This window comes from Papaver somniferum, chromosome 1 (assembly GCF_003573695.1).
Source record: "Papaver somniferum cultivar HN1 chromosome 1, ASM357369v1, whole genome shotgun sequence".
Lineage (NCBI taxonomy): Eukaryota > Viridiplantae > Streptophyta > Magnoliopsida > Ranunculales > Papaveraceae > Papaver > Papaver somniferum.
In genome coordinates this window covers 180,546,909-180,618,997 of record NC_039358.1, presented here as the reverse complement: position 1 = coordinate 180,618,997, position 72,089 = coordinate 180,546,909, and the positions used below count along the sequence as shown (strand labels likewise).

Genomic DNA, 72,089 nt, shown 5'->3' with positions numbered 1-72,089 from the left:
CATTCTCCTGGTCACCAGCTCAACAACACCAAAGGGTTCAAACACCTGGAAACAACAATATCAAGCCCAAATCAGATCAAGTTTCGAAATCGCACATATTACCTTTTACTCAACACAGCACATAGTAATCCTTACAACAGAAGGAACGGTATAGCATAATCATCAGTAACAAGAAAAGGCCCAATAACACATCTAAATCAAATGACTAATTTTTTCAGATTTTAATATTATTATGGATATAGCATAATCTTGCGTCTTTGGACCAAATTTATATACGCATACATTTACCATCTTTTCATATATTATGGATCAAGACTGAAACAAAGATAGAGATAATGCAATAGTCTCTTGTTAAAAAAAGTTGTGTCAAGTAGTGAACTGCACAAAAACAAGCCAAAAAAAAAAAAAACTACCTGACGAAGTTGTTCTTCTGTGATATAACTCTTTGATATACTTGTTATTAAGATTGAGTCTGACTAGTTGATTCTCTTAAAAGTATATTGGAGTTTGTCCATACAAATTGTTAAGTGAAATATTGGGTGAGGTTGTTAGACCCCCGCTTTTTCTTCCTCAAATATTGATAGCTAAATCAATATGAGAAATACTTCAACTCGAATATTGATAGTTGAACCAATATGAGGAATATTGCTCTTTGCAATTAAATATTGATAATTGAATCAATATTACCGGTTTTGAACCCTGTTGGCCGTGACCCATTGCTAGATGAAGCAATTAGGGTATCGCCAGATGGAGCATTGACGATTAGAGCAAGTATTGCTAGTCAAAGCAAATATTGATAGATCCATGAATAATTGGTAGTAAGACCAAATAAAATATTAATTAAAAATATTAACCGAAAATTATTTAATTGATTAATCGAAATATTGATCGTTGGATCAATATTAAAATATTGTGTTTGAACATGTTCAAAATTATGCTAGACAGAGCATTCAGTTCAAAACCTGAATGGATGATCGACTGAGAGTCAACCAATGAATGAGATAGGGACCGTCTCTACTAGTGATGGACCAACCATTTAGTATCTGGATACTAGAATGAGCATTTACCAAACTCCTTTGCAGAGGAATTGGTGAAAGGATGATTAATTGTTGTTTAATCATTATTAATTATGATTGACTAAGCAATAAGTAGTAGAATCTAATCATGGAGAGAGGAGGGACCGACCAAGAGGTATAAAACCGTCCCTTGGTGGTTGTGGGACCATCTGATGGTGGGTGGATGACCATTCACAGTTGCAGGAAGGAGTTTGAACCAAACATGGACTCTAGATGATTAATTAGGTCAAAAATCATCAAAAGAGGTGGGACCGGCTTTTGCAAGCCAAAGGGACGACCATGACTGGCCATGGTGGCATGCCCGTGTGGCCATGCTCTCCGCGGACCAATCCTGAGAATTTCAGTATTTTCTGATGGTCCATCGAGCATTATTTCACCCTTGTATGAAGAATTTGAGTTCAACTGAAACTCTTAATAGTGATGGAAAGATCACTATTAAAATATTAAAATAATATTATTTTAATATTTCTCATGATGGTTGCAGGACCACTTGCTTTGCAAACCACATGGTTTATGGAGAAATATTTTTACGAGTTTTGATTGAAATAGGAATCCTTGAAAGAGGAAACTCTAATAATAATAATAAACAGAATTAGTCATAAAAACCCAAGGTGACCAAACTTGTGGTACAAAAACCCCATTCAAAGAATGTTTGGTAACTCTAATTATATTTTTATGAGTTTTGATTGAAAGAGGAATCCTTGAAAGAGGAAACTCTAATTATATTCTTGACGAAAGTCAAAAGATGATAATGTGAAAACCGTCTGGTAACATCTTACATGATTTGTGTGAGACATTCATTTGATGTAGACTCAGAATGTATCGTATTGATCTATCGATCACTTGAAAGTTGCTTTGAAGCTAATAGTTTGTGTGAGACAGCTATTGTCGCTTCCAAGAATGAAGAATGTTTCAATGATTCAAATGGGAGTTTAGAACAATTAACCATGATTGGATATAACATAGTATGGGTACTTGTATGCTAACTGTTGCAAGTTATTCCAAGTCCAGGAACCATAGTATGCTTACCCGTATGCGTACTGGTTGGTTTAATGAAAGTCCGAGAACTTAGTATGCATACCCGTATGCGTACTGGCGTAAGTTCATGTCCATAAATTCAACTGAGTTTGGAAGGTATGTGTACCCATTCGCATACTGGCAAACCCAAATTAAGTCCGACCACTTAGGTATGCGTACCCGTTTGCATACTTGAGTAGGTTATGTTCTAAAATCGGTTTGTTCATGAATTGATATATTTATATATAATAAGGAATGCAATCTTTTGCAAACCGTGGCTATAACGTTAATGAATTGATTCGAGTGAATCAAAATCGTTTTTGCTTCAATTGTGTCTTGTATACTTCTATGAGAACATAAACAATTGAACAACTCTAGAACTAGTTTCATTTGAGTCATTTGAACTAGTTGTGTTAAGATGAACAAGGTTGATACGGAAGTGTTCATATGGCTAATTTCGGTTAACTATTGTTGAGCCAACAAGGTGTACATGTTTAGGTACGGTTACCCATATCTAAATGAAGTCTCTTTTCATTTATAAGTAACAAGCTAAGTTCGATCTAACGGTTGAAAGATAATAGCTTGAGTCTAATCAGGTTTTCATCTAATGGTGAATATTGAATGCTTTGTTAGCAAGGTAACTAAGATTGCAAACCCTGATTTGAAGACTATATAAGGGAGAACTCTAATAACTGGGAAACTTAATCCCAACACCTCATGTGTGATACTAGTTGCGACTAGAGTCAATTCTCCTTTAACCTAGGTTTTTCTAAAATCATTATAGGTTAACGACTTAAAGACTTCATTCGGATTCTGAAGCCAGACCCAACTATTTTCTCTGTAGTTGCGCGTTCTGATCTTGCTGTTTTCTATCGTATTGAGTACTATCTTCTTTAAGATTTGCTCGAAATTTAATCTCCGATAGGCAAGATAAAAAGTAGTCACAAATATCTTCGCCTCATCGTTTGTAATTCAACAATATCTTGTTTCGCTATCATACAATTAAGATTATTGTGAGGTGATTGATATTAATAGGTCGTTCTTCGGGAATATAAGTCTGGTGTATCAATTGGTTCATGTTCACCTTGATTTATCAAAATTATTAGAGCATAGCTCGGTCGACCTCGCATGCGTTGCTATATCAAGCATGTTTGTCAATGTTAGTGATCAAAACTATGAGTCTTCATTTCTAGTCTATCATAGCTAAGTCTCGGACTAGGATAGAAAAGTGTAGTTGAGCTCAAGGACTTCATGGAGATTCATCATACAACGACGAAGATCTACTCAAGGAACCGTGGAACTTCATCAACAAAAAGGTATGTGGATACTTGAACTTATCTATCACTCAAAAGTCTATCTATTCTATCTCCTACTCCTTATGAGACAAAAATTCGCATGCTATATAGACTGGATCATACACATTTGACATTTCAAGCTGAGTATTCACTACTTATCTTTTTCTCGAAATTGTATGTTGGTAAAGCGTTTCGCTTTGATCAAGTTTATCTTCACCTAGTGACGAAAGTCATGAAAAGTTTCAATTACTTTGAGAATTGCTCTGACGTGAAACGGTATGTGAATAACGGCTATATAACGTTCTTTGAGAATGTCTCAATGATTGGAATGAGATTTTAGATTACATAACCATGTATTCCTTAATCCGAAGTTTTCGAACTTTGTTGATTGAGAGAAACCGGAGGAATTAGCTTTGCCAAGTCCGCGAACTTAGTTTGCGAACCCAGACCGCGAACTAACGGAAGTTCTCTTGCCGAGAATTTCTGTTGGGATTTTCCAAAAACTCGTTTGCGTGTTTAGTCCGCGAACCTAGTCCGCGAACTGGCAGAAGTCTCTTTGCCGAGATTTTCTGCTGAGTTTGGAAAACTCTGCCGGTTTCCTTAAGTCCGCGAACTTGTTTGTGAGCTTAAGCGGTTATGATCTAAAGATGTGCTCTGAACATGAAGCTTAATTTACTAAGGAATGCTTTATGCAAACCGTGGCTATAAAGTACATGAGCCGACTCATCGAATCGAATCATCTTTGTTTCAGTTGTGTCTTGTGTAGTTACATAAGATCTCATAGCAATTGAACAACTCTCTAACTAGTTCATTTGAGTCAATTGAACTAGTTATGGTGAAGAAGAACTAGGTTAATATGAATTGCTCATATGATTAACCTTTTGGGTTACTATGTTGAACCAACATACACATACACGTTTGGGCATGGTTTTCAAAAACCCAATAAACGTCTACCCAAGTGTGTGTGACAAGCTAAGTTTTCGATCTAACGGTTGAGAAATATTAGCTTGAATTTAAATCAGTTTTTTATCTAACGGTGAATATGGATTGCTTTGTAACTAAGGCAAAACCCTGATTTGAAGGATATATAAAGGAGACATCTAGCATTGTGCAAAACTAATCCTCACACGTCTGTGTGATACTAGTGCGCTCGCTAGAGTCGATTATCCTTTAACCTTTGGTTTTCTTCTCTAAAACCAGGTTAACGACTTAAAGACTTCATTGGGATTGTGAATCCAGACCGATACTACTTTTATCGCAGTTGTGTGATCTTATCTTGCATCTTCTATCGTACGAGTACAATCTATTGATTGGCTTGAGATCGTTAGAGTTCTCCGATAGGCAAGATAAAGAAGTCACAAACATCTTCGACTCACTATTTGTGATTCCACAACAAACCGCTTGTGTAGTCAAGAAGGATTGTTGAGAGGTTATTGATTAATTTAGGCTGTTCTTCGGGAATATAAGACCGGATTATCAATTGGTTCCTGTTCACCTTGATTTTATATCTTAAGACGGAACAAAACCTAGGGTTTTTCTGTGGAAGACAGATTTATCCTTTGATAGACTTTTTTGTGTGAGACATATTTTTTTATTATCAAGTCTGTGATTTTGGGTTGCAGCAGCTCTTAGTTGTGGGTGAGATCAGCTAAGGGAATCAAGTACGTAGTATCCTGCTGGGATCATAGGCGTAGGAGTACAACTGTACCTTGAATTAGTGGGAGACTAATTGGGGTTCCACTATAGTCCAGTCCGAAGTTAGCTTGTAGTAGGCTAGTGTCTGTAGCGGCTTAATACAGTGTGTATTCAATCTGGACTGGGTCCCGGGGTTTTTCTGCATTTGCGGTTTCCTCGTTAACAAAACTTCTGGTGTCTGTGTTATTTGTTTTCCGCATTATATTTTATATAATTGAAATAATACAGGTTGTGCGTTAAAGATCATCAATTGGAAATCCAACCTTTGGTTGTTGATTGATATCGATTGATCCTTGGACATTGGTCTTTGTTACCGTCCAAGTTATCTCTCTTTGATAAAGACTCGCAGATTTCCATTTGCTTGAGTAAAGATCAAATCGAGAGATTGAGATATAAACTCTTTGATATATCTTTTTATTGATTGAGTCTAACTGTCTAGTTGATTATCATCAAAAGTATATTGGAGTTTGTCCATACATATTGCTAAGCGAAATATTGGGTGGTGTTGTTAGACCCCCGCTTTTTCAAAAAGACGGAACAAAAAGTCATATGTATTTCTGTGGGAGACATATTTATCAATTCAATAGACTTTTCTGTGTGAGACAGATTGGTTCATCAAGTCTTCGACTTTGGGTAGTAGCAACTCTTAGTTGTGGGTGAGATCAGCTAAGGGAATCAAGTGCGTAGAGTCCTGCTGGGATTCAGAGGCGTAAGGAACGCAACTGTACATTGATTAGTGTGAGATTGGTTAGGGATCAACTACATTCCAGTCCGAAGTTAACTTGGAGTAGGATATTGTATGTAGCGGCTTAATACAGTGTGGTTTCAAATCTGGACTAGGTCCCGGTGTTTTTTTGCATTTGCGGTTTCCTTGTTAACAAAATTTCTGGTGTCTGTGTTATTTCTTTTCCGCATTGTATTTTCTATATAATTGAAATATCACAGGTTGTAAGTAGTTCAATCTATTATATAATCCAACCTTTGGTTGGTTATATAAATTGATTGACACTTGAACATTGGTCTTTGGTACCGTTCAAGTTGTTTCACATAATAATCAGGCTCGCGGATTTCTATCTGTTTGATTTGCTGATTACATTGTGAAACAGAGATACAACTCTTGGATATACTTTCATTGATTGAGTCTGACTGTCTAGTTGACTCTCTTGGAATTATATTGGAGTTTGTCCATACAGATTGCCTAAACTAAATGTTCGGTGAGGTTGTTAGACCCCCACTTTTTCAGTTGCATGTTCTGATCTTACTTGTTCTATCGTATTGGGTACTATCTTCTCTAAGATTGGCTCGAGATTTATCTCTGATAGGTAAGATATAAAAAGTAATCACAAAGCTTTTCGTCTCATTCTTTGTGATTCCACAATAAATTCTTCTACTACCATGTAGTTAAGTTATTGTGAGGTGATTGATATTTCTAAGTTGTTCTTCGGAATATAAGACCGGATTATCAATTGGTTCTTGTTCACCTTGATTTATCAAAAGACGGAACAAAAACTTCATAGGTATTTCTGTGGGAGACAGATTTATCTATCAGAATAGATTTTTATACGGGAGATAGATTTGCTTATAAATTCTTCGACTTTGGGTCGTAGCAACTCTTAGTTGTGGGTTCAATCATCTAAGGGAATCAAGTGCATAGAGTCCTCCTAGGATTCAGAGGCGTAAGGAACTCGATCGTACCTTAATAGGTGTGAGACTTGGTTAGGGCTCACCTACATTCCAGTCGGAAGTTAACTTGTAGTAGGCAAGTGTCTGTAGCGGCTTAATATAGCGTGGTGTTCAAAACTGGCCTAGGTCTCGGAGTTTTACTGCATTTGCGGTTTCCTCGTTAACAAAACTTCTGGTGTCTGTGTTATTTCATTTCCGCATTATATTTGTGTATATAATTCAAATATCACAGGTTGTGCGTAGTTCAATCAACTGGTGAATCCAACCTTTGCTTGTTGATTGAAATTGATTGACACTTGAACATTGGTTTTTGATACCGTTCAAGTTATTTCTCATATCAATCGGGCTCACAAATTTCTATCTGTTCGATTGCAGGTTGTATTGAGAAATAGAGATACAACTCTTGGATATATTTCCTTGATTGAGTCTGACTGACTAGTTGATTCTCACGGAATAATATTGGATTTTTCCATACAGATTGCCGAACGAAATATTGGGTGTGGTTTTTAGACCCCCGCTTTTTCAATTGGTATCAGATCAGGCAAACACATTAAGACCTCATAAGTCTGTGTTTGTAGCAATCTGACTCTATGGACATAAACGCTATCTCTATAAACGTACCGCCAGTCTTCGATGGATTGAATTACTTATGGTGGAATTGCTATGTGTGCCTTTCTTCAAGCACGTAATTTTCAATCATGGGTTTATGTTGTTAATGGCTATAATCCTCCAATGGTTACAGTATACGGCGTAACTTTTGAAAATGATATTGGTAGGTATGAGCCTGACGAGATTCTCGCTGCAAAGCAAAATTTTGACGGCTTAAATGCTATCATACATGCTATTACCCCAGATCTTCAATACCATGTGACTACGTGCACTCGGTCTAAAGATGCTTGGGATATCTTAGAAACCGTATTTGAAAGGAATACCTCTGAAAAGGAAGCTAGGATTCAAAACCTAAATTCTGATTGGGAAAACCTTCGTATGGCTGATGAGGATTCATTTGATGAGATTAATCACAAGGTGTCTGAAATTGTTATGCATCCTTTGCATTGGGTAAGACTATTCCTGAAAAGGACATTGTGAGGAAATTTTCTCAGACCGTTACCAGCTAGATACGATTCTAAGAAACATGCCATCGTTGAAGGAAATAACCTTGAAACACTTTCCATAAACTCACTCATTGGAAAGTTAAAAGTTCTTGATCATGATCAGAACACAGTCAGAACATCCGCGTTCAATGTTGTGACGAACGCAAGTAATTCTCCTAACTTTTCTAAGGATGATGAATGTTGTCCAAATCATATTGATCCTGACAGGTCATTGATTTTCCAAAAGATCAAGGATATTGTGAGAAGAAGCAAATGATCTGAGGAACATCTCTCTCTCTCTCTCTGTTTGATGCTTCAGATGATTCAATACAATAAAAATCATTTCAGTTGGTCAATCTGCATACTTCCGAAGTTTGCACAGAAATTTCAGCTCTCACAACAGAAACTTCTACTAACTCAAATTCTGATTCATAATGCAAGTCAGCCACTGAGATTTTTGAATTCTTGGATATAAATGAAGAAATTCACCAAGAAAATCTCCAACTAAAGATGATGTTGGAGAAACTTGAATCATCACTTCAGGTGAAAAACCTTGAGATTGACTGTAGTTGAGGGGTGAATATGATTTTGGTCCTACCCGTCATATCCACACCAAATGACTGTACTTTCTAGGAATGGTATGACAGAGAACTTGCTTTCCATTGTACTATGTACGTCCTTTTATAGACTTTCCCAAAAGTCCTTCCTTTTATGACATCATGTCGTATGTCCTAAACCTCCTTAATTACCACTAATGCCACTCCATCTCTAATACAACCTACTCATTTTCCCTTAATTCCCTCCTTATCCTTTTCTCCTCATGGATATTTCTTTAGTGGACTTGGGCCTTAGTTCCCAAGTCCCCTTGTTTATATTGGATTTGGCACCCCTTTAGGGGCTCCCTAGCCCTGCTAGGGGGTAATAATGTTCATGTATCAACATTAGTCCCCTGACTATGGGGTCAATTGTCAAATGACCCGATAGTCAATTGGATTCCACGTGTACGTCTTTCTTTTTCTGCTAGGAGAAATGTCTTTCTTCCATTCCCACGTCCCTATGTGACGGTTAGTCTCCCATTCCGTGCAAATAAACTTTTCAGATCCTCATAACTGCCACGTTCAGGTCTCCACGTAGCCTATATATAGACCCTCTGAATTATTCCTTCTCTTCATCTTTATTCCATCATTCCATCTCATCTTATTCCAGACATATCATACATGCGTCATGTCTATCTACTCTACCAGTAGTAGTTCGTCCACGGAGGAGGAAGAAGAAAAGGAGAAGGATCCGAGGAAATAATGAGTACCGACTCTGAAGTGGCGGGTTCAGTGGATCAGGAAGAATTGCACATACCAGTGCCAGCGGATGGTGAAGCATATACAATCTCTGAAATCACGAGTAATCCTGAACTGAAACATGCGTAAAAACTGCGAGGTCTCCGTGGTGGTAAATACGTCCTTCATATGGATGATGTTCTCGTCCCACGTCTACTCAACCCTCCTGCGTCATCTCATCCTCCTTCCTGTGAATGACTAATGTATCCTGAGGCAGATACCTTAGACACATTTTCGTTCAAAAAGGTTCCACAGATGGCTATCCATCATGGTGATTACGATGTCCCCGCTATCGAGATACAGTATTCATCTGCCACGACTGCCATATGCCGCACTAGAAGGCTTACATTCGCTTTAATCCAGAGCACGTGGTCTCTCTTCGTTCAGCGGGCATCGAGGAAGCCATAAATTCGTCTCTCAAGCGAGAAGTAGTTAGGTGTAGGCGCGATATGACACGGCTATTCTGTCGTTCGGTGTCTCATGTTCATACTTTATTCTTTGCATGAGGGTAGCCTACTATAGTTTTAGAGGACGTAGTGGCTCTTACGGGATTGCCCATCCATGGTAGTAACTCGTATGATGAGGCGACCGTCCTTAAAGCTTTGACTGACGAGTATAGGGAGTTATGGGTGTATCTGCTGGATTTAAAGATGACTCTCGTAATGAGCAAGTAAGAAAAGATAAGCTATCAACGCAAAAGGGGGGAAAAGGGAAGGCTGTGAATGCTAGCAAAAAGGGTAAACCATCGTCTGTTGCTAAAGGCAAGACTAAAGTGGTAGAGGGTAAGAAACCTTCCTTATCACCTCACACAGGGGAACGACTGCTTTCCAGCTCTACCTGCGCTTATGAGGCCATTCATGGATCATCAATTCCCTCGGCGCGAACCAGCCCTGAGTCGTTTGTTAAACGTCATAAGCGCGCCTCTTTTCCTCTTTGGATCAAGTATTGGACCCCGAGGGTGGTGGAAGGTTATCCCTCCTCGTATGAAAGGGACGCGGCTTCGTGTTGAGTTGGATGCTCGTGCTGAGTTGGATGCTTATATTTTGTTCTGGCTCTATCACGATGTTTCGAGTATACTCCCAGGATACCATCAAGAGTGAGATTATGCCAATGGATGTGTTGTTATCTCGGGGTGTCTCTTTTCCTCTTGCGCCGATGTTTTTGGGAGGCTTGTATCGTCATTTAGATCTGTTTTGTCACGACATTTGTATAGTTAATGCAACTCATAAGGTCAAGACCTATATTCGTGTTTCCTTTATGCAGGCATGGTATTGGGATCATCTTCCCGAGTATGCCCCCGATCCTCACATCCTGTCAGTTCATCGCAAGAGGATGTCAAGCAAGACGATGGTATTGTTCGTAAGGTCGACGTCGCCTATGGTTATATGCGGATGGCTCTTTGGAATGGTAAAGGAAAAGTGCCTAAAAAAGATATAGCTAAGCTTATGGATGTGGCGAAGAACTTCGATCCCTTTCCTTATCATGATAATTGTTCGGGTCCTGGGCACTATGATTTTACCTCGCCATTGGAGGGGTGGAGTTGAATTCAGCGCATGCCTTATCGGCATCCGATTTTGATTCGGTGATGGCGGTGTTGCCTGGTTATCTTCCTGGTTTTTATGCAGGCAAGTTCATCGCCATGTGTGATAATCCTGATCGTGCGGCTCGTCGAGTTGGGTTTGATCAAGGGGGACCTTCTAGCTTTCGCCTTGGAGCGGCTCCAAGGACGCGGATATTATTGTTAGTTTAGATCGTTTTGTCTTCAAGGAACCGACACGCCTAATCGACCGAGGGATTAGATTTTCTTTTCAACAGCCGATGCCTGAGCGCCCTCTGGAGGTTACTGAGCTGGCTCATGAGTATCAGCTCCGCATTCGTCGCCGAGCCCTGAATTTTCTTCTTCGTGACCCGTCTTCTCCTCCTGACTTATCTTTTAAAGATCTCTAGATCTTACACGCGTTTGGTTGGGTTAAGCTCGATGAGGAAATAACCCAGAAGAATGGTATTAAGTCAGGCACCAAAGGTCGCGCGTTCGATCCTTTGATAACTTCGCGGGATCTTCTTGAGGGTCACGAGGCTATCAGGAAGAAGAAAGGGGCGAAGCCCTCTTCTCATCGGAAGCCTCCTCGACTCCACATTCCTAAGCCTGATGCTAGTTCGCCGGCGTCGCAGGTAATTTATATCTTCTTCATTCATTTTTTTATTTGGAATTCATCATTTTGTTTAATTAAGTGGAAAATCCTACGATCCCAGGAAGCTCCTTCGTCCAATATCGTGGGGTGGAGGGCGCCTTCTTATTTGATGGAGGAATACCTCAACATCCCAATGAGTGATTGGTCTGAGAAGAGTCTTGCTAAGAAGGCCATACGAGAAGCGGCCAAATCGGTTATTCCCCGCCCATGCTCTTCTGTTGATGTCTCGTCTCCGCATCCCATACAGGTTCGGCCAAATAGTCCGTCTTGGCCCCAGCGAGGTACTGGTGGTAGCCCTACCCCTTCATTCGTGGATCTTTTGCAAAACATTGGCGTCAAATTGTCTAAAGGGGCTGGTTGGATGTCTCCGCGCCTTCACATATCATATGTTAATCCTTTGCGGGCGGAGACCCTTCGTGTCAATGGCCAAGCTTTGGAGTCCCATAGTAATGCGTGTCTTAACCACAACAAATTAATTAATATTTTTCCACCTAATTAACAAGTAATATAGTGTAGTCAAGTTCGTTCCCACGAGGATCAAGAGGTTTTAGTTGTCTTATAATGTCACAAAAAGGGGGGTTTTGGTTTTAGATTTTATAAAGCAAAATAAATAAGCAAAGCAATTAAAAAGATAAAGTTGAAATAAATAAGAGAGACAAGATCAAGGAATCCTTATTTTGTAGATACCAAAAATCTACCGTGCCACGTGGCAAAATATTAAAGGTGGAGCAACTTATTATGTCACAACAACGCACACTACATCTCTCCTTAGGATGCTAAGTTATGAAGTTATCTCTATCAACGTGTGGCGCAATTTTAAAGGTTGGAGTATCAAAGTACGCTACAACGGAGTACACCAAATCACTACCAAGATTGCTTAATTATTAAGCAATAGGTTGTAGTATAGGCACATGGGTATGTCGGTATGTCATAGGTAGTTGAGAAGTCTGCACAACTTTTAGTACAAAGGCGCAGTCGTCAACCACGTGGGCTCAGAATACGTGGCATCATCTGACTGGCGAAGGTACGCGACCAACGGAGGTACAACTTGTACGGAGGTTTCACTGTTCACGATGGCACGTAGGGGAAGCTAAGGTGTCATCGTCTGATTGGAGATGGTGGGCGGCCAACGAAGGTACAATCTGTACTAAGGCTGGTAGTTCCCAAAGGAACATGGGTCAGCTGAGGTGGCAGAGTCCGATTGGATAAAGCTTGCGGTGAATGAAGGTACCATTGGTACGGAAGATATATCAGGATATGATGGACCCAAAGACAACAAAGATATATCTAGAGCAGAAGAGGCTATAAATACCAAGCTTCACCAACAAAGAAAAGGGACTTTTGGGTGAGCTAGGATTAGAGAAAAAACTTATCTCTCTACTTTCTCGCTTATTTACTAGTGCTTCATACTTTCTTTAATGGAGTTCTTCCACCCAAATGTAACAAGATGAATAATAAACTTATCATCTTTACCCGTGGACGTAGGTTAAGATTAACCGAACCACGTAATCTCTTGTGTGTTGATAACTTATATGCACTTACATTATCTTCTCTCTTAGATATTTTCTTACCGAGTTATCTCTGTTTTCTGAGTTATCTCTGTATTCTGAGTTATCTCTGTTTTCTGAGTTATCTGTTCATCAGAGATATCTATTTATTTAGCTTATTTGCTTACGCGTCTCTGTATTACATAGATACCTTTGATTTCTTAGCATCTGCTCTTGCGAAGTATCTTTACTTACTTAGTAGATCTTATTTCGAACATAGATTTTACTTACTCAACAATATCAGTTCAATTGAGGTATCCATACTACTTAGTATATGATCCTCTGAGCTGCTCATATTACATAGACTATGGGAAAATTAGTAGTCACAGTTTGGCGCTAGAAACGAGCTGGACCTAAAAGCTCTCGATTTTCGTTATTTTTGCTATTTCATCATCTTTTTTCTTTAGATCTTCGTTAGAAGCTCGGATCTAAGAATAAGACAGTTGGATCTTACTTTATAGTAAAGATTTCTCATTCTTTGACAAGTTTTTCGAGTATACCTTGAAAGAAGCTTGAAATCTTACGGATCTACAAAAAGTGGTTATGAAACACCATTAAAAATACTTTCCAAATCTTAAAAAGCTATTATTTTATTATTATTTGCTTGCTCATGAGCAAACCTTTTCTGGATCTGAATACCTTTGTCTTCGATGGAACCTCAGTAAAAGTTTTGGAGTAAAATCCCTAAGGTTATTTATGAGTTGAAGGTCGTTTTCTTTCGCATACGCCTTCTTTTACTCAGCTTGCGGTATTCTCTGTCATTTTTTAATATCTGAGCAAACCTTCTCTGGATCTGGATACCTCCGTTTCCGAAGGAACCTCAGTAAAAGTTTTGGAGTAAAATCCCTAAGGTTATTTATGAGCTGAGGGTCGTTTTCTTCCGCATACGCCTTCTTTTACTCAGTTTGCGGTATTCTCTGTCATTTTTTAATATCTGAGCGAACCTTCTCTGGATCTGGATACCTCCGTTTCCGAAGGAACCTCAGTAAAAGTTTTGGAGTAAAATCCCTAAGGTTATTTATGAGATGAGGGTCGTTTTATTTCGCATACGCCTTCTTTACCTCAGCTTGCAGTACTCTCCGCCGTTTTTGAACCTGAGGTTCATTTAGGAACTAAGTCCCAAACATTGGACAGTTCTATTAAATACGAACTCAGTGAACATATCTCTGTTAAGCTCTATACTGAAGTTTTAATTTTTATTTTATTTTTATTTCAGTAATGAGGCTACTAGGAATGTAGCCTACCCCTTTTTCTATTTTACTCTTAGGAAACGGAAATACAAAGGTCAAAATTACGAAGCCTTGGAACGAAAATAAAGCTTATCTTTGGGTCGAGTGTATTCATATACATTCTCAACAACCAAAGACAAAAACGAAGACTGCTCTGTGGCTCGTACTTATCTAAGTAAACAAAGCCAGGGAAAAAAATGGAGCTTATCTTTGGCTGGAATGTATTTATATACATTGTCAACAACCAAAGAAAATTACGAAGACTGCCTTTGGCTCGTACATATCTAAGTACGAGCAGCCAAGGGAAAATATGAAGCTTATCTTTGGATCGAATGTATTCATATACATTCTCAATAGCCAAAGACAATTACAAAGGCTTCCCTTGGCTCGTATATATATCTAAGTACGAGTATATAGGGGCAAAGATGGAGCTTATCTTTGGCTCGAGTATATTCATCTACATTCTCAACAACCAAAGACAAAAACGAAGGTTGTCATTGGCTCGTACATATCTAAGTAAACGAAGCCAAACGAAGCTTATCTTTGGGTCAAGTATATTCACATACATTCTCAACAGCCAAAGACAAAAACGAAGACTTCTCTGTGGCTTGTACTTATTTAAGTAAACAAAGCCAGGGGCAAAAATGGAGCTTATCTTTGGCTCGAATGTAGTTATATGCATTCTCAACAGCTAAAGAAAATTACGAAACTGCCTTTGGCTCATACATATCTAAGTACGAGCATCCAAGGGAAAATATGGAGCTTATCTTTGGCTCGAATGTATTCATATACATTCTCAACAGCCAAAGATAATTATGAAGGATGTCATTGGATCATACGTACCTAAGTACGAGCATCCAGGGGAAAACATGGAGCTTATCTTTGGCTCGAATGTATTTATACACATTCTCAACATCCAAAGACAATTACGAAGAGTGTCCTTGGCTCGTACGTATCTATGTACGCGAATCCAAGGGAAAATACGAAGGTTATCTTTGGCTCGAATGTGTACATACACGTTCTCAGCAGTCAAAGACTATTACAAAGGCTTCCCTTGGCTCGTACATATCTAAGTACGAGTATACATGGGCAAACATGGAGCTTATCTTTGGATCGAATGTATTTATACATATTCTCAGCAGTCAAAGACTATTACGAAGGCTGACCTTGGCTCGTACATATCTAAGTACGAGTATACAAGGGCAAATACAGAGCTTATGTTTGGCTCGAATGTATTTATACATATCTAAGGTAAATAATATACGCCTAATCAATAAGCTCAAACTCAGCTAAAACTTAGTTGCATGCTAAGAGGGGGTACCTTTGGCCCCGTTATATCTTGAACGAATGAAGGCTAGCCCAAAAGTTAGCAAAAATACCTAAGCAGCGAGCGAAGGCTCCGCTTTTAAAAAGGTGAAAACCACTACCCCAGTCTCAGCTTTCATTTTAACGAAGGCATGGACTTCATACATACATACATGCAGATGTACGTACATACATACATAGGTACGTACATGCATACATACATACACACATGCATACATATATACAAACATACGCATATTTGTGTGATAATATTAGCATCACTCCGAGGGTACCTCAGCAAATTACTTCGATACTTATATACTTCGAGGGTACCTCATCAAATTACTTCGATACTTCTATATTTCGAGGGTACCTCAGTAAATTACTTCAATACTTCTATACTTCGAGGATACCTCAGAAAATTACTTCGATATTTCTACACTTCGAGGGTACCTCAATAAATTACTTTGATACTTCAATACTTCGAAGGTACCTCAGTAAATTACTTCGATACTTCTCTACATCGACAAACTACTTCAATACTTCAAAGGTACCTCAGAAAAATACTTCGAAGGTGTCTCAGCAAACCTATTCGATACTTCGATGATACTTCAGCGAAATAAACGAAGGAGGATCAGGATTTTTTCTTAAGGATCGTTCTTCGAACAACCCTCAAGAAAAGGGGAAAACTGTAGATACCAAAAATCTACCGTGCCACGTGGCACAATATTAAAGGTGGAGCAACTTATGATGTTACAACAACGCACACTACATCTCTCCTTAGGATGCTAAGTTATGAAGTTATCTCTATCAACGTGTGGCGCAATGTTAAAGGTTGGAGTATCAAAGTACGCTACAACAGTGTACACCAAATCATTACCAAGATTGCTTAATTATTAAGCAATAGGTTGTAATATAGGCACATGGGTGTGTCTGTCTGTCAGAGGTAGCTGAGCAGTCTGCACAGATTTTAGTACAAAGGCGCAGTCGTTAACCACGTGGGCTCAAAGTACGTGGTATCCTCTGACCGGCGAAGGTACGCGTCCAATGGAGGTACAACTTGTACGGAGGTTTCACAGTTCACGATGGCACGTGGGGGAAGCTAAGGTGGCATCGTCTGATTGGAGATGGTAGGCGGCCAACGAAGGTACAATATGTACTAAGGCTGGGTAGTTCCCAAAGGAACGTGGGTCAGCTGAGGTGGCAGATTCCGATTGGATAAAGCTTGCGGTGAACGAAGGTACGGTCCGTGCGGAAGATATATCAGGATATGATGAACCCAAAGACAACAAAGATATATCTGGAGTAGAAGAGGGTATAAATACCAAGCTTCACCAACAAAGAAAGGGGACATTTGGGTGAGCTAGGATTATAGAAAAGACTCATCTCTCTACTTTCTCTCTTATTTACTAGAGCTTCATACTTTCTTTAATGGAGTTCTTCCATCCAAATGTAACAAGATCAATAATAAACTTATCATCTTTACCCGTGGACGTAGGTTAAGATTAACCAAACCACGTAATCTCTTTTGTGTTGATAACTTATATGCACTTACATTATCTTCTCTCTTAGAGATTTACTTACCGAGTTATCTCTGTTTTCTGAGTTATCTCTGTATTCTGAGCTATCTCCATTTTCTGAGTTATCTGTTCTTCAGAGATATCTCTTTATTTAGCTTATTTGCTTACGCGTCTCTGTATTACAGAAATACCTTTGATTTCTTAGCATCTGCTCTTGCTAAGTATCTTTATTATTTAGTATATGATCTTCTGAGTAGATCTTATTTCAAACATACCTTTTACTTACTCTACAATATCAGTTCAACTGAGGTATCCATACTACTTAGTATATGATCCTCTGAGCTGCTCATATTACGTAGACTATGGGAAAATTAGTAGTCACATCTTCGTTGCAAAATAATGATTCAAGTTATGTTCTTTTCCACTTTTTATTAGTCACAAATTATCACCAACCGTACACTACACCATTTTTAGGGATTCACAACGGAATCTGGACGTTGCTGACTGGAGTTGCAGCGGCAGATCGACGTTGCAAAACACGACGTTGCATTTTTCGCAACGGCATAAGCTCTGTTGCGACTCTCGGTCAGCAAAGGGGATTGCCGTTGCGACGCTATTTATTTGCAACCAAGGTCCGCCATTGCTAAAATGTTTCGAATTCCAGGAATACTCCTACCCGGAACTAAAATATTATTGGTTCTGGTTCTGGTTCTAATTTAGCAACAGATAGAAGACGTTGCGAATATTTTTCAACCTAAAAAAAAAGATCAAGTCTTCATTGACCTGGTCAAAATCCATTTCCCCCTGCAGTTACCCATTTCCCCTTATTCAACATTCCACAGATGTACAAACTTTTACACATTCATTCACTTTCATTTCCACATTCACCATTATGAAAAAATAATTCTTCAATTGAAGGTAACAACAAATATGAGTATTTGATACAAACTATGTCATTTATTTAATTGACATACACATAAATTACTTAGTTCCTAAGTTCAGTTTGTATAAAGTTCTGAAATTCCCAAGTTCTTCTAACTTAAATCTCTATAAGGAGATACTACATTATAACTTACAAATCTTGCAGCTGCTAAGGGACCTAATGGCTGCTGCTTTGCTGTTTTATTCTCCAACCTTTCCGATCTCACAACAGAGCATCATTCAATTAACCTGCGAACAAAGCATCACAAATTCTTCCAATCAGATAACCAGTATGCTTATAAATCAATTGAAGTCAAAAACTAATAAAGAAATAATATGGTTGTGCAAGTATAAGCAGGCAATATCTGTGGAAATGATGAATATGGGGAACTGGATAAGTTTACATTGTCTCTAATCCTCCTTCCAATGACCTAAGTTAAAACAATGATATATAAAAAGCTTGCGCATATAATTGGTGTTCTGTAAAAACATTGAATCTACACCAGAATTTGGGCATCTTGTAATCCAGCTGAAGTCAGCCAAGTCCTAAATTACACCGAATTCTGTGATATCTTTTTAGGTCTGCACTAGCATCTTGTAAGCATAATACACAAAACTATCCCCTAAAATTGTTCTTGTTTTATTTAGTCTTGACTATACTAAAAATGAAAGTAAGAACTGGCGAACTACTAAAAAATTTAAGATATATGACATACCATCAGTCATCTTGGCCTCGATGTTGGAAACATCTTTATCATCATTCACACGATCATAACCATAGCGAAGCTTCCATGAATGAGTCTGTACAACCGTAGAGATTTCACAATCCACTGAAAAAAGTCAAGTAATTTTCTATCAGAACAATATTGGGCAAAAAGTTAGAATGTAACACAGAGGTTGATTTATATTCAGATCCCACATAATAAACTCAACTTGCGATAGATAGAGTGACCATTAAATCCAAAACCAATGTATACCTAGATTAAAAATGAAACCTTTACACCAACATTAATGGAACACAATAAAGAAACCCAAACCAAAATTTAGGGAAAATGAGACACAATTAAGCATGATTTATGTTTCCAATCTGTCCTTAACCACGACTGACCTAATTGGGTTGTGTTCAGATAGTCGCAGCTGCAGACTACTAGTGTAATTTAGATCATTGACTTTGTAGCAGTGTGTATTTTGACATCTTAGTTTTGTATGACATTCAAAAATGTCATCTAAGTTCATTGAGGCAAAAGGCATTGTTCAACTTGCACATACTCTACAAGTATGAAATAACTAACTTCATTCTTTATCAAATAAAATTCCAAAACTAGCATTACCTTTCCGAATAAGCGTGGTTGGAAAACAAATTCATCTTGCCCGGGGATGCTAATGCTAACACTTAGATGCAAAAGAAAACATAAGAAACATTCATTAATTCCCTGGAACTATCTTTACCAATTAACAATCAATGCTCATTACAAAGTCAACAGCTTATCTTTAAGAGCTTTGAGAGATGGTTCCAGGTCTGACAAAACTGTGAACTGCACAAATAGAATATTGGTTAAAGAAGGCAAGTTGAAGATATTAGTCGACTCCAAGTATCCACTTACAGAGGCAGAACAAGCTTGGCCTAAGAGGATGGGAGGTCATGCTACTGGGAAGATCGTTGTAGAACCATAAAAAGCAAGACATTCAGATTAACTATTGAACTCAAGCTAAAAAAACATGGAAAAACTTGGGTAAGTGGAACAACTTCTAAGACGCATTGCTCTCTATTCATATAAGTTAAGAGTGTTGTTATGAAGACCCACCAGACCCAATGGCTTAATGAATAAAATGCAAATGATAATGTAACGAAGATCACAACAAAGACTTACCGGATTAAGGTCACCAACAACATAGTCTGTAGCAACAGCACGAACAACATAGTACCTCAAAAGTAATTACATAATAAAGATTAATATCCATAAGCTTGAAATCAATATGATAAGCATAAGAAAAGGAAGTGTACTTACCAGGGATTGATATTCCCCCGGGTGGCTACTACCGCTTCAACTGACCTGCAGTGCAGTCACCTGCGCAAAAAAATACAACAGAACCCAAACCATACACATCCATAAAGGAAAACTGATTATATTGATATTGTCGGTTCACATGGATACATTACGATTCAAAGTTTTTTAAGCACAACTGCCTGAGACATCCTTATGCAGAACTGCATAAGAATCTGCCTGAGAGTCTTCCTTATGCACAACTGCATAAGAATTTATACGCTAGCATGCTAAGCACATGTACAAAAGTGTTTCAAAAAAAGAAAAAAAAAAGATAAAGCACAACTGCCTGAGAGTCTTCCTTATGCACAACTGCATAAGAATCTACATGTTAGCATGCTAAGCACATGTACAAAAGTGTGAACATTTATAAGAAAAATAAGATAAAGCCATGTGTTGTTAATAAAGTGATTAGCGAGCATTATATACGATGGCTGATATATCTCCAAAAAAGTAAGTCGACCGCCGACCAGACTAGTCATTTCTGATGCACTTCTTAGGATGAAGCACGTACCCTCCAATTCCAACATCTTGAAAGGTTGAAACAAACTTGTTAAGTTTCAGGAATGGTTCATTTGGGAGGAGAATCTTGTCCAACGTCACCTTTCCAAGATTAGATGGTACAATACATCCGTGACACATACGTCCCATGGCACCGGTGCACAGCCTACCAACAGCAATGACTTCATCATCAATGTTCAACAATGCACATGGAGGCATTTCAGTACCTGCTACTGATGATCGAGCTGGTGAAGGTGTTTGAGCTGGTGAAGGTGTTTGAGCAGGTGAAGGTGTTTGAGCAGGTGTAGGTGTTTGAGCAAGTGAATCATTCTGAACAGGAGAAGCTGCGGCGTGACGTTGTGAACAGCTGCTGTTGTTTGATGCAACAACTGACCATTGCAGTTTGAATTTCCTTCACAAATTACATACTGATCCTAAAGCTGTGATCAGACCCTCGACCTTGTTACCTAGCTCCTCCTTTTTTTGCTTAACAGCTCCATCCTTGGATTCAGTTCTTGTACTTTGGCACGCGCAGGAGCAGAACAATCATATTGTGTGCGAGTAACATGACCAACAACATGAACCCGTCCTCTACATTCCTTCCCAAAATCTTTAGTCACTACATCTATGTCTGGTAAAGGAATACCCGCAGCTTTTTTCTGGTTGATATGTTCTTGCACCTTCTTAAGATCATCCTGCCATGTTGAGCACAACAATGCATGTGTCAGATATAAAAATATATAAATAAGCAGTATATAGTATACATATGAGTACTAATTTAAATGAAATACAAGCTGACTCACAAAGTATTTTTGCACACTAGGTAAAACTGCCCCTACCTCTTGAGTATGAGCTTTAATCCACACATCAGAGGTGGTGATTTACACACCAGGATTCTCGCTCTCCTACCAATATAACGAGTTTATTTTTATTAATCAATCTAAACAAGGATAAGACTAACCATAATGGCCATATTTTGAGATTCATAAATCACACCAGAACTGAAATCAATATGCATACCAGTTCAGCTTTGATCAAAGTATGAGATTTACGACCGGTGGTGTGAGAGTGGTCATATAGCTGTCGCTTCCTCTTGTTCTCAGCTCTACTTTCCTGTTGTTTAAGAGTGTTTTCATTCTCACAGAATTCTATCCACTCCTCTTCAGGTACACCAGGAGGAATATGTGCAATCCTTTCCTAATGAGTTGGATAGGGATCATAATAAGCATATCGTAACTCATGCTTGCGTCTGCTCCATATAGGAGCCATCGACTTAACCATGATAACTTTAGAAGACTCGGCTATAGGATATACTCTCTGAGAGAAAAGAGTTATTTAGAATGTATGTAGAGACATCTAATACATTTATGTCTTAATAAAAAGTGTGAACAGAAATCATATTTGTACCTGCAGTTCCTTCCAAATATCATCTTTTTAAGTATCGGGCACATGCTTCCATGTTTTTAATGAGATGGGGACATGAGTACGAGTTAAGGCGCCTTTCAGGTGGCCGTGTGATGTTGAATTTTTGGAATTGGGAAGACATTCTCATCTACTTCAAATTCTGCCATAATAACCTGCAAAACAACGACCAAGTTCTATGTCAGAAATAAGTTAAACTTATAACACCTATCCTTTGTAACTATGCACGTAAACATATCAAATAGAAGCTATAAAGAATGCGCAAGTGATAACACAAAAAATAGGAGAAAAGAGAACAAACATAACATATAAGATAATCCGCAAGTGATAAAACAAAATTTATCAGAAAAAGAACACAAACAAGCAAGTCTAAACTATCATTGTCACACAGAGCTTTAAACCACAGAATCAACACATATAAGCTTCTCTAAACTCTCATTGTCAGTAAGAGCTGACTGATAAATCCTAGGAATTTCAATACTATCTATAGATGAAGTCAATCCTTGCGATGAATGCAATACCAAAGACCACCCTTTTTCAGACAGATCCTTTGAGTAGAAAACTTGTGTCGCTTCAGATGCAATCCATAATTCCATCAATGCTTTTCATCTTGGACAAGTTAACCTTTATCAATTTTGTAATTGCATCAACCTTGCACCCATTAGTCTTGTCTTCAACCTTCACCCAATCACAATAAAATACAGTTTCTTCAAATTCCATAAAATTCAACTTGATAATCTTCCTAATAACTCCATAATAGGTCATTTATGTTTCCTTGTAATTTGTGTCCGTGGACTTCGCTCTATAACTTGCAATATCTTTCATCGACAAACGACTGTTTTGTGACACAACCAACCCCTTGTAATCTTCAGCACAGAAAGTAAATCCATTCACTTGGTATATCTTATACGACTGCGCCTTGAAGAGAGGTCCATGCACTAGTCGCCAAAGTGTTGAGTTTGCTTCATTAGCTTCTAACAACTGCAAGAGAACATGTGTGAAATCAAGCTAATTAGTAAAATATGAATTGTAATTACACATAGATTACAGAAAGAGAGTCAAGGTACATAATTTAGGCTAATATGTTACCTCTTCGCGTAACCACAAAAGAAAACTCTTTGAGGGACAATTTCTCTGACCATTAACATAGGACTCAAACTTCCTACAATTAAAAAATAATTCAAAACAATTATGTCGATAGATATATAACATCTCAACAGTTAAGGAAAACTCTTTGCAACCATCGTACTTAAAACACTTAAAGGTGTAAAATTAAAAATCGGTACCTTTGCCAATCATCTAATCCATCATACTTAGAGAGAAGCCATTTGCGAGCTTGTTCAAACTGCACCTGAGTTAGAATAATATCCCTAACTTTACCTAAAGGCATCTCATCAGCAAACTCATCGTCATCATCAAAAAATGCCTGGAGAGTATGCTTATGAGTACCATCACCATCCTTTGACAGGCCCTCCATGCCATACAAACTTGCTTCTCACAGCGTATACCCTCTTGTTATGCACCCATCAATATACCTTTTATTGCGCACTAACCCTTTGAAACCTTTCATTAACCTAAAAAGTAGCAATTAAACAACAAAGTCTGTTAGGACATGCCAACACTCAAGCTATATACATTAAAAAACATAATCAATTACTCAAGTTCTAGACATTACTTAGGTTATAGACATTAAACAACAAAGTCAGTTGTGAAATTTTACCTCTCAAAGGGATACATCCACCTGAATCTCACCGGACCGGAGTTTAAAGCTTCATCTGCTAGATGAATCATCAGGTGAATACTGATAACAAAGAATGACGGAGGAAAATGTTTCTCCAGAACACAAATTGCTTCTACAAGGCTGGCTTTTGCTTTTAGCAGATGTTCTCGGTTTACAACCTTCGTGCACAGAATGTTGAAAAATATGCTGATTCGGAGAAGAGATACTCGTAGCTCTTTAGGTAGCGATGTTGCAGTATGAACCAGCAGCGGAAGAAAATGCTGCATTACTACATGGTAATCATGAGATTTAAAATTCCTTAGCTCCGGAGGATTAACACTGACGCAGTTGCGAAGATTTGAAGAGAAACCGAAAGGCACCCTCATATTCTTCAAAACTTTACAAAAGTCAATTTTCTCCTTCTTCGTCATCTCAAATGATCCTTTTTCCATTGTTGTTCTACCAGTCTCAGCATCCTCTTTCAACCACAACTTCTTTCTTATCCCCATATCTTCCATATCTTGACGTGCAGCAGGACTATCTTTTGACTTGTTGTTTCCCATCATAGTATTCAGAAGATGCTCCATTATATTCTTCTTTGTGTGCATGACATCTATAATATGGCGAATCACATTTGATCCCTAATTGGTAAAATCAAAGAGAATAGATCTTCGGGTGAACAGAGAATGGTCATTAACCTCATCTTCAACATTGCCGTCATCTTCAAGTTCCTGAAAATAGATAAACAAGCACTTTCAGAAACTAACAAATCTCCAAGGTAAAGAAAAAACATAAATCAAATGAAGATAGGACAGAGGACTAACCTTGTTGGTATCAGCTTTTCTTTTACGTTTGAGACTTGCTTGTGATGGTTGTTTTCTCTTGCCCTTCTTGGAACTGAGTTTACCTACAATCTCTTGTATCTGCAGCCCTGTTAGTGGCCATGGAGCTGTACCATGCTCCACATGTCCATCGAAATTTGTCATATCATCGCGATACTTATGCTTCGATGGTAGCCATCTTCGGTGTCCCCTGTAGCAGATCTTCTTAGTAAATGGCAAATAATCAGCAACAGTGTCTTCTCCACAAGTAGGACAAACACAATATCCATGAGTTACATATCCCGCTAAAGTCCCTAATGCTAGAAAGTCGTGAATACCCCACAACAACCATGATCTCATCAAAAATTCAGTTTTGCTAAAAGCGTCAAATGCTAGTACACCATCCCATAACTTCTTCAACTCATCTACCAGTATTTCTAAATAAACATCAAAGTTTTTACTGGGTGCTTTTGGGCCTGATACCAGCAACGACAACAAAGAGAATTCCGGCTTCATATACAACGAAGAAGGCAAATTATAAATACATATAATCACCGGCCAACAACGTGCAAGACCGAAACACCCATTTGGATTGAAATCGTCAGTTGATATCCCAAGTGTAACATTCCTTGGTTCCTTGGAAAACTCTGGCGAAAAACTATCAGCACATCGCCAAGCTGAAGAATCGATGGGATGACGCATGATGTTTATATCTGACTTTGCTCTAGAATGCCAAGTCATTGCCTCCGCGATCCATGGTTCGTTGTAAAACCTTTTCAGCCTTGTAATCAACGAAAAATGTCTAACCGTCTTCTGAACAACAGTAGTAAGCTTCCTCTCATCATTAAAAACCTTCTTATACCTAGATTCTTGACAAACAGGACACTTCACCAGCGATGCATGATCCTTCCAATACAAAACACGGTCGTTTACACAGGCATCATATGTTATATAATCCATTCCTAGTTCTTGGATCATCTTTTCCACTTCTGCATACTTAGATGGCAGTGTATTCTCTTCGGGAAGCAACTCCTTCATCAACTCTAAGAGTGCAGTCATACCATTATCAGAAAACCCATATTGTATCTTTATGTGATTCAACTTGATGGAAGCATACAATGCTGTCACTCCCTTACGACACGATGGATACAATGGTTCTTTTGCACGCTCATAGACAAATTCCTTTTTCTTCATTTTCCTAGTTCCAGCATCATTATGAACCCCACTATCTATTCTAATATTGTAATCTACTACAGCAGTACCATCATCCTCAACAACATCTCCTAAATTTTCACCCTCACCTATACCAGGATTAATATTTTCTACATTCTCGGCTACATCACCATTACTAGTGTTATCCACATGTGACCGTGCTGCTACTTCTAACTTTTCCCCATGAAAACGCCATGTCGTGTATGTATAAAGAATACCATACTTAAGCAAATGCAATGAAATTTCACTAAGTGGCCCCAATCCTTTACAGTTCTTACATCTACTACAAGGGCATGAGAATAAGGTATTTCCGCCACCATTTCTATTAACAAACTCTATAAATGACCTAACACCTTCTATGTACTGAGCAGACTTACAAGGACATTTCATCCATCCCTTATCAACCGTAAATGACATACCCTAAAGACAGTATCTATGTTAAAATTCAGACGGTATATGTACACTACATCAATACAAAATCAGCAGCATTTTTTGATATGATATCTACAACAACTCTAACATGTATCTATGAATTTGATATGTACACAGCATAAGATTAATCACAAAAATATTATCATTTAAAACTATACTAAATTCATTCCATTAAATTGATATATCTACTTCAATTATAAATGAATACAGCCAGACAATAAAAGTAATTGGCTATCCAACCCATAAAAACATATACTTCTTATGCAATTAAAGCTACATGTTAGAATTCAAGTGTATATCATGAATTTGACATATGCCCTTCAATTCTAATATATAGCTTCAACTGAGTCCCAGCGGTAGGGTTGTCGAAGGCCTTAGGTTAACGACAGAAACATCCTCTCAACAAAGAGATAATGAGCTACAATGAGCTTTTGCGATTCACCACTGGGACCATTTTTATCATGATCACTAAGATTCTATCAAAATCAAAGATCAGACTTATAAAAATTATTAAGTTCAGTCCACACAAACTTATAAAAATCTCTAAGTTCAGAAATTATACAAAATTTCTAAGTTCATTCCATACAAACTTATAATAATTCTTAAGTTCATACCATGCAACTTATAAAAACTTCTAAGTTAAGAGATTATACAAAATTTCTTTAAGTACACCAATTCAATTCTAACATGTAGCTTCAACTGAGTCCTAGCGGTAGGGTTGCCGAAGGCCTTATGTTAACGACAGAAACATCCTCTCAACAAAGAGAGAATGAGCTACAATGAGCTTTTGTGATTCACCGCTAGGACCATTTTTATCATGCTCACTAAGATTCTATCAAAATCAAAGATCAGACTTACAAAAATTATTAAGTTCAGTCCCTACAAACTTATAAAAATCTCTAAGTTCAGAAATTATACAAAATTTCTAAGTTCAGTCCATACAAACTTATAAAAATTCTTAAGTTCAGACCATAAGAGATTATACAAAATTTCTTTAAGTACACCAATTCAATTCTAACATGTAGCTTCAACTGAGTCCTAGAGGTAGGGTTGCCGAAGGCCTTATGTAACGACAGAAACATTCTCTCAACAAAGAGAGAATGAGCTACAATGAGCTTTTTCGATTCACCGCTAGGACCATTTTTATAATGCTCACTAAGATTCTATCAAAATCAAAGATCAGACTTACAAAAATTATTAAGTTCAGTCCATACAAACTTATAAAAATCTTTAAGTTCAGAAATTATACAAAATTTCTAAGTTCAGTCCATACAAACTTAAAAATTCTTAAGTTCAGACCATACAACTTATAAAAACTTCTAAGTTAAGAGATTATACAAAATTTCTTTAAGTACACCAATTCAATTCTAACATGGAGCTTCAACTGAGTCCTAGCGATAGGGTTGCCGAATGCCTTAGGTTAATGACAGAAACATCCTCTCAATAAAGAGAGAATGAGATACAAGTAGCTTTTGCGATTCACCGCTAGGACCATTTTTATCATGCTCAATGATATTCTATTAAACTTCGGCTAAACAATATAAAAGGAACCAAAATAATCAAAACAGTTGGATATACCTTCTTAGTTTTCCTAAACCAACTCTGACCAGTTCTTTTTCAAACTCTAATGAACTGAACTTCAGTTCTTCAATCTTGACAAACCCTACCATGGCAAAAAAAAAGCATTAGATTCAGATAAACAACAAACCATAAATGGAAAGAACATATAAAAGGAACCAAAATAATCAAAACAATTTCATAGTTGGATATACCTTCTTAGTTCTTCTTAAACCAACTCTGACCAGTTCTTCTTCAAGCTCCAATGAACTGTCAGTTCTTCAATCTTGACAAACCCTAACATGGAAACAAAATAAAGGGTATTAGATTCAGATAAACAACAAACCACAAAATGGAAAGAAAAAAAATTTAAAAATAAACTGAAATTGAAAGAATCGGATTCACAAGTGAAATCGAAAAACTGAAATCAAATATTAAAACCAAAAAACCAAAAACTTAAATGCAACCCTAGGATTCGATAAACTTAAATCAAAATTCAAAATCCTAGAAATCAAATCTCTGAACCCTAAAAATCACAACTGAAACCCTAGAAATCAAAATCTATAGACCCTAAAAACTATGTCAAAATTTATACCTGATGATATTCAGTTCTACACGATGATAGATTTTAGATATTGAGAGGAAAAAAACAGCTCAGTTGAGCAGATCGAGATCGAGATGGAGATGGAGACGAGAGGAGAGGGAGGAGAGACTGAGTCTCTGTGGTTTGGCGGAGAAAAATGAAGATGAGGAGGGAACTCGACATACCCTAGATTGGGATATACCCTAGATTGGGATTAAGGGTGGGAAAAAAAACATAGTCTTGACCAAAGTTTGACTGGGGCGTGTTTATAAGTCCTAGTGTTCCCGACCACGCACGTGGTTCACACGCTTGAACCCAGCTCAGTTGTAATTCGCAACCTTGCCTGTGAGGTTGCAAAATTCGCAACGGCAGTCCTCCGTTGCGAAAAAAATCAGTTGCAATTAGCAACCAAAAAATTCGCAACCGCGCTTGTGTCGTTGCAAACCTGGGTTGCGAATCCCTTAAAATGGTGTAGTGGTAGGTCAACAGGTTCGCTTAGCTAACCCCAAAATTCCTAATTTCACTGAGTAACAGGTCCGCTTAGTTATCAGATTTTATTCAAAGAACCACCTTGAGGTTCGTTTACAAGATGTAATTCAATGAACGGATAAAGATTTATGAATTTAGGTTTGATACTAGTAGTTAAACTCGGTTCGCTCGGTCCACTTTCTAGCGTTGTTTTCACACACAATTGCTCCACAGAATCCCTCTGCCTCGTGTTTTCTACTTGTGTAAAGAGTCAAGAAACTATTACGTATTCCCCAACTTCTACTAGCTTTAGATTGAGTTAACAAATCGATTTAGCGTGCACTCTAAACAACCTATCAAACAACCATAAACACTCATATTAGTAAAAACAAACGATAATCAAGTGAAAACTTCAAAGTAGATTTAAAACAAAACACAAAACATGTCAAGAACTAGGAATTCATCCTCAATCAATAAGAAAATTAGCCACACATAATTTGAAGTTCATAAAACAAATTAAAACAAAACAAAATCAAAGTGTAGTGTGTAGAGGTGTAGAAAAGTATAGAGAAAAGTAGAGAACTTCTCTATTTATAAGCTTCAATTTGCTTGAAATCTTCTTAGGATTAGGATCCTTTTCCCATTCAATCTCCAAGTCCTTGTCTTTGTAAAATTCCTCCACTTATCTTCCAAATTCAATCTCAATTCAAATTCCACATCCAATTCCAAATCCAAGTCTTTACACCCATGAGAAAAGTCTACACAAAATTCTCCACAAATTGGTTCGCCGGAATATTACTGGTACACCGGAATCCGGCTGGAAAGTCACCACCGGACACCTGAGATACTGTTGCAGTCTATGGAATATTCTGTCACAGTTCCGTTAAACATTACTGTCAACTAACGGTCGTCATAAGTCTATGTGGGTCAAATAAAAGGAAGTCAGACACCGAGTCAGCATCTTACTCGGCTAACTGGTCTTACTCAGCTGAGTTGGATCGCTCATCGGCCGGTACCGAGTTGACTCGCCAGAGTAGAAAATCCGACCGAGTCTCCTCTGTTTTCTGGGTATTTCCGACCAATTTTGCAGGCCTTTTCTGTCTTCATTTCCCTGTAACAATCATAAGCATACATCTATTCAATTCGCAAACATTCCATCACTCCTTGTGCAGCAGCAGCACTTCTCAGCTTCGACCTTCTACAGAATCGTACCCACTCTCCATTTGTTCCAGTTCTTCATATCCTGTCTTCCACCAACCCGTCTTTCAAGCTCATACTAATAACAACAGTAATCCAATCTTTGATTCATCAATTCCTCCTACTGATTGCTTCACACCAAATCCTAACCGATCTCTGATTTCTTAGTTGAAGATTCAAACTTAAAACCCCAGCTCTTCTCGATCTGATTCATCCACAGAACCCTCATGTTCATCCTCTCTGGGTTGTTCAACAACACTATATTCTCCATCTCGATCTTCTCTGGATCTCAATATCCCATTTAACCACAGATTCAACTCCGAATTGACTTCATCTCCACCAGCAGTAACGTCAACACTTCACACCGTGTCGATTTCAGAGTCTCTCAACTTCAGAACCCAGCGATCTCTTCTCCATTTCTTGAATTTAATCTTTGTTCTCTTCATGGCTGCGCCTCCTTGCTTTCTCTGTATTCTTCTTCGGGTACAAATGATTGAGAGAAAAGATATCTCTCAATTTTAGGTTATGAATTAGGGCAGGGTTTAGGCAGTGGTGCCCACTCATTAGATAAGGGCCATCCCAGACTGGGTGCTTTACAACAGATGTTCACCCCATAACTTCAGCTGGCTGTCTTTAATTATTCTTCCATAGATAGTTGCCCCTTAACCTTGACCGGGCTCCAGATAGTGTTCGCTGAAATGACAATTTTGCCCTTTTTGCTCAAATTTGGTGATTTCTTTTTCTTTTTCTCGGTGCGACTCCAAAGTACCTAATAACTCAAAAACACGCGTAAAGTACATAATTTACAAGAAAAATAGCAAAGAAAGTATAAACAGTAGATAATAAATAGGGTGTATTCTACACCTATCACCTAGTAACGTGCTATATTCGCTGAGTCCTTCCGGGTCGAACCGGTCGATTCCAGGTGGGTCCACAGCTCACATGGCACCTCAGCCAGATCATATTATTCTTTATTTTGTAGGTTCTACGAGTGACTCAGAGTCTTCTTCTGCCTCTTCCGCGTCTCATCAGAAACCTCACGATTCTCTGCTCACTCCCGAGGTTAGTTTCTTTTTGCTCAGTCCTTAGTGTATTCTTCATTCATTCATTCTTTTTTTTTGTACGTTCGTTAGTGCTTACCGTCGTTATTCCATTTGCGCGTATATCGCTTTTTAGGATATGGGTTACAAGCGTAAAGAAATCGGCAAGCATGAGGGCTCTAGTATCGAGGGTAGGAGACGCATGATTCTTGCCGAAGGGTCTGTGAAATGCGCTCGATTAGATGGTGATGACTCTGTGTTGGTTGATCATTTGGAGAGATGCCCCAACGTTTCTGACCCGTTATCGATTCCCGAGGACGAAAAATTTCGCTTTTCGAGAGTGGCGGATGCCGCTGAGGCCGACGTCGATCCCGTTGTTTATAAATTAGTTCATGGTTTTTGGGTGCCATCTGCGCTTACCGTCACTTACAGGGATATTGTGGAGCGCGGCGGTGGTCATACGGTGAAGGAGGGTCTCTTCGATATGAGGACATTGTGTTATATGAATAAGAATCTCCTCGAGGTAGCGGACCAACTCGCGCGGGTGGGGAATGGTCCCATCGATGCTAGTGCTTTGCATGGTTGGGAGACTACTATTTGTGCCTCAGTCAATCTCGGCTTTCGAGTAAAGTGGTTGGACGAGCTATTGACAAAGGTGAAGGGTCATAATGACCCACGCGTGCATCTCCATGATCAGATTTCTAAACTCGAGGAGGAGCTAGTCTGTCTTTCCAAAATTACTGCTGATAAGAAGGTGGTGCTGAACCAGCTTACCGCCAACGTGGGAGCAGCGGCTGCTGCATCTCAGCAAGCGGAGATTGTAGAGGATAAAGTTCGTGCGGACCTCAAAAAGAAAAGGCATGAATGGTCTTTGTTCCAGTCTGCTTAATGCATTCCCGTTTTCATTTCCTCTGCTTTCCATTTACTTATCTCGTGCACTTTCTTCTTCTTTGAACAATTTGTTTGTATGATTGTTTGTGGATACTTTAACTATGTGGGGTATTATGTAGTTTTAAGCTTGGATTTGCATTCTGCGCTTTCTGCGCTTTCTTCAGTTGATCCTATGTTATTGTTAATTCTATTTTATTATGTTGCATATAAAGTCTTCTTGCTCTTCGTTGTGGGGCATCCTTTGTTAGTTAGCGTCCATCACAATGTAGGCTAGGATGATATTTGGACCGTGGCATTGTGCTTTTCCGTGGTGGGTTTAGGAAGGACGTAGTTTGAAACGTGCCTAACTGTGATAGGGAGTACTTGGACGCGCCTATCCTTAGGAAGACAGCGGCTTTCTGCTTTGCCTTAGGGGGTTCGGCGCGCTTATTCTTATTTTATATGGTGTATTTTTGCTTTAGCGGGTTTGGAGGAAGCGTGTATTTAAAATAGAGTGTGATGGGAGCGCGGTGTATATTTGAACGCGCCTACTCCCTATTTTGTTCTTTTTATATGGGAGACGTTGTTTGATTCAGCGTCTCTCAAAGTCGATTAGTAGTCCGAGTGTTCTAAATATCTTATAGCCTACTATGGGTGCCTTTGGCATCCTGTGGGTTCGTTGACCGACCGGGTAGTTATATGTCCCGTGGCCTTCTGTAAATTTGTCAGTCAGCCAAGTGTTTATGCATCTCGAGGATTTTCATAAATTTGTTAGCCAGCAGGGTGTCTATGCATCCCGTTAAAGCAAAAATGGGAAGGCAGGGTGCATGGGGATGCGTCTACTTGAAACGCGCCTATTCCCTCCCTTTTTTTCTCTTTAAATGGGGAGCAGCGTTCGGGTGGACAGGGCGTATGAGAGACACGCTTATACCCCTTCTTTACTTTGATCAAGGAATGATGGAGTTAAAATGCGTTTTCCCTCCATTTTGTTTGTTTTATATGGGAGTGTTTGATTTAGCACCTCTGCCAGCCAATCGGTTGCCCGAGTGTTTTTAGTATCTCAAGTTTTTCATGAAATCAGCAGGTCGAATGTCTATGCATCTCAAGGCTTTTTCGTAAATTCGTTGGTTGATCGGGTGTCTATGTATCCCGTAGACTTTGTAGATTCATCGGCCGACCGGGTGTCTATGCATCCCGTAGCCTTTCGTAAATTCGTCAGCCGACCGGGTGTCTATGCATCCCGTGGCCTTTTATAAACTCATTAGCTATTTGGGCATCTATGCATCCCGTATCTTCTGTAAATTCATCGGTCGACCGGGTGTCTATGCATCCCGTAGCCTTTCGTAAATTCATCAGCCGACCGGGTGTCTATGCATCCCATGGCCTTTTGTAAACTCGTTAGCTATTCGGGTGTCTATGCATCCCGTAGCTTCTGTAAATGCATCGGCCGACCGGGTGTCTATGCATCCCGTAGCCTTTCGTAAATTCGTCAGCCGACCGAGAGTCTATGCATCCCGTGGCCTTTTGTAAATTCGTCAGCTCTTCGGGTGTCTATGCATCCCGTGGTGAAAGGACGAGGGTACCCAAATATACCTCAATCTAAAACTTTTCCACCTATAAGTCCTTTCTCCGAAAGTGATTGTCTATGGACTGAGGCGAGATAATACAACGAATCAGTTCACACTTCGTGTGATCGTCTATGGATACGAGATCGAGACAATACGACAATAAGATAACTTGCGTGATTGACTATGGATACAAGATCGAGACAATACAACTACGAAGTATGATTACTTGATAATAGGTTCGGACTTAACCAAACACTATAGGATTGCTATCAAGTAATTAGGAATTAACGTTTGTGTATTTTACTTCTAATTAAATAAATTATAATTACGGAAATAGAAAAGTAAAAGACACGGCAAGATTTTGTTAACGAGGAAACCGCAAATGCAGAAAAACCCTGGGACCTTGTCTAGAAATGAATACTCTCATAATTAAGCCGCTATACAAAATCTAAACCAACTTCGTATAGTTGAGACCAAACAACTAAACCTATAGTTCACCTAGTTCCCTCAGTATCCCTGCGCCTCCAACTTGCAATAAGTCACGCACTTGGAACAATTCTTTTGGTTCGTATTCCAAACAGTAAAGGAACAACAAATCTGTTCGGTAACAACTCTTTTCAAACAACGTGATATGAGTTTGACAAAAGGCTCTTTTGTTTAACCAATAAGCTCCTTTGTCGGGTTCTTAGATCAATATATTCAACAACTACCAAAGTAATCGTTTAGACTATGCAATCAATACTATGAATCACAAAGAAATGTGTTGATGCCGATCTACGCAACTAATCAATCCAATCTATCAAAAGATAAACTGATTATAGTTGGATCCCCAGCCGATCAAGTTTTGTGCACACCAAAGATTTTGAACTCAAATAAGAAATCTTCTTTGTCTTCAAATCTTCTTAGATCTTCAATAAACACCTGCACACAAACAATTTGAATCTCTTATGATCAATCACACACAGAACGGAGTCTTTTAACGATATTATCACAAGACGTATTTAGATCTACAAACAGTCTAAAGATCCCCGTCGATACTTTGATCTAGTTTGAGTGAATCTTATATTAGAAGAGAATATTCTCAAGCATAAACAAACTAGGTGCAATCAAATTTCAACAACCGTTAGTCAATCAAATCAATCGAAAACTAATAATAAACTGCAATTATCTAGTTTCCCACCAATGTTACTCGTAGAGCTTCTCAACCCAAAGAAGTCTTTAAAACGAGCGGTCGTAAGAGATTTCGCCTAATTAGGGTACTTTCCTCTCCGAATAGACGGCTCCACCAATAAAAACACAATTAGGTAGTTTTGCTGGCTCTGAGGATTAGTTTGCTCGAAATGCAAACTTCAATATTTATAGACCAAGGAAGTTTGGACACCAAGGAATTTCCAAAACCGAATATTCTCAAAGATATGCAATAAAGCCAAAATCGGTTTTCATAATTCCTGGAAATGCTTTGTCCAAATATTGACCGAAATCTCAGTAGAAAATCTCCAATTAGTAAATGCACATTACCAATTTTTATTTTCTAAAGATATGCATTTAATTGTTGGAAATTAAAAGCATATAAAATTAAAAACCTTAATTAAAAGATTCTCAATTTATTTCGATTCGGGATTCACCTTTAGTTATTAAGGAATATCTTTGAACAATAATAGATAAGAATTACCGCACATGTTCAAAGTATGTCGACAACTTTACTTTGTAAATCCTTTTTCATATTTACAATCTTGGAACCGATTTGCTACACTTCCAAATGAGTATAGAATTGGTTCATCTGATTTCCAAGAACTATGTGATTGATCAAAAACATTCAATCACCATCCATGGGTTTAACGGTTCTACCAAACAAAAAGTTAGGTTCTACCTCCAAGTGGCTACTAGGATCGGTTACACTAGTTTCCATAAATGGCTAACTAAGTACCAGGATCAGTTACCACTAGATCTCATGGTATTACTTGTGATCGGTTGCTAAAGTTATAGGATCGATTACACCAATTACTAAAACTTGTTAACCTACTACAAGGATCGATTACACATCTTGTGATTAGTCCCACCAAGTTCTAGGATCGGTTACCCAATGACTAGGAATGGTCACACACCAACTACAAATATCGATCATACCATCTCGGGTGATTACTTAAGATTGGTTTCACTAATAAAAGTCATACCGATACATAAGTCAGGCATTATGAACAGTTTTACTAAGATACATAAACAAGTCATGAGCGGTTATACTAAACACACATATTGGTAATCCAAAGATTTGCAATGAATAATAATACCAATAAGCCTAGCGATTTCCCTTTCGATCTACAAAACAAGTTTATGAATTGTACTTCTTTTAAACGAATGTAAAACATTGTTTCCTAGGACGAAATCTTCACCCATACCCATACATAATCACAATAGCATTCATACGATTATGTCGATATCTTATATACGAAGTTCAAAAGATAGGCGTTATACTTCGTATTATAATAATACTACGTCTAACTAGAGTATAATCATTCACAGCTTCGCAGTTATGTTTTCAATATAGCACGACTTGAAAGATACGTTAGGAATGAAATAGTTCAAGTCGAAATATTACTAAACTCAAGAGGAAGGATATGATGTCGTCGATGTAGCTCTTTACTTCTTCACATTCTTCAAGTCTTCGAGTAATACTTGTAAGTCTGATATCCTAATAACTTTCTAGCTAACGTATACGAAGTTGACTCTAGTAAAAAATCAAGCGATTCTTTAAATGAGTTTTGGTTCACTAAAATATGACAACCAAACTTGACATACCAACGCTTGGTGGGTTCAACTGAGCAATGCTCTAACAATCTCCCCTTTTGTCAATTTTAGTGACAAAACTCTTACATCATATGGATAAACAAATTACATGAATTCATTATACATACGCTTGATTCTAAGTTTCAACAACACAATAACCTGCATATCTTCAATCCGTAGATGTCGCTATTGACATTATAATAACAAATCTAATACTCCCCCTAAAGGTGAGATAGGTAGATTTTCAATCCGCACATCTTTGTTGAAAAAGCGGGGGTACAACAACCACGCCCAATATTTCGCTTAGCAATCTGTATGGACAAACTCCAATATACTTTCTAGAGAATCAACTAGACAGTCAGACTCAATCTAGATAAAAAGTATATCAAAGAGTTTATATCCCAATCTCTCGATTTGATATATACTCAAGCAAATAGAAATCTGCGAGTCTTTATCAAATACTAGAGATATAACTTGGATGGTACCAAAAACCAACATCCAAGTGTCAATCAATTTAAATCAACAACCAAAAGGTCGGATATTCTAATTGATTGAACAACGGACAACCTGTGATATTTCAATTATATAACAAAATATAATGCAGAAAAGAAATAACACAGACACCAGAATTTTGTTAACGAGAAAACCGCAAATGTAGAAAAACCCTGGGACCTAGTCCAGATTGAACACACACTGTATTAAGCCGCTACAGACACTAGCCTACTTTAACTAACTTCGGTATGGACTGTAGTTGAACCCCAATCAATCTCACACTGATCCAAGGTACAATTATGCTCCTACGTCTCTGATCCCAGCACGATACTACGCACTTGATTCCCTTAGCTGATCTCACCCACAACTAAGAGTTGTTACGACCCAAAGTCGAAGACTTTAATAAACAAATTTGTATCACACAGAAAAGTATACGGTAATAGATAAATCCATCTCCCACGAATATACCTACGAGTTTTGTTCCGTCTTTTGATAGATCAAGGTGAACAGGAACCAATTGATAACCCGGACTTATATTCCCGAAGAACAACCTATTATTATCAATCACCTCACAATAATATTAATCGACGCGGCGAAAGAAGATATTGTGGAATCACAAACGATGAGACGAAGATGTTTGTGACTAATTTTTATCTTGCCTATCGGAGATATCAATCTCAAGCCAATCCTTATGATTATACTCGTACGATAGAAACAGCAAGATCAGATCACACAACTACGAGAAAGTAGTATCGCTCTGGCTTCACAATCCCAATGAAGTCTTTAAGTCGTTAACCTGGTTTATAGAAGAAACCAAAGGTTAAAGAAGAATCGACTCTAGCTTACACAACTAGTATCACACGTAAGGTGTGGGGATTAGGTTTCCCAATTGCTAGAGTTCTCCCTTATATAGTTTTTCAAATCAGGGTTTGCAATCAATGTTCGCTTAGTAATAAAGCATTCAATATTCACCGTTAGATGAAAACCTGATTAGATTCAAGCTAATATTTCTCAACCGTTAGATCGAAAACTTAGCTTGTTACACACAAATGAAATGCACGTTCCTAGGCTTGTGTAACCGTACCCAAACATGTACATTTGTTGGTTCAACAATAGTTAACCAAATGGTTAGCCATATGAGCAATTTCATATCAACCATATTCTTCTTCACCATAAGTAGTTCAAATGACTCAAATGAACTAGTTAGAGAGTTGTTCAATTGCTTAGATCTTATGTAACTACACAAGACACAATCGAAGCAAAAACGATTTGATTCACTCGAATCGGTTCATGAACTCTATAGCCACAGTTTGCAAAAGCATTCCTTAGTTTATATAAGCATGAGTTCAAGAATAATCGTCTTTAGATATAACCAACTCAAGTTCGCGGACTTAAGTTCCCGGAAGGAGTTCACAAACTCCAGCAGATTTTCTCGGGACGAGAACTTCCGCCAGTTCGCGGACTGGGTTCGCGGACTTAGCTCACGCCACTATTCTGATTCTCTTGATCAACAAAGTTCGCAAACTTCGGTTCAAGGAATAAGGACTTATACATATATGTCTTTCCACAACAATGCCTATATCCACCAATGGTTATATAATCTAAACTCTCATTTCAATCATTGAAACATTCTTAGAGGACGTTACATAGTTTTTATTCACAAACCATTTTTCGTCAGAGCAGTTTTCAGAGTGATTGAAACATAACATGACTTTCGTCACTAGTTAAAGATGAATTTGGCTAAAGTGAAAGCTTACCAACAAATATTTCGAGAAATAGATAGGCGGGGTAAACTCGGCTCGAAATATCAAATGTGTATAATCAAAGTCTATATAGTAAAACGACTTTTGTCTCAAGAATAGGAGATAGAGTAAATAGACTTTTGAGTGATAGATAAGTTCAAGTCTCCACATACCTTTTAGTCGATGAAGTTCCACCAGTTCCTTGAGTAGTCCTTCGTCTTGGATGATGATTGTCATGGAGTTCTTGAGCTCAACTACACTTTCTATTCTAGTCCGAGACCTTAGCTATAGTAGACTAGAAATCAAGACTTATAGTTTTGATCACTAACATTGCCAAACATGCTTGAGATAGCAACGCATGCGAGATTGACCGATAAATGCTCTAATAATCTCCCCCTTTGTGAATTTTAGTGACAAAACTATTAATACATATGGAATACAAAAAAATAAATAAATAAACTTTTGTAGCTCATATTCCACATGTCTAATCTTCAACATTACTCGAAATCTTAGTCACTTCCAAGTACTCCAATGATCCCAAAGGTTGTAAGTTCAGCATCATCGTTGTTGAAAATCCGTAGCTATAACAATGAGAAAATATAATTCTCGATCATTGTTATACAGTGTCATAGTATCATTATACAACGTCAAAGTTCAATTGTATCATAACTTTAACAACAATACTATGGTGATATGTATCACTCCCCCTTAGTCAATACTCCACCTCACATGGAAACCACTCCCCCTTACATAATGATCCGAGAACCATATGTATTTGTAGTGTGAACTACATATTAATTCTCCCCCTTTTTGTCAATAAAATTGGCAAAGGTACAAGAATGGGATCCTAATGAAATTTCCGGATGAGATATTTCATGACCAAAAGAAAGATATATCAACTTATTTAGATGCAATCATAAAGCCGAAGCTAAATGCATTCATCAAGGATTTTATAAAGATACAGGATAACCCCTATAATATTCCACAACTGCACTCCCCACAAAGATTTGGCAATTAAGCACAAGTTCAATTAAGAACTCTCCCCCATAATATGTCATTCCCGAAAGAACAACAAGAGCGACCTTAATTTCGAAAGAAAAGAAGGGTTTCTTTGGACATAACAAATCACATACAAGTATGAATTTGAATCCAAAATACTCGATTAAATTAACCACAAGAGATCCCATGATTAATTTAATCGGAAATGCTCAACATAACTGAACTTATGGAGACTCAAAAATACTCAATTAGATTAATCACAAGAGATCCCATAATTAATCTAATCGGAATACACAACCAAATTAACCACAAAATGTAATCAATTTAATTGGTCATGCTCGACATAAGAAAACTTACGGAGCAACAACTAAATAACCAAACAAGAATGATTAATTTAGTTGAACATGCTCGACATAAATTACCTCACGAAGCAACAACTAAGCCAAAACAATAACTCAGTCGATAGAGCTCAACATAAGACACCTTATGGAACAACACAGTATATACACAAAAATTGTGGATCGGAGATCGATCTAATACCGTGGAATAAACAAGGACTCATTTTATTTTCCATCACCATTAGCACAATGACATACAATAGACATAATCCTTGAAAACAAAAGATTTTAACCTATCTTCCATCAATAATTGACATAATAGGCTTAACTTTTGTATTTGTCAAAGTACATTCATTCTTTTATCAATACATGCATATCGACTTACGAAAGACTTTACTTTTGACAAGGTATGTGACAATCATAGTTCACGGACGCAAACACACATATCCCATAACAATTTGATATATATAAAACCATAAAGATTAATACCGCAAAAATCATCTTCCAAACAATCTAGAATTTAAACAAATAAATCTAAAAACATGAAGATGAAGACGTTGGACATAGTTATGTGTAATCACAATAATGGTTATTCCAAACTATAGTTATTCTTCTAAACAAAACAAGAAAATAGAAGATTTACTAGGCAATGTAGAGCTTTCTCAGAGCATCTACTGAGAATTCATTCTTATTATTGAAAAACCCATTGATTATGGGATCGTTCAATTCCTCCAAATCTTCAGAAATATCAGTCAACTCACTAAGTTCTCTTTTTAGCCCACTCAAGGTGTTCTTGGTTAGAGACAACATTTGTTCATACTGAGCTATCTCTTCTAAAGACGAAACAATTTGAGATTTTAAATTGTTTATTTTGTTGATAAAATCTTTCACCAAACCCCGGAAGTTATCATCAAGTTGATAAAAAGACAAGAGGCAGTTAGAGAAAGAACCTTCTCCGCTATTTGTAGTCTTTACTTTCTTCACCCTTGAGGAAGAGATTCCTTTACACAGATACACATTAACTGCTTCGACTGCATCCCTGCTTGTGGTGCCTCTAGTTACAGGGGCCATGAAACTATATCTTTTAGAGAGAAAAAAAGGAAGTCTACAAATAAATTTATAGATAGACTTATGAACGACCAAACCCTAGAAGAGAAAATCTTTTGTAGTTTAATGATCAAATATCTATATTGTTAGGAGAATATTTTCTTTAAAAAAAAAAAGACAATACTTGAGCCACAAAGATGCAAAACCTCATTTTCTCAAGTTAAAGATGAGGATGCAAACGTCTCTCGAGCTAGACAGTGACGCTGTGAGCCAAACGCTCCCCTTGTTTATCACATAGTGATTTACCAAGGTTGTAGGATCAGAATCTCGCAGCAATAATGCCTCAGCGAAATTATTAACAACATAACATGACAGTGTCGCAGAACAACTTCAGAAACGACATAGTAAACGACATCAGCCAAATCATGAGAAAAGTGTGACGGTCCTGCGAAAATAAGGAAGTTTTGCGAGATTTATATTTATAAGGTTGCGATAATATCGCAAGTCATATCCGAAAATAAAAGACAGATTAGCTGTCATCCACTATGTAATTCCCTATAAATAGTCGTCCAGTTGTAACTGAAAGAGAGAGATCTTTTTAGAGAGCGGAATAAAAAACAATTAGGAGAGAGAAAATCAAGAGTGGTTGTTTTTCTTAATCCCTTTATCTTTTCTTGTAAGATTGTTCAAAGATTGATCAATAAAATTAAGATTGTTAATCCAAAAATGAGTTGAATGTTAATGAAATCTTGTGAGGGGTGTAGTGTAGGATTTCCTGCAACTACATAATGGCGCTAGAAACAGGGAGGGGGTTGAAGATTGAAGATTGTTCTAGAAAAAATTGAAGATTAATATTGTGATTTATTAGAATTGAAAGTAATTGGTGCAAAAACTTACATAATCTCTTACAATTTGTTAGTATTGAAAGAATGGCTAGAAGGAGAAATGTATCGGAACAACCGACAACTGCTAGAAGAAGAAGTAAAAGACTTGCTGGAAGGGAGAGAAGTGAAATGGGAGAATCTACTAGAAGGAGAAATAATGGAGAAAATCAAGTTCAACCGCCAGTTCAGCAAACACCGGTACAAAATGGAACAACAGATTATGATAGAGTGAGTGTACACACTTGGCGATCAAGTTCAGAAGAAGAAGTAGAAGAAGAGCAACAAACCAGGAACCATAGACAGGTAGAGAGAAATCAAGAAACAGATGAAGGAATAATTCATGGAGATGAGGAAATGGAGCGTTAGAAACGTTGAGACGAAGAATACATGAAGAAAGAAGAGCTGAGACAGAAGAACGTGCAAATCTAACAAGGCAAAATCACGAATTGAGGATGGAAAATATGAGATTACAGAGTAGAAGATCGAGAAGTACTACAAGATCATATTCAAGATTGACTAGAAGAGAGATGAGGCGAAACTCACCACAGTTAATGCTGGAAATAATATTCGAGAAGAAATACCAAATCTTAATGAAGAACATCGCGAAGATAGAGAAAGGACTGATGATCGTTACGTTCCACAAAATGAAAATTTTGATGATAGGAAAAATGATAGAAATCAAGAGAATGGACAACGTCAGGGACGAAATAATCAAGATGGCGAAGGGAATCGAGAGGAAGGAAGGAGAATTTTACATGAGAGAGAAGCTCAAAGAAATCAACAAACGATTGAAGAAGAAATTGAAAGACACTATGCTGAACAAGCACATTTAACTCGCGAACGTGAAAGATTGAGAGCGGAAATGGAAGAACAAGAGCTACAGGAAGCGATTCTCCAGAATAATCAAGACAATCGAGAAAGAAGGCGTACACAAAACCGGAAGAACGGTAATCTCAATGAAGAGTATGATAGAGTACAGAGGAGGGCTGAAAGACAACGAATGGAATTGATAAGAAATGAACAAAATCATGGAGAGGAAAATGAGAGACATCATTATATGCGAATTCAAGATAGATATGAGGAAGAGAATCGCAGGAGAAGACGAGATGAGAATGATGAAGAAGAAATGCAAAATTTCGCGAGAGAAGAAAGTCATGAACGCAGAAGAAGGGGGGCGAAATTAAAAAGACCAATGGATCAAAATTTAGGCGTAAATGAACAAATATTAAAATAATTGGAAGAAATGAGAGGAATGCTAAATAATAGATGAAAAGTAGGCAGAAGACAATTAGATGAAGCTATAGAAGAAGCTGCGAAAACTCCATTTACAAGAGAAGTACAACTAGGAGGAATACCTCCGAAATGCAATTTTCCCGCATTAACCAACATCTTTGATGGAACAACTTGTGCAATTCAACACATCAAAGCCTATGTGAGATGCATGTTACAGTGGAAAAATCATGATGCCGTATTGTGCAAGTATTTTGCATCCAGTCTAACAGGAGAGGCGTTAAAATGGTTCGAATGTCTACCAAAAAATACAATAACATCTTTCAATCATTTGAAAACCACATTCTTGGGGGCATATATAAGTAACAATTCTTCGCGACATGGTATTGAAGATATGTTTGGATTAAAACAAAGGATTGGCGAAAGTCTGAAGCATCTGACCAAAAGGTGAAGGACTATGTGTAGTGAGATGGCTGGCTGTGTGGATGAGAGATATCTTATCTTGTCATTTATCAATGTTATGTTCGAAACCAATCTATTATATGTCCAAATTTTCAGAGTCAAGAACACCATCACAATGACCGAACTGCGAGAACTTCAGGAAGAGTATATTGCTCTAGAGGAAAGGAAAAATGAGATGGAATCATACCCAGTTGCGAATACCAGTTCACAAGCAGAGAATGCAAGCTTATTACCCAAACTAATAAACACAGTGGCGAGCACTTCGCAAGGACAACAAGAAAAGGTGACATGCAACAATCAACAGAAACTGGTGGCTATGGGAAGCCGAGATCAAGAGGAGTATGAAAGAGAAAGAAATTTCTACAATCATGGTGGAAATAACAAGATTCAAAGACTTGATCAGCCGCGAGAAACTTATGGAGGTCAGAGGTAAAACTATCATAGAGGAAAGGGACGCCACAAGATAATGTGGGAGGAGATCAAGATGCCACCTCTAAATGCAAGCGTGGAGAAAATATGGGAAGCTATAATTTTGATGGAGAATATACCGACACCACGGAACATGGGAACTGAACCACCTCCAAGCAACAAAAGTCATGAGTTCTGTTCTTATCATCATTTCCATGGACATACTACAAATGATTGCAGAAATATAAAGAGAATTATTCTGAGAATGATAGATCAAGGAAAGTTAAACCACTTTCTGGTAGGGCATCCACAATCTCAACCATTGCCGCCACCACCACTAGAGCATCACAGAGTAAACACGGTAAAAGAAAAGGAAACATTCTTCGTAGAAGTTGGTGCAAAAGAAAAGAATCTATTTTGTCACTCTATCGTACATTCATACAAGACAATTGAATATTTTCATGACAATATTTTGAGTAGAGTGTTCGCAAGAGACAATGATGGAATAGAAATTATGAATATTGCGAAAATCTCGCCGCTAGAGGAATGGCAGAAACAGACTATTTCTTTTACCGCAAAAGAAGTCCCTGAAGGTGGAGAAGTACATGATAATCCATTAGTGGTAAAATTAGAAATTAATCCAAAACCGAAAGAAGATGAAGATGATGAAGCTGAAGACTCATGGGCAATTAATAGGATTCTAATCGATACCGGAAGCTCTGTGAACATCTTATTTTATCATACTTATAAAACCATGGGAGGGAGGGATGATGATCTTATACCATCAACATATAAGATATATGGTTTTAATGGTACTGCCAACAAGCCTAAAGGGGAGGTTACTATGTGAATTCCATTGAAGGGAATATCTTCTGAAATCCTGTTCTGTGTTGTTGACGTAGAGTCACCCTACAATGCATTAATTGGTCGACCTTGGATACATGGGATTCTAGGTGTAGCTTCAACTTTCCACCAGTGCATCAAATTCCCTCACCCCAGCGGTGTAGGAATCATAAAAGGAGATTGGGTTGAAGGAAAGAAATGTTACGAAACTGAGGTAGAATCCTGCGAAGGAAAAGCAAACAAGAAGGAAAGTTGGTGACGCAAAATCAAAGAGACACAAATAAGTGAGAGATTGATGGTGGATGCAATCGAACGAAAAGAAGAAGAAATGTTGCGAAACTAATGCTAGCTCAGAATAAGAAATGGTGAACATACCACTACCAAGGAAGCAGTAGCAGAAAATAAGATGTGTATGAATGGTTGATTTGTTGCGAAAATTTTCAAAAAGTACATTTTACTGAATGATAAAAAAGAGATTGAGAAGTGCAAATATGATGTGATGATGTGCGAGAATCTCGCAGAGATAATGAATTCTACAAAAGACAATCAGAGAACAATGACAAAAGAGAAAGGGGCGAACCTTTATGGCGTACACCCTAGTTCGCGAATACAATTTCGCAAGAGGAAAATTTAAGACCTAAAGTACGTCATATAAGAGGGTACCTGTTGTATGGCTCATGGAAAGGCTACACCGCCACCGGAACCTGAGTCATGGAGATTTGGGGTCAATAAAGCCCATCCGGGAGAGGCACCTTGGATTCTCAGCTTAAGCATATGACTTAGATTGGGCGACTAAGGTAATAAGGACTCTCCCAAGGAGTGCAAAATCTGACCAAGGCGCCGAGGTACACGGTTGAGTCAAGAGTGCCAGGGGCGTTTGGAGCGTACCTTTCCATTCTTGACAATTCTTGGCTTATACTGCACTCGGCCCGAAGAAAACCCCACTTAGGGTGCAGTCTCGTAACCATAAACCCTATAGGTAAAAGGGATAAGAGGTTTCGAAAACAACTGGTTGTTGTTAAGACCGGATGGGAGGAGCCAACCTTGTATGGTAGAGGTACGCCTCCTTGAAGGGGCAACCAGGGGGGAGATAATGGCGGTACCCTCCATTAGGGAGCTGATAAGTGTCTTAAGACGCAAATGTCATGAGGATTTTTACTCGCAAGGGTATTAAGACTTGTCATATTTGTGCGACAATCCTGAAGAGGCAATAATACTAAAGAGAAAGATAAGACGAGATCAATGGGTTTTCGCATGAAAGTGCGAAGACGTCCTGCGATTTCGTTGCAAGACGGCAATGTCATGGGGCTTTATTTTCGCAAGAAAATTTAGGCCTGTCATATTGTCACAACTATCCTGGAGAGGCAATAATACAAAGAAAAAAGTTAAGGCAAGATCAATGGATTTTTTCATGAAAGTGCAAGGACGTCCTGCGATTTTGTCGCAATGACAAGAGGAGGCATAATATGACCTTTAACTAGGAAGGCAAAATAAGACCACACAGGAATGAAAAGAATCAAAATTCACTTCCCATATGATTGCGAAATTATACATAAACAACTGCGAAGTTGAGGCACAAAATAAGAAAAATCTGCAAAATCTCTCATTTGGATACAAATAACAGAGGCAAGTATGGGAATGAATGAAATTAGAAAATGTTATTTGTCTCCACATGATAGATTTACGCAAAAATTCAAAAATTAATGATTATGTTGATTAACCGTATTGCAAGGAAGAATTGTTTTAATGAATGCAGGTCGAAATAAAAGAAACTCATATATTAAGGAATATGGGGAACCAAAAGAATTCGCAAATATACAAAAAGAAGGAATAAATGTACAAGTACTACAGAAGATCAAAGAAAGAAACAAAGACTAATTCTTAGTTGATCCTTCATCATCTTCATCAGACTTGTTCTCTTCTTCGTCTGCATCAGAACCTTTATCTCCATCAGAACCTTCATCACCATCAGATTCTTCATCATCAGCTTCGCCATCAGAGATGGTCAGACTAGGAATGTTCTTTGGGATCTCCTCCAAGAGACAAGGATAATCATAGTGAGGAATACTATGGTCATCATAAACCATTTGAATAGTTTGATTGTGAAAATGCAGAGAGTCGTTCTTAAAGTTCGCAACAGTGATCTTGGTTTGATTCTTTAATCTAGAATATTTGTCGTTGCGAGAAGAAAGATTCTTTGCAAGTTCCTCTTTTTCAGCTTCAAGTTCCTCAACTCTTTGGCGATATCTACTTTCAGATCCTGCGAAGCATATAGAATTAATCAGTAACTTGATAAAAACTCGTAAAAAAACAAAGATTAATAAAGGAAAACAGTTAATGACCTTCTCTCTCAGAAATCATATCTCTAATCAAGGGTGTATGCTCAAATTGGAGACTAACATTTACACCTAAATCTTTTCTGGCGTTATCCAAGATTGTCGTGGCCCAAGCGAACTCATCATCACTATTTATGAGAAGACGAGAACGAACTTGGTTTTCTCTCTCGCTAAGCACAACGTTTTGACGATTGGATTCATCTCGTTCAAGTTGAACCTCAAGAAGAGTCTCTTGGAATTTCTCCAAAGCCTTAACACCTTGATCAGAGATACGATCTTTATCATCTATAAGTTTGCTAATCTTGGTTCTTAATTCATTGATTTTCTCTTTAGGATTGAGATAAAAACGTTTAAATTGGTTGGATAAACCTAAACTAGATCTATGATCAATCTCTAAGAGGCGAAATTTGGATTTAAGTTCATTCAAAGGCAGAGATGAAATTTTATCATTAGAGAAACTATTCAAAGATTTATTAAGATGTTCAAGAAGAGTGTCATTATCTAGGGCATAGGGAAATGAACGAAGAAGAATGGCTTCATCAGAAAGACCATAAATGTATGCAAAAAGGATTAATCAAATAAGATAAGACAATAGGATGAATGAATGAATGAAAGGAAAGGAGAAAAATTGCATACCATAGAGATGATCATTAGCTTTTTGAAGAGTAGAAATTTTGTTCCTTTGCGAAGAAGTGTCGGTTTCCAGTTGTTTGTTCTTCTCACGAAGACCTTTAACTTCAGCTTCTAATTGTTTGTTCTTCTCACGAAGACCTTTAGCTTCAGTTTCCAGTTCTTCATTCTTCGTACGAAATTGAAGATTCTTCTTTTCAAGAATTTCGTGTCTCCTCTCCAAATATGAGGCAACAGCGAAAGAAGCTTTTCCAGCCTGCGAAGAAAATACAAAGAATAATTAAAATAAAAAGAAACTTTGAGTCACAATAATGAAGAAGTAAAAAGACGAAAGCATACCAAACTATTGAGGGAATTTAGGAAGCTAGGAGTCACTGATCTGGAGACTCCACGAAGAGAACTATCACCATCCAACAAAGGAGTATCGCAAATAGTTGCGAGAGATTTGCATATACTGGCGAGGCAATTATCTCCCATCCCTTGCCAAGAATCAGAGAAGATACCAGATAACTGTGCCATAGAGGATTCAGGTGGAGAATCTTTATTCGCAGCAGAGTCGTCATCATCATCTTTGTTGTCTTCATCATCTTCAGAACCATCAGGGAAATGAACATCTGAAGGAGGAGGCGAATTCCCTCTCTTTCTTTTCTTTGAAGAGGATGCAGATGATTTTCCTTTGCGAAGAATATCTTTACCCTTATCACCAGCCGTCGCAGCCTTGGTGGATTCTTCTACTTCAGCAATAACCTTCACACACAAATGAAGATAAGAAACAGAGGCAACAATATATTGTTTAAAATCATAAAAGAATATTTCTTACCTCATCTGTGTATGAGCGAAGAGCTAGCAAGGTATTGGCTTTACCAGTCCTGCGGTAGCTATCTTTCAGTTTCTGGATCTGTAGAATGTCGCAAGAATCAGCGAACAAAAGAGTAAAAATAAATAAAGAAACATAAAGTGGGTGAAATTAGAAGAAATATACCTCTTTCACTTTATCAGGCCAAGAGAATACCCAAGGTCGATAAGCGGTGAGATTCGCAGGAATGACATTAAAACCAGCAATATAGGGTCCTTTCAGCATCAAGGGGAAGACGCACCATTTATCATTTTTGGATTGGCGAGGGGTTTTATTTATTCCAGAATGCCAATCAATGTCATGCATGAGCATTTTATCTTCAGCAATAACATCCTTCCTTTTCAAGCGAATACCCCAGCGAGTATTCTCTTTCTTCATGGATATTAATTCATAATTTTCGAAGAAATTCGCTACTGCATACTTCTCAGCGACTATCTCTAGATCTACGAATTTAGGATCCCTAAGTTCTTTGGAATGAAGAGATCCTTTACCAGCACCACGGTTAGCGAACTCCAGCATCAGACGGATGCAATCCCCACTCAATTGGAAGATAGCTCGCGAAAATCCCGAGTGAGCGAGAGTCTCATAGAACAGAGGAATATCTGGGTCATAAAGAGGAATGGGGAGACCTGCGAGAATTTGACCCAGCGAAACTATGATTGATTGATCATCACAATGTTGATCAGAGAAAAGTTTGATAGAAAGAATTGATTTGACACTTTCACCAGGAATGGTAGAAAGTATGAAACCTTTCTCGGCAAGATCTTTTTGAACTTCCTTTAAGGTTTTCTCATGTTTTTGACCACTTGGAGGCATATATGAATATAGAGTATGGGAATGGACGAAGAATTAAGAAGATTGAAGAAGGAAGATAGAAGAAAAGTTACAACAGAGGAATTTACGGAGAAAATGATGAAGTTGCAGAGAAGATGAAAAAGAGAGTAAAAAAGAAGAAAAGGGAGAGTAAAAAGAGTATATATAGAGGAGATTTTCGAGAAGATAAACACAATTAATGCGAAAAAGACGTGAGCGGTTGAAAAGCAGCGGTTACAGAAGACGTGTCAAGAAACAGATGGGAGAAAGGATACGTGTGATAAATACAGAATATGAAGTGATGGATAGCTGCAGCATTTCTCACATCGTTCTCTACTTCGCAGAGAAGATATGAGAAAAGTCAAGATGTAGGATCAGAATCTCGCAGCAATAATGCCTCAGCGAAATTATTAACAACACAACACGACAGTGTTGCAGAACAACTTCAGAAACGACATAGTAAACGACATCAGCCAAATCATGAGAAAAGTGTGACGGTCCTGCGAAAATAAGGAAGTTTTGCGACATTGATATTTATAAGTTTGCGATAATGTCGCAAGTCATATCTGAAAATAAAGGACAGATTAGCTGTCATCCACTATGTAATTCCCTATAAATAGTCGTTCAGTTGTAAAGGAAAGAGAGAGATCTTTTTAGAGAGAGGAATAAAAAACAATTAGGAGAGAGAAAATCAAGAGTGGTTGTTGTTCTTAATCCCTTTATCTTTTCTTGTAAGATTGTTCAAATATTGATCAATAAAATTAAGATTGTTAATCCAACAATGAGTTGAATGTTAATGAAATCTTGTGAGGGGTGTAGTGTAGGATTTCCTGCAACTACAAAGGTTTGTTGTATAAACAGATTTTCTACCTCTTCTGACTCTAGAAGCATTGGTTTTATGTGGCCCATGTTGATTATCCAGATTCATCTTTTGCATGTTCTTTTGCAGTCTGGAAATTCTTTTGTTGTTCCTCTTGAATCTCTAACATGTGCTTTGAACATGATTTGCATTTCCATAAAATGAACAAATGAAGGACGCTTTGTCTTGTTGAAGTGCCTTCTGTTTATCACAACCGCCAACCTTTATTTTTTCATGACGAAAAGAAACAATGGGGTTGACAATGCCTGCAGTCTTGCTTTTAAATCCTAAACCAGTTGTGTTTCCACAGGATTTCTGACCAAATAAAATTGCTGAGATTTTGTCAGAACTTCCAGATAATCTTTGTAGATCATCCTTGAGAGTATTAGTCTCTTTTTCCTTTAGAGCAATGGTTCTGGTGAGTTAATCATTAAGACAGTTTATCTTAAGATCTTTCACCTGGATTAATGATTCTAGTTTCTTCAATGAAGCTTTTAATTGAAGATTTTCTTGAATAACCTCTTTATTCAAGAATTCAAAAATCTCTGTGTCAGACTCAATTTCTGAATCAGACTTTGAGTATGTGGATGTTTCTGCATAAGCTAAGGGTTCATCACATCCATCAGACGTATTCAAAACGTTGACACATAAGGAATTTTCTTTCACAGAATCATTAGCAACAAAAGCTGACAGAAGATGTTTATCACATCGAATGCTTCTTTTTACAAATTCTTTGATCCTTTCTGTTATTAATGGTTTATCGAACCAATCACCATTTGAGCAACATTCATCAGCCCAAGACAAGTTAGAGGTTTCACTTGTGTCAGAAACAACATTGAATGCAAAGGTTTGAACAGAGTTTTGATCAGGAATTTTTACCTTTCCAAGAGGGGTATTTTTGGAGAGGGTGTTGAGGTTATTTCCTCCATCGATGACATGCTTCTTAGAAACGTATCTATTTTCTTAAAATATAGTTTCTAAGATATCTCAGGCATTTTTAGACTTAGTGCAAGTAGACACATAGTGCTGAAGGTCTGGGGTAATGGCATGTATGATAGCATTTAATCCGTCAAAGTTTTGCATTGCAGCAAGAGATTATTCAGGACTATAACTACCAACATCCTTAGGTATAGATACATCGCCTTCTGTATTAACCGGAGGATCATAGCCATCAACGACACATACCCAGGTTCGAAAATCACGAGCTTGAAGAAAAGCACACATAGCAACTTTCCATCATGGGTAGTTTGAGCCATCGAAGATTGGTGGTGCGTTTATGGAGATAACACCTCTGTCCATAGAGTCAGATCGCTACAAACACAGACTTGTAAGGTCTTATAAACGTGTTTGCCTGCTCTGATGCCAATTGAAAAAGCGTGGGGTACAACAACCACACCCAATATTTCTCTTAGCAATCTGTATGGACAAACTCCAATATACTTTCTAGAGAATCAACTAGACAGTCAGACTCAATCTAGATAAAAAAGTATATCAAAGAGTTTATATCTCAATCTCTCGATTTGATATATACTCAAGCAAATAGAAATCTGCGAGTCTTTATCAAATACTAGAGAGATAACCTGGATGGTACCAAAGACCAATATCCAAGTGTCAATCAATTTAAATCAACAACCAAAAGGTCGGATATTCTAATTGATTGAACAGCGCACAACCTGTGATATTTCAATTATATAAAAAAATATAATGCGGAAAAGAAATAACACAGACACCAGAATTTTGTTAACGAGGAAACCACAAATGCAGAAAAACCACGGGACCTAGCCCAGATTGAACACACACTGTATTAAGCCGATACAAACACTAGCCTACTTCAAACTAACTTCGGTCTGGACTGTAGTTGAACCCCAATCAATCTCACACTGATCCAAGGTATAGTTATGCTCATACGTCTCTGATCCCAGTAGGATACTGCGCACTTGATTCCCTTAGTTGATCTCACCCACAACTAAGAGTTGCTACGACCCAAAGTCGAAGACTTTAATAAAAAAATCTGTATCACACAGAAAAGTCTACGGTAATAGATAAATTCGTCTCCCACGAATATACCTACGAGTTTTGTTCCGTCTGTTGATAAATCAAGGTGAACAGGAACCAATTGATAACCCGAACTTATATTCCCGAAGAACAGCCTAGTATTATCAATCACCTCACAATAATCTTAATCGACGCGGCGAAAGAAGATATTGTGGAATCACAAACGATGAGACGAAGATGTTTGTGACTACTTTTTATCTTGCCTATCAGAGATATCAATCTCAAGCCAATCCTTACGATTGTACTCATACGATAGAAACAGCAAGATCAGATCACACAACTACGAGAAAGTAGTATCGGTCTGGCTTCACAATCCCAATGAAGTCTTTAAGTCGTTAACCTGGTTTACAGAAGAAACCAAAGGTTAAAGGAGAATCGACTCTAGCTTACACAACTAGTATCACACATAAGGTGTGGGGATTAGGTTTCCCTGTTGCTAGAGTTCTCCCTCTTATAGTCTTTCAAATCAGGATTTGCAATCAATGTTCGCTTAGTAACAAAGCATTCAATATTCACCGTTAGATAAAAACCTGATTAGATTCAAGATAACATTTCTCAACCGTTAGATCGAAAACTTAGCTTGTTACACACAAATGAAATGCACGTTTCTAGGCTTGTGTAACCGTACCCAAACATGTACATTTGTTAGTTCAACAATAGTTAACCAAATGGTTAGCCATATGAGCAATTTCATATCAACCATATTCTTCTTCACCATAACTAGTTCAAATGACTCAAATGAACTAGTTAGAGAGTTGTTCAATTGCTTAGATCTTATGTAACTACATAAGACACAATCGAAGCAAAAACGATTTGATTCACTCGAATCAGTTCATGAAATTTATAGCCACGGTTTGCAAAAGCATTCCTTAGTTTATATAAGCACGAGTTCAAGAACAATCGTCTTTAGATATAACCAACTCAAGTTCGCGGACTTAAGTTCCCGGAAGGAGTTCACAAACTCCAGCAGATTTTCTCGGGTCGAGAACTTCCGCCAGTTCGCGGACTGGATTCGCGGACTTAGCTCACGCCGCTATTCTGGTTCTCTTGATCAACAAAGTTCGCAAATTTCGGTTCAAGGAATAAGGACTTATACATATATGTGTTTCCACAACAATGCTTATATCCACCAATGGTAATATAATCTAAACTCTCATTTCAATCATTGAAACATTCTCAGAGGACGTTATATAGTTGTTATTCACAAACCATTTTTCGACAGAGCAGTTTTCAAAGTGATTAAAACATAACATGACTTTCGTCACTAGGTAAATATGAATTTGGCTAAAGCGAAATCTTACCAATACATATTTCGAGAAATAGATAGGCGAGATAAACTCGGCTCGAAATACCAAATGTGTATAATCAAAGTCTATATAGCAAAACGACTTTTGTCTCAAGAATAAGAGATAGAGTAAATAGAATTTTGAGTGATAGATAAGTTCAAGTCTCCACATACCTTTTAGTCGATGAAGTTCCACCAGTTCCTTGAGTAGTCCTTCGTCTTGTATGATGATTTCCATGGAGTTCTTGAGCTCAACTACACTTTTGATCCTAGTCCGAGACCTTAGCTATAGTAGACTAGAAATCAAGACTTATAGTTTTGATCACTAACATTGAAAAACATGCTTGAGATTGCAACGCATGCGAGTTTGACCGAGCAATGCTCTAACATTTGTTATTTCCTCTTGTAGTCCTTATAACTACAAATCATCATATGATATGTTTCTCCCACTTAGTCAATGCTTTACTATTTCGTTAGATATAACTTTTTAGCACCATTGTCCTTTCCCTAGTGAATCACATCACTTGTTTACTCCATATAAACCGAAAAGATCTTACAAATATAAAAGAATTGCATAACCTATAAGAGTTATGCACGAAGGTTTCACATACCATTTTAGATAACCAATATCAAAATCGAAATTACAAAGTAATTTTATTTTGATATGTTATCAAGGAAACAATTGCCCGAAGAAATTTTCCCTAATGGTTAAGCAAATTAAAAATTGACTAAGCATCTTAGTTCTTTTGCTAAACCGATTGTACAAATACAATCGCTTGTTTGATAAGACCAAAATAAAGATCATAATTAACTCTATTTTTCTCATCAGGTTCTAATTATTCGAACAATAACTTAGACCTTTCAATTTAAACAAGACACGTACTGATAGGTGTCTAAAACACCTAATTTTATATCTAATATTTATGCTTTCTTTGCTATTGTCTTTATGAACTGTGTGTCTTATGTTTGATTTTGAGTTTATTAGGTGCAATGGAGTCATTATGAGCAAAAGAAGGAGAAAACATCCATTTGGAGGGTAAGGAGCAGAAAGATCAAGTCGCAGGCAAAGAACGACCTCTCAGTTCCCTGCAACTGACGGTTGAGCAAAGAAACAGATTAGGCAGTCAGTTTGCTGAAACTGACAAGCTAAATAACTTCATGTGGCCCTTATCCGGCCATTGTATGTCTCATGTCCTATATATTGCCCCGAATCTGGTCGAGGAGAAGACAGTTTCTTCCCCAATTATTTCATTTCTTTCCATTCTCCACTTTCCTCTCTGCTGCTGCTGATTTTCATGGCGATGAGAAATTAGAACAAGGGAAATTATTATTTGTTGATCTCGGTGATGGATGAGAAGAAACAATAGAGAAATGGGTTTGTGATGTTCTTGAGAGAAGGCGATGGAGAAATTCAGGTAGAGATGAAACTTGAGTATGAGTGGGTTCTCGAAATCAGAGATGAAGAACAAGGGTTTGAAGAGTTTGTAAAGAATTACAACATGGGTCTGTGTGGGAATCGTTATTAGATAGAAAAAATGATGATGGTTGCTGATAGAATTTACAGAAGAAGGAATTTAGGGTTTGATTGGGTTTTTTTGGAACCGAAACGAATTGAAGAAATGGGTGTTTGTAAAGAGTTGTTGTCGTTGATTTTCATGGGTTTTGTGGCTGTACAGTTGGGAAAATGGAATTGTTGCTGCAATTGAAGATGGGAAGAAGTTCAGGGAAGTGGTAAAGTGATTGAGAAGAAAAAATTGCAGCTACAGTTTTAGATGATGATGTTGATGTTACAGATGAAGTGAACCTGGGGTTGGAGTTGAATTTCTCTATGGGTTTGAAATTTTGAGCTAATGGGTACTGGTGTTGTTAATCAGATGAACTGTTGGTGGGAGATGTTGCATCTAAAAGCTTGCTAGAGCTAATGGATGCAGTATTGGCTTGATACTGGTGTTGTTACTGAGAGCTTGTGATGATTGTCGTAAAGGTTTGCATGGATTTGGCATGAAGCTACAGTTGCATGTGGATATGCAAGTGGTGGTATATGCAAACGGGGTTGTGCAGGCATGAAATGAAGTTGATGTTGCTGTGAAATTGAGAAGGAGATTATGAAGTTGCTACTGATGAAGTGACAAGGAGTTATAGGACCGCACATATGCAGTTAGGGACAGTGCTCGTGGAGAATGGCTAATGGTGTTATGTTGCAGGTATGAACTGCAGAAAATGGGAGCTGATATTGATACGGTCCTAATATATGTGTAACCAGGATATGTACGTATGGTTGTGATGATTAGGCAGTTAATATGAAGGTGGTTATTGAGGATCCTATATATATTTATGTAATGGGTGTTCTTATGAGATTATGAATGAATGGAAATGTGTTGAACCTCTTGTCTGTGTTGTCTTCTCTGTTCTTATGAATTCGTCCTCTTCTCTTGTCTGATTTCGTCTCTCCTTCCTGTTGATTCTTATTCTTTCATTAATTATATTTGATTGATGAGTTTTGGGCTCATCAATTGGTATCAGAGCCGTTCGATTCTTTCAGACGGTTTTTACCCTATACAACATAACAGTGCAATGGAAAATACCAAAAACTGTGTTTTCGATTCTTCTGGAACAACATGAATACCGGATATCTCTCAACCGTGAAATTGAAGTTCTTAACAGAGAGATGAAAGAAATAATGGAAGAAATTAAAACCATTGTTTCACACATCTCATTGAACATTTCAGCAGCAGTTGAAGAAGAAGATTGTATCATGTTTTCTGAAAATGAAGATGGTTCTTCTGTCTCAACACCGTTGATTTTTGTCCAATTTTCGATGAAGAATCCAAAGGTATTAAATTGTAGGTTGACAAGCCACAAGGTGATGAACCTTACATACTATGCTTTGCGTCTATTGAAGAAACAGAAGTTTACTTCTTCCTCTTAGCGATCAAACATAACAATTACGCCGGAAAAGTTCGTGGACGCATCATTGTACTTCTTTGGTGTATCATCATGAATTCAATAAATCAAACGACAAAGATCCAAATGTTATGTATTATGTTGCTTCCTTGTTTTTCCTAGTTAAGGGTTTGTATACAACCTTGAGGGCAAGGTTGTCCTAAGGGGGTGGGAATGATACAGTCCTAATATATGTGTAACCAGGATATGTACGTATGGTTGTGATGATTAGGAAGTTAATCTGAAGGTGGTTATTGAGGGTCCTATATATATTTATGTAATGGGTGTTCTTATGAGATTGTGTGCTGCTGCAGGACAACAAATGGAGAAGATGCTGCAGAAAATGGGTAGTTTCTTTGTGCTTGAGATTGTGTGCTGCTGCAGGACAACAAATGGAGAAGCAACTGGTGAGATGGAGCAGCAATGTAAAGATGAAGTTGCTGTTGTGAATGTGCTTGATGTTGTTTGAGAAAGAGTTGAACTTCTTAGATGTATGCTTAGGTTTCAGGTACAAAGTTCAGGTGCAGAGCATGGCGGAAATATGGCCTGGAAACAGTCAGGAATCGGCCAGAACTCGACCAGTTTCCGAGTTAGCCGAGTTGAGTCACCGATCCAGTAGCTGACTCAGATGGACTTGGGATGGGTTCTAGTGTTTACATGCCAGCCCATGCAGGTGTTGGACGTGCAGATTATACTTGCACGAGTTTGGCAAGTTAGAGGCTATAAAAGGGAGAAACCCACTGCTATTCTGATCTATCTCTCTACTTCTACTTTTGTTCTAGGGTTTGGAAACATGAAAGATTTTCTTTTTCTTCTTGTTATGAACTCCATGAGCATGAGTACTTAATTTTCTTTTGGTTATGGATTAGTTGGATTTCACATAACATGGTTTTTTGATTCAATATATTAGTTTTGTCTCATATTTATCGTTCATGATTCTCTGAAAATATAGTTGCATGATTGATGTATTGCAACGTGATTTGAGTATTTATTTTGTCAAATTGCAAATTGGTAGAACTCATATCCATATCTATAGCTAGTTTAGGATTAATCATCGAGCGATAATCCTTGAACACAAGTAGCATAAATATGATTGTAGGTTATAGTGATATATCCTTGTAATCATATGTGAATCATGACCTTTGTTCGAATTGTTTGCGCGGTGTATTTCAATTACAATGATTAGCCTAATTTCATGAATCTTAATGCTCCAGGGGAATTGAACTTGATTAGCGCAAGGCGTTAGGTTATTCTTTTGGTAGAATTTATACTTGCATCGTTTTACATGTATGTGTGATGAAATCGGAAAGTGCGGGATATTCTTTCGACTAGGTATCTTAAGGCTTTTGATAATGAGAGATTAAATATCAATTATAGTTATTAAGACAAGAACATGTTTGTGAATGAAAACGAATCTTTAACCAATATCTTTATATCCTTGATTTGCGTATTTATTTCTTTGTTTGCTTTTATTTTATTTTGGTTTACATAAATCAGAAAAATCCCCCGTTGCTTTACATAAGAAACCGAAACATATTGACAACCTAGTCCTCTTTGTGGGAACGATCCTTTCTTTCCCTTGCTATCAATTCTTTATTATATATAGGAGAATAACTTTGCTGACGTGTCGACACCATATTCAGCGTTAGGGATATTCAAAAGTTAAGAAGCCACGTCAGAAAACACCCTTTGAAGAGAGATGGCACTTGAAAAGACACAACAGTTTCGAACAGTTCGGTACAATACTATAATAGTTTCTTTCGCAAAAGAATTGAATACCTATTGTTTCAAGTGTTGCATTCTGAAATCACATGCTATTTGGAATCATATAAATCGATTATGAACTGTCATCTCCGTCTATTAATTCCCTGTCTACGAATTCTTTGTCAATTTCCGATTCGTTTTTTTTGGTTTCAGTCCTTTCAATCTGAAAAGAGAACAGTTCTTCAATCATGATGATTGTGTTTGGAAAGCTTTACAGCATATTGTACAGACAGAAATCCTTATCAAATCGGATCAAAACATATTCTGTCTGATATGGTGCCTCCTGATAAATACACGCACAAATTAAAGGTTTGTTAACCAAAAGTCTATTAGTTGATTGTTAAATTGCAATTTCTCCCGAAGAACTCAATTGTCTTTGCATTGTATTGGAAGAAAGAATTCCGTGTGTATCTTTTCTTGAATCTTAATAGTAACAATTTTTGGGTGTTTGGATTGGATATGCTGAAATATATGTATTCTTTTCAACTTATTTGTTAAGTGTTGATATTCATTTGAACTTCACTTGAGTTTGGCTCGAGTAAATTGTGTCAAAAAGACTACGACAACATAATTTGCGCTTAATTTGTTTGTTTTTTTTTTCCTATGGAAATCTTACTTCTTTACTTTGTATTAATACATTTTATATTCAACCGGGTTTGATCTGCAACATGTGTACCAATTCTAGGTGTCCAATTAATTGACGAAACGCCAAAAGAATCGGGTCAATCAAGTCGTACAGTACAATATTCGTAAGTCTCATCAATCATCAGATTTTGAAACTTAAAAAAGTCAATTTTTTTCAATTGATCTTCACAAGATGCTTGCCGATGACTCATCAGTGGTTTAGACAATTGAGAAGACATGTTTTGGTTCAGATAGAGGGATGACAAGTTTTGGTCAACCTTCTAACAAAAACATGTTTTGGTTCAGATGAAGGGAAAACAAATTTTGGTAAACTTATTAACCAAGACAAATTTTAGTAACAGCGGTTTAATTTAGTGACAGCGGTTTAAGAATTCGATATTATTGAAGGCCGTATACGTAGATACAGTTTCATCCATTTTTTATTTATATTTACAGAATGGGATGTAATAAAATATTACATTTCGTTTATTTTTTCAGTTTCTTGATCATGGAGGCAGCACCATGTTCATTTAGTGATGAGAATTTACTCGGGAAAGGAGGAACGGATTAACAAAGGAAGTCTATGTTCAGGAGATCTATGAAATGTGCTTTTAGAGAAACCATCTCTGACTTACTTTCAGAACAGATTAGCAATAACAAGCACCACGGATTTGAACTGTTTAGTCATCACAAGCAGTGAGAAGCTTTTCAAATAGTTGAACAACAGGTAATATGAACATATTGGTATGCTTTTATTCTTTTTTTTTTCTGTCAATTGAGCCAAACAAGGTTTTCTCCTGTTTTTTTGCTTAAATCTCATTTCATTTCATGTCACAACTCTCAGCACCCAACTCTCAGATTTTTAGAAGTCATAGATGGGATTGCTTAACCATGTATATTGTGTATATAGAAATTTTTTTTACCATTTCATTTATAAGGCTTACATACTAATTATTTGATTTCAGATTAAGCACTTATTGTGTGTGACTATATTGTTTCACCATCAATATTGTGGAATCAGACAGCGTCCATGGTCACAATGGCCTGGTGAGATCAAGGACCGAGGAAAAAATAACAAACAATTGGGTACCATGCCAAAGCTGCGCTCATCCCACAGCTATAATGCCTCGCTTAAGTGATGTATGTATGCAGGCAATAATTTTGAGATTCATTGGATTCTTGGGAAACTGACTGCCTTTACATGTTTAGATCATAATGTTGCCAATTACCACATTATGCAGAGCCTATTCTGTAGTATTAAATTGAATTATATATCCTTCATTTTGGTTCATCAACCTGCTATTGTGTTGTCTAAGATGAAATTACAAAGAATATTGGTCATTCACACTTAGGACCATCCTATTATTATGTTTGACCTACCTCATTTGTTTGCATGAAGTAAATTGAGTCTCTATATGACTGTGAACAAGTTTGGATGTAAAATATTTTTTGATATTGTGATGGATTTTAATTTCTTTGTACAGAAACACCCAGCATCATCGAACTTTGACCTTCGGTTTTTGCAGGTGATTGGATGTTAGACCACCCCGTCATATTACAGTTTGCACCATGAAAGGCAAAACACCAATTGAAGTTTCATAGAACCATCACCCAGCTGCTCTCCTCAAAATGGAAACCCGCCTGCACTGTGAGCTTTCCACCCCGTCTTATATGCATGTACCAACATTTTTCCGGTTGCACAATCATGTTAATCCGATTTTTCTCGATTAATTTTGCGGCCATGCATGTAGCCTGCTAATGTCTTCATATGCACCACCACTGCCAGCAAGTACTCATTGAAAAAGGTCTGCACCATTTTTCCTGCCCTTGGTGTAGCAAGATAGTAGTGGATGATGAGACATTTGGTGCACAAAATGTGAGACTGAATTGGACGTACCTGTTGCAATGTTAAGTGCCACCTGAAAATACTATATGATTCCAGTTTGTGGATGCCTATCCGATTGTTATTTTACTAGCCAGTTGACCAATTGTTTTTAGCCTCCAGGTTCCTGCTGCTCTCTCCGGGTGCTGTTGAATGGGTCAGTGGTAAAAAATAGATTTAGTTCTAGACAGGGTGAAGATTACAATTGGTGTTGCAAATGGATCATTGGCTTCTGCAACACATACTTGACTTTATGCCAAGGCAACTATTTGTCTATGCAGAGAAGTACTATATAGTTAGGAAAAGTGTTCTGAATGTTCAGAGAACGTAATTTTAATGATAGAACTTTGAGGTTCGGTTGGTTAAGCTCCATGGCATAGTCACATGACAAGGGAAGATGCTGCAGAAAATGGGTAGTTGCTTTGTGCTTGAGATTGTGTGCTGCTGCAGGACAACAAATGGAGAAGCAACTGGTGAGATGGAGCAGCAATGTAAAGCTGAAGCTGCTGTTGTGAATGTGCTTGATGTTGTTTGAGAAAGAGTTGAACTGCTTAGATGTATGCTTAGGTTTCAGGTACAAAGTTCAGGTGCAGAGCATGGCTGAAATATGGCCTAAAAACAGTCAGGAATCGTCCAGAACTCGACCAGTTTCCGAGTTAGCCGAGTTGAGCCACCGATCCAGTAGCTGACTCAGATGGACTTGGGCTGGGTTCTAATGTTCACATGCCAGCCCATAAAGGTGTTGGACGTGCAGATTATACTTGCACTAGTTTGGCAAGTTAGAGGCTATAAAAGGGAGAAACCCACCGCTATTCTGATTTATCTCTCTACTTCTAATTTTGTTTTAGGGTTTGGAAACATGAAAGCTTTTCTTTTTCTTATTATTATGAACTCCATGAACATGAGTACTTAATTTTCTTTTGGTTATGGATTAGTTGGATTTCACATAACATGGTTCTTTGATTCAATATATTAGTTTTTTCTCATATTTATCGTTCATGATTCTCTGAAAATATAGTTGCATGATTGATGTATTGCAACATGATTTGAGTATTTGTTTTGTCAAATTGCAAATTGGTAGAACTCATATACATATCTATAGTTAGTTTAGGATTATTCATCGAGCGATAATCCTTGAACACAAGTAGCATAAATATGATTGTAGGTTATAGTGATATATACTTGTAATCGTATGTGAATCATGACCTTTGTTCGAATTGTTTGTGCAATGTATTTCAATTACAATGATTATCCTAATTTCATGAATCTTAATGCTCCAGAGGAATTGAACTTGATTAGCGCAAGGCGTTAGGTTATTCTTTTGGTAGAATTCATACTTGCATCGTTTTACATGTACGTGTGATGAAATCAGGAAAGTGCGGGATATTCTTTCGACTAGGTATCTTAGGGTTTTTGATAATGAGAGATTAAATATCAATTATAGTTATTAAGGCAAGAACATGTTTGTGAATGAAAACGAATTCTTAACCAATATCTTTATATCCTTGATTTGCGTGTTTATTTCTTTGTTTGCTTTTATTTTATTTTAGTTTACATAAATCAGAAAAATCCCCCCTTGCTTTACATAAGAAACCGAAACATATCGACAACCTAGTCCTCTCTGTGGGAACGATCCTTTCTTGCCCTTGCTATATTTTATATTCTGAGTAGTGAGAAAGTAAATTTATTTTTGACGCAGATGACAACAATCACGTACTAGGTTAGTTAACTAGTATTTCTTGTTAAGGCATTCGATTAGACTTGAATAACCGAATCCTCCACTTTGATAAGTCTAACTAAGATCAGAATTAACTTAGTTTCTCTTATCAGGAATCGAATTGGACTAAACAAATGATCCCGGCCATAAACAATTCATACAAACCAAATAAATCAACTTGCATAATTATTTATCTTAACCGGAAGCAATTGAAACAAACGTAGACATTAAAGCACCGCAATTGCACCGAAATTTCGTTAAGCCTAAACAATTGATACCAAACAACGAAGCAAGATAACAATAGTTTTTCTCAACCGGAAACAATTGCACACACACATCCATATACAAATAATGGAATAAACATCAATTGTACCGAAATTTTGTCAAGCAAAAGCAAAATATATGCAATAAAATCAGGCTTTTCTTAAACAGGAAAACGATTAACTAACAACTTCGTTACCTCAAGCTCCGCATCCTCTTCACCCCAAAAAGATATATCATTAAGCGCAAGTTCACATAGAACTCTCCCCCGTTGTGTTGTCATCCTCTCGCATGACAAAAGAACAACAACAAAAGGAAATCTTTACCAGAAAAAGGTTGAAAATCGGTTTTAACTAATGCGATGCAAAAGTTGAAAACCCGAAACACATATGCTTTTATGCTAAATGTTAGATCTTAGCTCGGTTGAACCCACCAAGCGTTGGTATGTCAAGTTTGGCTGTCATATTTTAGTGAAAAACTCATTTAAAGAGTCGCTTGATTATTTACTAGAGTCAAATTCGTATAGGTTAGCTTGAAAGTATTGAGATATGAGACATTACAAGTATTACGTGAAGACTTGAAGAATGTGAAGAAGTAAGGAGCTACAACGAGGTCATCATCCTTCCACTTGAGGTCAGTAATATTTGACTTGAACTGTTTCATTCCCTAACGTATCTTTCAAGTTGTACATATTGAAAACATAACTGCGAAGCTGTGAATGATTATACTCTAGTTAGACGTAGTATTAAAGAATACAATACGAAGTATAGCGCTTATATTTTGAACTTCGTATATATGACATCGACATAATCGTATGAATGCTATTGTGATTATGTATGGATATGGGTGAAGATTTCGTCTTAGGAAACAATGTTTTACATTCGTTTAAAGGAAGTAAATTCATAAACTTGTTTTGTGAATCGAAAGGGAAATCACTAGGCTTATTGGTATTCTTATTCATTGCAAATCTTTTGAATTACCAATATATGTGTTTAGTATAACCGCTCATAACTTATTTATGTATCTTGGTAAAACTATTCACAAGGCCTGAGTATGACTTTAATTAGTGAAACCAATCTTAAGTAATCACCTAAGATGGTAAGATCGATATCTTGAATTTGGTGTGACTAAATACTAGCCATTGGGTAACCGATCCTAGTAAGAGGTGTGACCGATCACAAGAGAGAGTGTAATCGATCCTTGTAAGAGGTTTAACAAGTTTTAGTAAGTTGGTGTAACCGATCCTATAACTTGGTCAACTGATCACAAGTTTTACCGTGAAAAGTGGTAACCGATCCTAGTGCTTAGTTAGCCATTTTATGGTAACTAGTGTAACCGGTCCTAGTACCCACTTGGAGGTAGAATCGAAACTTTATGTTGAGGTAGAACCGTGAAACCCATTAATGGTGATTTGATAGGATAATCAATCACATAGTTCTTGGAAGTCAGATGAACCAATTCTAAATTTGTTTGGAAGTGTGGAAAATCGGTTCCAAGATTGTAAATATGAAAAAGGATTACAAAGTAAAGATGTCGACATACTTTGAACATGTGCAGTAACTAGAGCTGGCAAACAAGCCAAAACCCGCGAGTTAACCCGTGCCCGGCCCGTGAAAACCCGAACCCGGCTCGGCTGGTTCCAAAACAAGCCGGGTTCGGGTTGGAGAAATGTCGGCTTGTGAGTAAACGGGTTAACCCGTCCCGGCCCGTGAACCCGCGGGTACAACCCGTAAACCCGTCTAAATTGCTTATAATAAGTTATATTTAATCATAACCGTCGGATTATCTAGGGCTAATCATATCCTTACGTTTAAGGTATAAAAAGGAAAGGCTAAACCTAAAACATCATTCTCTTTTTTTCTTCTGCCTCTTCTGCTCGTTCTCTTCTTCTGTGTTCTTCGGCTGGAGGAGAATTAGAAATGATAGTGAGAGATTGAGACCGAGAGTTGAGGGGAAAGGTTTCGTTGGTGTTAATAATAGTGTTACTGATGTTAATTAAGTAAAAAGAAGATGATGAAGAAGTTGTGAATTAAAAAGGAAAAAAGTTGGGTTTTCTCTGTGGTTAAGATTGAGATTGAAATTGAGGAAATATAGATCGAAGTATGGTTGTTGGTAGTGTTGAGGAAATATACTTCTGTGGGAAATTTCAAGATGTTTCATATCTGGTCATTAATTCGAATCCAGGAGGTATTGTAATTATCAATGTGTGTATTAAAAGTTCTAATTTTATTTTAGTAGAGCAATGTTTTAGTGTGTGTCAGTTTGTAATTCTTGTTACTTGTTCTTCTGTACAGTAATCACTTTGATGATGCTAACAAAAATCAGATGGTTGTAGGGAAGAAAGAAACACCCCATCTCGTAAGCAATCTTATTTTATCTATTCAGTTAATGTTAGATGTTCCTGAATTGCTTCATCTTTTGCTTCACCATTTATGGAAAATTTGGCCTAGTCATGTATTCATATTTTTTGCAGGTACAACGAGGTAAACAACTAATTGTTAACTATCTTCTTCAATCGATTATTTCTAATATTGATCTACGAGAAGATCTTACTGATGCAGTGAAGGAATTTGTGAAATTTTGGTTTAAAATTGGGGACTCTGTGGGTTAAGAGTAGAGATTTGGGGCGTCGAGTTGGTTCTGCTGGGTTTTTCTAGTGCTAGTTAACTTCATCCAAGAATGCATGAGATCGTTCAGATAACATCACAATCAAGAGTACTCAACACGGTTTTTGAAGGTAATACCAGTAGATTATGACTCTAGATTGTTGTGTTTCGATATTTATTGAACTTACACAGTCCTGCTTGTAACAAGAGGAACTGAGACCTGATCACCTAATAAATCTTACGGTGAATTCGGCCGTGGAAAGCCTCAGTTGTTCTGTGCTTTGTGCGTCATTTGTCCTTTTTTCACTACGTCTTTCTCTTGAAAATTATTTCGTCTACAGCATTTAAACCGACTAAAGAGCTGTTCAATTAACTGAAGTAGCAATTAGCAGCATTTTAAGCTGTTCAATTAAAAGCATTTTGAGCTGTTTAATTAACAGCATATTGAGCTGTTCAATTAACTGAAGTAACAATACGCAGTAGATTAACTTAAATGATGTTTTTTCTTTTCAAAGTTGATCAATGGTCATATGCATATATGATGTTTGAATATTTTCAGCTTCACCAGATCCAATGGAGTGGTAAAGGAGAAGCAGCGTCCACTGATGCCAGGGCACTTTCAGGCCATGACTCTTAAAAATTTCAGACGGGTATTATTGGAAGCGTATGTTTGGACATTTCAGCTTAACAAAGACCATGGTTTAATAATGTTGAATTGCTGATGCTTGCAGGTTTTATGAATTATGAGCAAACACTGATTAGAAATCGACACAGATGAACTGCAGAATGATACTTGACAGAAAATTTGGCCTAGTCATGTATTCATATTTTTTGCAGGTACAACGTGGTAAACAACTAATTGGTAACTATCTTCTTCAATCGATTATTTCTAATATTGATCTACGAGAAGATCTTACTGATGCAGTGAAGGAATTTGTGAAATTTTGGTTTAAAATTGGGGACTCTGTGGTTTCGGAAAAAGCATCCCGGTCAGTTCTTTAATATTTAGATCACTTGTTATAATGCAGTTCTGTACCTTTTAAATCCTTACTCTAGTTAAAGATGTGAAGATTTTAGGTGTCGTCTGGTTGAATGATTTAATGCAGATAAAACTTCAGTTGACTTATCATTTCATAACTTGAGAAAGTTAGGGGCTCCACAAACTCGACACACTCTGACCCCAAGAAAGAACTCTGTGCATCATCCCGCCACATTGAGCACCAGTGCAACAACCATGCCGCACTCACCCTTCTCCACAAACACCCCTCAGCTTGCATTGTCCAAGACAAGGTGGTTTATAAGGTTGAACCAGAAGCATTGGGACCATTCTTTGCAAAACATAGCCATCTGTGGACCCATCCAGATGATTATAGAGGTATAGAGGTTAAAGCACTAACACCAGGTGCTGGACGGAAGAGTGTTGGTCATATCAAAGTCTTATCCGAAAGGAGATCTGTGAATAAGGTTATTTTTTTCACGCATTTTTGTTTCTGAGTGTCTTCTGAATGATCATCTTTTAACCTGAAGTAATTATCAGCTGCTCAATCCTCATTGTTCATCTTTTGAGGACAATGTTTATTAAATCCATTTGATATGAACTACTCACATGATTCTTTCAGATGTTTCGTCTACCAAGTTCAGAAGTATTGGTTCATTGATTTATTGTTAGTTAGGGTAATCATCTCTTAGCTATATTTGTTTGCAATCTAAGAGTATCATGTGCTCTAATTTATGTATCAACTTGTATATTATAATTGAATTTGAAAGTATGTCGAAAGTATATCTATTAATCTCTTTTGGGTGAATCCTGAAGCCCGTTTCTTACAGTCTTCAGGATTTTTTTATTATGTAGGGATAAAGTTGGGAGAGTTGGTACACAGATGTATCTACGCAGCTAATGGTGCTCAGCCATCAGTGATGGTGCTCAGCCATCAAGTCTGGATAGAGGAGACTATTAAGAGTAGAGACATGGTTCTTCTGCATGTGAGTGGTTATTTTAAGGAAGATCAAAAAGCAGGATATGGAGTTATGATCCGGGATGTTCATCTCAGGCCTATAAAAAGCAGGAAGATCAAAAAGCAGGATATGGAGTTAAGATTGAGTTTGAAAAGCAGGATATGGAGTTATGAAAATGGACTGATTAGATGTATGTTAGGTGTTATAGGGAAGGATTTGGAAGGATTTGTGTTTGTTTATTGTAATACTTGTGTTTGATCTTTGTAATTTGTCCTAAATTAACTTAATTAAAATTTGATTTGATTTTTAATCTAACAAGCCGGGTAACCCGTGAACCCGCAAGCTTTACCCGTTACGGGCACGGGTTGAAGAAATGACTACCCGTGAAGAATATCAACCCGCGGGTTTTGGCCCGTATTAACCCGAACCCGTGTAACCCGTAACAAGCCAGCCCCGGCCCGCCCGTTTGCCAGCTCTAGCAGTAACTCTTATCTTTTATTGTTCAAAGATATTCCTTAATAGCTAAAGGAGAATCCCAGATCGAAATAAATTGAGAATCTTTTAATTAAGGTTTTTAGTTTTTATATGCTTTTAATTTCCAGTTATTAAAATTCATATCTTTAGAAAGTAAAAATTAGTAATGTGCATTTACTAGTTGGAGATTTTCTACTGAGATTTCGGTCATTAATTGGACAAAGCATTTCCAGGAATTATGATAACCGATTTTGGCTTTATTGCATATCTTTGAGAATATTCGGTTTTGGAAATTCCTTGGTGTCAAAACTTCCTTGGTCTATATATATTGAAGTTTGCATTTCAAGCATTTTTTTAACTAATCCTCAGAGCCAGCAAAACTACATAGTTGTGTTGTTACTGATGGAGCCGCCTATTCGGAGAGGAAAGTATCCTAATTAGGCGAAATCTCTTATGGTCGCTCGGTTTAAAGACTTCTTTGGTATTGAGAAGCTCTATTAGTACCGTTGGTGGGAAACTAGATAATTGCAATTTATTATTAGTTTTCGATTGATTTGATTGACTAACGGTCGTTGAACTTTGATTACACCTAGTTTGTTTATGCTTGAGAATATTCTCTTTTGATATAAGATTCACTCAAACTAGATCGAAGTTTCGACGGGGATCTTTAGACTGTTTGTAGATCTAAAGACGTCTTGTGATAATCCATTGTTAACAGACTCCATTATGTGTGTGATGATCAAAAGAGATTCAAGTTGATTGTGTGCAGGTGTTTATTGAAGATCTAGGAAGATTTGAAGAAGAAGAAGATTTCTGATTTGGGTTCATAATCTTTGGTGTACACAATACTTTTTTCGGCTGGAAACGGATCCAACTATAATCGGTTTATCTTTGTGATAGATTTGATTGATTAGTTGAGCAGATCGGCCTCAATACAATTCTTTGTGATTAAAAGTATTAATTGCATAATTTTAACAATTACTTTGGTAGTTGTTGAAAAGATAGATCTAAGGACCTGACAAAGGATTTTATTGGGATAAACGGAAGAGCCTTTTGTCAAACTCATATCACGTTGTTTGAAAAGAGTTGTTACTGAACAGATTTGTTGTTCCTTTATTGTTTGGAATATGAACCAAAGGAATTGTTCCAAGTGCGTGACTTATTGCAAGTTGGAGGCGCAGGGATAAAGACGGAACTAGGTGAACTATAGGTTTAGTTGCTTGGTCTCAACTATATGAAGTTGGTTTAAATTTTGTATATCGGCTTAATCCTGAGAGTATTCAATTCTGGACAAGGTCCCGGGGTTTTTCTACATTTTCGGTTTTCTCGTTAACAAAATCTTGCTGTGTCTTTTACTTTTCTATTTCCGTAATTATAATTGTTTTATTATAATTAGAAGTAAAATACACAAACGTTAATTCCTATTTACTTGATAGCAATCCTATTGTGTTTGGTTAAGTCCGAACCTTTTATCAAGTAAACGTACTTCGTTGTTGTATAGTCTCGATCTTGTATCCGTAGTCAATAACACAAATTATCTTGTTGTCGTATTGTCTCGATCTCGTATCCATAGATGATCACACGAAGTGTGAACCGATTAGTTGTATTGTTTCGACTCAATCCATAGACAATCACTTTTGGAGAAAGGACTTATAGGTGGAAAAGTTTTAGATTGAGGAATATTTGGGTACCCTCGTCTTTTCAATTGGTATCAGAGCAAGCAAGCACGAAAAGATCTAACAATATGTGTTTGGTGCGATCCAACCTATAAGAAATTGAATCTATGTCTGATTCAGTTAACGTTATGCAAGAGTATGAATACTCAAAAGTTAAAGATGTCACCACTTCATTAACTCATGATCCAGGAGTTGCAAAAACATTTGTGTCGTTATCTGATGAAAAAGAAGATGCTGATAAAGAGTTGGTAAAACTCCTAAAGCTTATAAAATCTCTGTCTACAAAAGTGCTGATATTAAAGACAGAGACAAATCTTCTTAAGAATGAGATCATAGATAAAGACGTTCAACTGAATATTCTAGCCAAAGAGAATATGGATATCACTGTCAAATTAGAATCTCTTGGTAAATTTCTTACTCAAGATAAAGAGACGCGTCCTATGACTCTGACTAATGATGCTGTTGTGATTTCTTCTGATATTGAGGAAACTAAAAGTCCTTGCTCGAATTTTACAGACTATGATAAACCGATTTAGTCACATCTGAAACAGATCAAGATGATGGTAGTTTTCCTAACTACATCAAGTCAGAAGAGGATGAGAAACCATCTTCTATATCTACTGATGATCAGACGAAATCTTGTCTAAAGGAAACTTTGAACCGATTCCGTGAACGTGATCTTAAGGAATACAACTTTCAGTCACTTGACAGGAAATTTATACTTCTTCAAAATATAGTGGTAAAAATATTGAAAGAAGTTTCTTGTCTTAAAAAACTGAAAGACCATTCCTCGGTAGAAAGACAGAATATACCATTACCCGATAAGATCAACTCAAAAGAATAAGAGGAAAGAGTTGATAATCGCTTATGGAAAAAGGTTTCTCCTCACCCATATAGAAAAAATTCTTGTTTTGATGAAGAACAACTCCAGAAGAAAGGGAAAGAGAAAATTTCTGTCAAAAGAAACAATCAGGAATTTCCGATAATTGTTTCAGATAATCATGCTGATGTGCATCATAAGGAAATCCTTAGAATGAGAAAATCTTATGAAAATCTCATTGATAGAATTTAGAGAGATTTATCTATCCCTGAAAATTCTCACATCAGTACATCTTCTCCACACGGTCATATCTCTAGAGCTAGAAAAGATCATTGTCCTGGGAGAAAATATTTGGGGCAGAAATTCCCAAAGAGAAACATGAACTATGTTTCTGATACTCACTGTAAGATAGAAAGATCTTACTCCGATACAACTTAGTTGTATCGAAATTGTGCACTCTCATCCTCCTCTGTGCTCTTAATTACGGATGATAAAAGCACAATAAAACGAGAGCACAATTTTCTTTATGTTTGTTTATCAGAAAAATATGTGACATTTTATGGATGAATGCGAATTCATGTCTGTCTAAAAATTGTTCATGTTTAACATGATCTTCCAAAAATAGGTTTTATTTAGAATTTTCGAATTTTAATAAACCTTCCAACATGAGAAGTTCGGACAAAGGAAATAGAATATATTCTTTTATAGTTTCGGAATTTCCTGATATTTTCGGTCCAAAAGTTGTCTCTTCTTAAAGAGAAACTATCTCTTGCTTGTATTCTGAAACCCTGATTAATCCATATTTAAATAACCGAGCGTGCCTCCAGTAACTCACAGTGTCTCAAAGTCTAATAAGGAGGAAGCTCAAAAGGTTAAGGATTGTCAAGGAATCAATACAGAAAGGAAGAATAAAAACATATCAAAAATCATGTTTGATTATGATTCTGATAGTTCAGTTGGATCACAATATGAGTCATGTCTCTTGGCTTACAATTTACAAGATCCAACCAAAACCAAGTGGATTCGTTCTGATAGTATGATTGACTACATCCAAGGTTTTGAAGAACTAAGAACCAACCTCGTAATGATGGTTCGAAATCAAGATTGGCTCAAAGATAAACTTGAGGAGACAAAAGTTGATCTTGCTGATATGAAGGTTCAGGTTGAAAAACTTGAGAAACAAGAAGTGGTTGCAGACAAGTCTCTTGAGACATGCTTCAAGAGTTTGAACACTGAAGAAACCTCGGTGAACAACAAGAGCACCACTAGAGATTAATTTATATGTTGTAATACTTAATCCCAGAAAAATAGACATCAGTTTTTGATTTCTTTCAATAATTGTATAAGGGTCTATTTTGAATAAAACTATCTATTATTTCATGAATAAAATTATTATTTTATAATTTTTCTTGTGATAGTTTTTGATTACATAGCCTGTGCTTGAATGCTTTATATTATTGCTATGTATGTTTATGGGATGTTTGATTTCGGTTTTCATGACCTTAATATTCGATCTCATAAGTGTGAACCCTAACGGTATGGGTGACTTTTTGATTTGGCGGGATTGAGTTCTAGCCCATGTTGGTAGGCTTTACAAAGGATCATGAGGGGTTCTGTTTGAAACAATATGTGAAAAAGTCACAATATGTTGGATCGTTTGGTTTAACATAAAAGCATATATGTTTCGTGGTTTCAACTTTTGCATTGCAATAGTTAAAACCGGTTTTCAACCTTTCTCTGGTAAAGGTTGGTTGTTGTTGTTCTTTTGTCTTGCGAAAGGATGACAACATGATGATATTCTCCCCGAAAAGTTATGAAGAAAAGGAGAAGAGGATGCGGAATTTGAGGTAACGAATTTGTTAGTTAATCGTTTTCCTGTTTAAGAAAACCTGATTTTATTGCATATATTTATTGCTTTTGCTTAACAAAATTTCGGTACAATTGATGTTTTATTCCATT

The 72,089-nt window shown here is 37.3% G+C and overlaps 1 protein-coding gene and 2 long non-coding RNA genes across 5 annotated transcripts; 2 read left to right on the top strand and 1 right to left on the bottom strand.

The window, feature by feature from the left end:
- Positions 1 to 23,371: 23,371 nt before the first annotated feature.
- On the bottom strand, positions 23,372 to 30,137 carry LOC113355176. Its single transcript, XM_026597968.1, has 7 exons — positions 30,017 to 30,137; positions 27,669 to 27,724; positions 27,081 to 27,224; positions 24,421 to 26,049; positions 24,295 to 24,327; positions 23,597 to 24,237; positions 23,372 to 23,450 (listed from the first exon to the last, which is right to left on the bottom strand). Exons 1-7 carry the CDS (start codon positions 30,135 to 30,137, stop codon positions 23,372 to 23,374), a joined length of 2,703 nt encoding a protein of 900 aa, XP_026453753.1.
- Positions 30,138 to 58,109: 27,972 nt separating this feature from the next.
- On the top strand, positions 58,110 to 61,606 carry LOC113334388. 3 transcript variants are annotated; one of them, XR_003352758.1, is made up of 6 exons: positions 58,110 to 58,423; positions 58,800 to 58,863; positions 59,237 to 59,465; positions 59,704 to 59,878; positions 60,265 to 60,386; positions 60,490 to 61,606. It is a non-coding gene; the product is annotated as an uncharacterized LOC113334388 (long non-coding RNA). The 3 variants fall into 3 exon arrangements; XR_003352756.1 differs by having other exon boundaries at positions 60,265 to 61,606; XR_003352761.1 differs by lacking the exon at positions 58,800 to 58,863 and having other exon boundaries at positions 60,265 to 61,606.
- A 3,619-nt stretch (positions 61,607 to 65,225) lies between these two features.
- On the top strand, positions 65,226 to 66,159 carry LOC113334383. The gene is made up of 3 exons (XR_003352751.1): positions 65,226 to 65,335; positions 65,764 to 65,854; positions 65,936 to 66,159. It is a non-coding gene; the product is annotated as an uncharacterized LOC113334383 (long non-coding RNA).
- The last annotated feature ends 5,930 nt before the right edge of the window (positions 66,160 to 72,089 follow it).

Coding starts and splice junctions, on each gene's coding strand:
- LOC113355176 (XM_026597968.1), bottom strand. CDS start 30,137: ATGGAGAATATAGTGTTGTTGAACAACCCAGAGAGGATGAACATGAGG. Junction 24,328..24,420: donor GAAAAGCTGATACCAACAAG/GTTAGTCCTCTG, acceptor ATCTATTTTCAG/GAACTTGAAGATGACGGCAA. Junction 23,451..23,596: donor TGGATGTATCCCTTTGAGAG/GTAAAATTTCAC, acceptor GCTACTTTTTAG/GTTAATGAAAGGTTTCAAAG.